Raw genomic sequence first — 60,948 nt, forward strand, 5'->3', positions numbered from 1 at the left:
TTGTTATAGACTAATGACTTATCTATGTTATTATTATCATTACTGTCAAAGAACTGAAACAGAAAAAGTTCTATCAGGTTGGGTTTAATGAGCCAGCTCAGGTTATTCAGTGTTACCACAGCAATCAGACTGACTGTATGTCAAACACTTTTCCATGAATATTTTTTGAGTCTCAGTAATAATCAGTTATGCGTCAGTGTAGACTGACTAACCATCCCATATATCTTGCATTACAGACTAAACAGATGGTTTTAAATCCCTCCCTTTGAAATCATTATGGCCTCTGGAGTTCAGCAGTGTAGAAGATGATAACAAATCCAGGAATGAGGGGGATGAAACTTTGTAGCTGTTGCTTCAAAACACAGGAGTTTAATATATGATGAATGACTATTTATGGTTTGTATAATACCATCTGTGTGAATAGCAATTTGTGCTATAAAAACTAACAGGTTTCTAACCTGATTTTCCAATGTAATACTGAAAACTCAGTAGTCAAGGTTAGTTTCCTTCTTGCCTTTACAACATTTGTAGAATCGCTGTAGAATAAATGATTGGCAAGAATGAACTAAAAGGAACTAAATACATTGAGGAACTGTGTTGACACATTGCAGTACACGAGAGTGAAACTATTGATACAGAGTGAAAAACAGATTTCCCTGAAGTCAATTGGAATTTTGCTATTGGATTCCACATTGCCAAAATGTCACTGCCAGTATAGAGCCTGGCTATTTTTACCTTTAATTAATGCACCATTCATCTGTTTTCCTACCCTTCCCCACTTATTCCCTCCTCTTCTTACTCTCCCTCTCTCCTTACCTCTCTTTGGTCCCTGTCCTATATCTACTGCATCTGCAAGGCAGTTAAATTTTAAAATAGCTTTTCCCTTTGAAGTGCTAATACCATCATTGCTATTTCTATAGCAAGTAACTTCACTGACTGTTGTGGTTTGCTTTTACTCTTTGTTTTGTGTGTTTGTATGTGCATATGTGGATGCTTTTTGATTTTAAGAGTGAAGAAGTGAAAAAAATGGAAAGAAAGGAAAAATATCTCCCAATTAAATTTTATAAATAAGAGTTTAATCCCAGCTGCTCCACATCAGGCTGTGATTTTGTCAGATCTCATGAGCTAAGCAGGTTGAACTTGGTGAGTAATTAGATAGGAGACCTCTCAGGAAAGCCCAGGGTGCTGTATGTGGTGCACAGAACATTCAGGAGCTGTGACAGTTCTTCAGAAAGGGTAAATCATTGCTTGTGTTGTTCTTCCTTCATTGAATCCATGCATGGCTATGAAACATAACAGGTCTGTGCAGAAAATCTGTTTCAGAAAATAATACTTTTAATACTTTAATGCTGCCAGAAGGTAGGAGGATGTTCTGAAAGGACCACTTTGTACACACATTCATTTACAGCCTTTAATCATCTGGCCAAGGATAGGAATGTAGATGAACTGCACACCAGAGACTGAGTACTGGACCTTTGATCAGTTCCAGCATGTGAAGTATTCCATTTTTGTGTATTGAGCACTTGAGCAATCACTGTTGTCTTCTGCAAGATGTCTCTTTTTGCTGTTGCATATGATATGTATGTGTGTTTATTTTAAACTGTCCTTATGTGACCATATTACACTGTGCTGTGCATTTATTTAGCACAGTGAAAAAAAATGCATTCCATTCTAGGATCCAAACCTTAAGGATTTTATGAGTCCTGACTGATACTGTGAGATTTAGAAAGCACAGAGGTGGACATTTTAAATGTTTTTGCTTCATTCATGAGTGCGTTGCATCTTCCACGTAAGTTTTTTCATTGATTTACAGGTACAGAAATAAAGCCACTGATTAATAATGAAGTCAGAAGTGGCATGTGCACTGAGAAAATTAATCACTAGCACTATATGGATTACTCTCACAGTTTCCTTTGGGAAAGATAATTTGAGATAACTGTTTCCTGGTCTGTATAAATCAAGAATGTACTTATAATTTGATGATTTTAACAGTGGGTCAAAGTTTGATGCCTTTTGTAAAGCCAGGTCCTCTTGTATGGCTGTTTCTTTGAGACACTTCTCTTTGTTTACAAAAAATTACAAAATCCTATTTCCTTGAACAAGGCACTGGAGTATTTCTTCACTTCTTGCTCCAAGTCACTTTCAGCCCACTACCCCAAAAGACTCTCTCCTTTTCTAAGCTTCTTTCAAGGCACCTGGGGACAAAGTCAAAAGATATCTGCCTACATTCTCTTAATTTTTTTTCCTGGACTTGTAGGAGAAGGGGTGTAGGTGTGTTGGGGAGGCTACAGACACCAAATCTTCATATAGAAGTTGAGAATTAAAATATTTTTCTCATGTATAAGAATGTTTTTTTGATTTAGCAGGTCCTTGGGGTATTTGAAATATAGCTAGATATGGCAGTCACAGCTCCCAAAGTGTAAATGATACTTGGGGAGCTTAAGGGAAGGCACACCTCTGAAAATATGGGGTGGGAGTTCTGTAAATCAATTAATAATTATATGTATATTTCTAGCTGAGATTTATATCTTTAGTAATAGCATGTATATTTACATCTGGGATCTATCATTCTGTCACACAGCTTTGTAACTGTGCCCAATAGCTGGGCAAAATTTGGAGGTTTGTTGATTATTTCCATTAGACAGGGGAACTGTTAGTAGAGATTGATCTTTTATCAGTGCAGTCCTATTTCTAAGAAGCAACCTTAATGAAATCTTCTTTCTTTGAGCATAGCAGAAATTATACATATTGAAAAAGCTTTTTATTTTTCAGAGATTCAACCTGTGGCAGTTTGTGCCAGCAGCCCAAAATCTGTCTAGGTTTACTCCTTGGTACCTGTTCTTTGGCATTAATTTGACATGAGCTTCTACATATTTCCTCTTTTTCCATACTTATGCACATCCTACATGTACAGCCTACATACATTGTGTCACTTTCATTTGTATCCTTCTTAAAAAATAGCAAAACCACTCCACCCACTTCATTCTCATTCTGACCTGCCTTTTTCAAGCTTTTGTTTTGTACAGACATGTGTAATTGTGTTTGGGGTTTAGAGACTAAAGTCATTTCAGTTACCTGTTTCAGCAAAGGAGCATAATGAGTTCTTACATCTGTCTTAAATGAAGAGGGACAGCTATACCCAAGAGCTGCAATGAGGTTTACCTGACCCATAATTTTACAGCACCATAAACCACATTTCAGCTGAAACATCAGGGCTAGCAAAACAACAACGGTCTTGGTTCAGTACTGTGGTGTAGTGAGATTTCCTTCCAGTTATCTCATATCTGCTCCTACAGAAGCAGGAAATGCATTGAGGTTCTGAAGGGCAAGCCTGCAACATGATTTACTCTTTGGCAAATTGCACATCTTCAGGAGGATGCTCAGAGATTGTATAGTGCAGACACCAGCCTTGTCTGCAACTTGCCCTAGCTTTGTATAGATCATTTTGGACTGTTTTCAGGGTGAGAGAACTACAATAGAAATTGCACCTTAGTTATGGTCTGCTCTGAGTCTGCAGAAGGTACGGCTCAGCTGGACTAGCAATTTGGAGTAATATGGTTTTTTGGATCGTCTTATTTCTTGCTGTGATTTTTCAGTCACCCTTTGCATTTTCTCATTTTCTTCAGTTCACTGCCTCTGGTGACACAATTTAAGGTAACACAATTGACATATGAGTGAGGGTATTTAAAACTGAGGGCAATTTTAAAAATCAGAAATAATGTATATAGCAAAGTGTTTCAATTTCAAAAATTATCTACACTTGTTTGGAATGCTTCAGTAGCCCTTCAGGAATTACAGAATTGCCCCTCTTTCAGAAAATAAGTCAATCATCTTTCAACATCATTGATGTCCTATCAGTATTTTGTGTCTATTCCTTTACTGCTAATAAGGATTTCTAACAGTTTTTCTGAGTTCAGTAAGAAAAAGTCAGTTCATGAAAATTAAGATGTCAGAAATTACAATCCTCAATGACCAGATAAACATGAGGGAAGATGCACTTCTCTGGAATATTTCAGAGTTGTTAACGATTTTGAGTTACAGAAGTTGCCTATGTCAAGCCTTGAGCTTTTATATTATATAGTTCCCATAAGTTTTATAGAGATTGAAATCCACGTTTTTCTAGATAATCTGACTTTTATAAAGCTGAGAAGAAAAGTTCTTTGGAGAATGAGAAAAGTTGACTCAAACTCACTCTTAATTAACACTAGTGCTTTGAATACCAAAAGGTATACCTGCCCTAATTTGTCAGATATTTAATACATTGAAAATTAGTTGAAAATCAAGGCAAAAGACACTCTTTATGCCTTGAGTTTTAGTCTGTGCCTCAGACTGAAAAAAAAAAAAAAAATCATAATTCATCTGAAACCACAGTTTCCATGTAGTAGCCAGAATTAGTCATAAATCAGACCAACTTCATGAACCTTAACAGATGAATAACTGTGACCAAGCTTTGAATATTAAGCCTTGAATCAAGAAAATGTCCTATGGCCTTCAGGCCAGGGATATTTCATATAGATGTACTATTATCATTTGCTTTTAGTTTTACTCTATCAGGATTGATTCTATCATGCAATATTCTTCCTTCAATATAATTTATTTTCTAGAAATAAACCTAGACACATGTATACTTATATTTCATATAAGCTGCTGTAATTAAGGATTTCATGTCAAATGTAGTGAACCCTCTGAGAAAATTCAGTGAATGCAATCCTAGCTCTGATGAATTAACTAGAATTTCTTTGATTTTTGTGTGATTGAGATTTCATCCCAAGTCTTAGACAGAGATACACCAAGACCAAATGTCTAGATGTGGCAGCACTGAACTTGATTCACAATATAAAAATAAATATTACTTGAAATATTTTTAATGAATCTATGTCCATATAACTTCAGATGTTGTGGTAGTGGAACTATGCATCCATCTTTTCATACCAGCAAGGATAGATTTCATTTTGTAGAAATATACATTTTTACTTCAATAAATAACAATAATATAAGAAATCAAAGCTTTGAAGTTTTGGATACTTTGATAGTTACATATTTCTACCACTCTCACTGAGATGACACATGAATAAAATTGCCCAGGCAAGTGAGTTCTGTAATGAGGAACCTGGAGAATTTCCAAAAATAGAAATAACAAGTGAAAAGCATAGAAAATAGGTCCACTCTCCCCCCTCTCTAGCCATGGTGATTTTTCTTTGAATTGTACTACTAGGCCATTTTTAAGTTGGAAATGTAGCACAGCAGATAGACAACTTTTACCAGGCTACTCATGGGTGGTTTTCTCCTTTGTTTTTAATTATATTATGTCTTTATCCCAAACTCTTATAGAGTTGACACGGTCTCATTTAACACCTTTGCTTTCTCCAGAGTTTAACCTGGAAGCAGTCATCTGTGTGTGGACAACTACTGAAATGGAAGATAAGAAAACCTGTATAAAAATTGTGAAGTGGGTAAGTAGCCACTTCAAAGGGTACTTTGAAGGCAGAGACTATATGCTGAAAAGAGAGCAATGCATAAATGGAATTTGCTAGATTTGTTAAGACTCAGTTCTTATTATTTCTGCACCCCTTAATAAATTAATAATCTTAGATAATAAAGTGCATAATTTGCTGTTGATTTGCAGCTTGTCAATAATACACACAAAATACTGGACCCAAGAAATGGAATTATATTATAGGATAACAAAACTCAAGATTATGGACCAGAGCCTGATAAAAACTTTTGGTATAATCTGGTAATTTGAGAGTCAAAAGTTGTATGGCATGAGAAAGACTTGTTGGTTTTGAGCACAGGAGAAACTGAAAGCTATCTACAGAGGAAAGTCAGGAAAGAAATTGAGGCAAAGCCCACCTTTATCAGTGTTTAAATGGGAGTGAAGAGACCATTGTGGGCATTACTAGTAAGAGTTTACTGGAATGTCATGTATAAAGCTCTGTCCATCTGTCAGAGTTTAAAAATTACTAATTCAAATTGTAATAGGTCATAGACATCATCAGGGAAATCCAGAACTTGATTTATGGAAAGAAATTGAAAGAGGATCTGTTTCAGCTGAAGAAAAACGTAAGAGTTGTATATAAATACAGCAATAGGTAAACAGAAGAGAGTAATACTTAGAATGTTCTGGGGAGAGAAACAAATGGGACAATTTCTAATCAGGGGAGCCAGTGCATGTTCAGGCACTGCCTTCACTAGGAAGAGTGAAATGAACTGATTTCAAGATGAAGTACTGAATTACAGAAGATGTTAGGTAATGTCTGCTAAAAAGCAGAGTTTTGGCTTGGTGATTCAGATATTTTAATCAAGTTCCATTTTTTTATTTTTTCAGATGTTTATTGTTTCATCAGTTTTTGCAGGAAACATTTGATTCTGATAAAATCCTTTTTTTTTCTAAAAAAAAAAGTAGGTAGAACAATTCAACTGCTATTATGTAATTATCGTGGAACACCAGCACCAAGTGCAATGAAGTAATATGGTGGATAAATTCTGTGTTACTCTACTTAATTTTGAAAGTTCAAAATCAGCTTTATTTGTGTTCTTTTGCTACAGTACAAAAGGCTTCTAATATTCACAGGAACGTTCAGAATTCACAGATGAAAATGGGAAAATCTGGGAAAAAAAAGGACAATTAAGACTTTTCTCTGTAGAAGGCAATTTTTTTAGAAGAAAATTCAGTTGTGATTCTTACGTGCTATTGTGCTGTGTAGTCTAAATGCAGCATTCAATTATTGAACTTAGAGATTTTTACTCCCACTATAAGTGCAAACCACAACACAGCCTTAACTGCAGAGTTAATTACTCTTCTGTGTATGAGCAACACATATCTACAGCATAACACAAAAGAAAAAGTAACATGTCAATTTGTAAATTAATTTTTCCCACAAAACTGCTCTACTTTTTCATTTATTTTCTTCTTCCTCCTTACACAGCTTTAAACCTCTGCCTATGATTACCTATCTCAGGGCTTGTCACAATTTGGAGATCTCTCTATGTAAAGCTTATGAACTCTGTCTGGTACTTGGAAAGCTCTATATATAGCTGTGTCAGCTTGAAGATTCTTCACTAATCTAAAATCCACAAGAAGTGATTTTTGCTCCTGGCACATATCAATAAGGAATTGTTAAACCATGATAATATCCTATTCAAATACATTCCCTTGCAGTATGACAATAGGTAGGTTAAGCTGGTTTTATAGATGAAGTGAGGCAGTGATAAGTAAGTGATAAATCATCTGTTCTATGCAAATTTCATCACCTGACTAGGGACCTACCTGACTAAGAAGGTATGATGACATCTTGCTTGGTGTTGTAAAGTGCATCTTTTATTATATATTGGAGCGGGACGGTGGACCTAGATGACTTCTACCTATGTTTGGAGTGGAAAATGAAGGCAGAGAAGTGCAAAGGTTTTCCTGCATTTAACAGCTGATATGAAACCCTTAAAATCACAGTGGTCTTGTGCCCCTTCTGTGAAGAAACTCAAAGTCCAGCGTACTGCTAGTTTAACAAATAGTGTTTGAAGAAATCGGCGCTGCCCTCAGAAGACAGGGCAGCAGAGCTCTGTGCCGGAGCACTGGGGAAGGAGCCGGTGTTGCTGCCTCAGCACACCAAGGCGAGCTCACATGGACACCTATGATGTGTTGCATGGAAAAACCTGGCTCCAGCAACTGGCGCATGGCCGAGCAGTTGTTTTCACCGAGGCTGAGGAGGGGTTTGGACACATTTGTGCAAACGAGCTTAGTCCTGTGAACACGGCCGTACGGATGCCCGGGATGCTTGTACTGCTCGGGATGCTTGCACTTGCCCGGCTGGCCTCTCCGTGCCGGCAGCTCGGGGCCCCGGAGCCCTGCTCCACCGCCAAGGCACCCGGCGGGCCGCTGGCAGCCGGGAGACAAGGAGGGGCTGCAGCTCCCGTGGAGCTGAGGATGCTCCCGCGTCCAGCTGAGCGGTGACTGCAGCCGCTCCGTGGCGCGGAGCCTTCCCAACTTCCCACGGTTGCCTCGCTCTTCCCCGCCCGGCTCCCAGCGCGGTCCCACCGGCCGGGAGCGGGGCTGCCGCCCGGTGACCTGCGCGGGGAGACCCCGCCCTCCCTCAGGCCGGGCAGCGCGGGCCCCCGCGGAAAGCCGGGCGCGGCACCCACCCCTCCCTCCGCGCCGGCGGAACCCCGAGCCGGGGCGAACTCCGGGAGAAGGGACCGTCCCGTGCGCCCTGCCTCTCCCCAGCCTCCGCGCCTGCCTCCTCCCCTGGTCACTGGGACTGATGAATTAATCATGATGTGGCTGCTGCTAATGCATTTATGTGGAGCGGGCTGTGCCAGTGGCTCGCGGCGCGGCGGGTGAGGGAGCGCGGGGAGCGCCGGCCCCTCCGCTCCGCTCCGCGCCGGGCGAGCCGCGGCCGCGGCGCTCTCCATGGCTCCGGAGGAGGTAATGGGAGTCGGGACGCGCTGCCCGTCCCCCGGCAGCCCGGGAAGGGGCAGGGCAGGCGGGGCGCGGAGGGGGCACGGCGGCGCGGGCGGGGCAGCTCCAACTTGCCGGCAGGGGGGACAGCTCCCGGGTTGCCGCGGGAGGTGTGCGGGGTGTGTTCGCTTCGCGTCCCCGAGGTTCCCCCAAATCCTGCCCGTGGTTTAAAAATCGCTCTCTTGGCATAAGTGCGCGGGAGCCAGACTCACTTTATCGCCGCTGACGCTGTCGAAATCGCTGTGGCTCCAGCAGTAACAACAGCGAGCCCCCTCCCTTCTTCCCTCCCTCCGCCGGGTCACCCGCTCCTCGTGAGAAACCGAATGCTGATATTCCATTAGCTTCATCTTCCCGAATACGCGAAAGTGAGGAAGACTTGCTAATTAATTTGCATACGAGGGAATGATGTCTGAGGGAAGGAGAAAATACCCCGTTGCACCTGCTCCGCCGAGACTTGTCATCTGAATCTGGAGGAGAGCTATAAATCATGTAAAGTGTTCGCGGTGGAGTCGGCTTCTTCTGAGAGCTGTAGGATTATGTATCCAAATGCTGAATTCATATTTCCCACTAGGAAAAGACTGAAACTCAGGTCAGATATAAACTACATCATTTCATTTGAAACAAAACTGTAGTTATTTATTGTAATTCTAGAGGGGATTTTTTTCTCTCCTGATTAAACAGAAAGTACTATTAGAGCATGTAGTAATGATTTACACATTACAGCCTGAAATCTCTTGCAGAGTTGGAGGTGGTGGAGTGTAAGGATGGTGCTTTAGAATCACATATGTCCTCTTATTTTTGCCACACATGAAAAGACTGAGAATAACCAGGCTGGTTTACGTTGGGTTTAGTGTGTACAAACCCTTATTTTCTGAGATACAGGACGGGGAAAACTTGAACAAGGGATAGCACAACTTCCATTGAAAATGTTGACTTTCTCAACTACAGCAATTAAAATCTGTGTGATGTCTTCTTTGATTATTTCCACCTTTTGAAAAACTTCAAGAAATGTCATAAGCTAATTTCAAGAATTTCACTTCTAAGGCAATTCAGTAATTGTTTTTGACGCTTGCCTGCTAAATGAGCTTAACTAGGGAGACCTACTGTTCAGTAAGATGTTTGTGTTATTCATGTGCCAGGTATTTAATCATAAAATACAAAATGACAGTTGTAGTCTGATGAGATCATGGTTTCATATTGTAGAAATTATTCATACTTAATTTTGTGACCATTCATATATTTCACTAGGTTTGTTGCTGACAAAACTAGACTGAGGTTTTGTCATTTCAAAGGGAACTGATTTAGATTGGGGTTAATTGCTTTAACAGCCTAGTGTATTTCTGACAAAACTGTAAATGGCAAATATTACTAATTTTTTTGTTCCACTTATGTAAAAATACTGCTTTTTGATTAAAAAGATGTTACGTGTTATAGTTGGATCCTGTACATTGCTTCAGAATGAGGAAATTAAGGAATTTGTGTGCTTTGATAGCACGTGTGATTTGCAGGTTTCATAAGTTGTGAGCTTATTGTAAAACTGTGTGTATGTGTGTGGCAAAAGACTGCTAAGCTAGTAGAAGAAACTAATAATAACACAGAAATCTGTGAGGTAAGCAAGAACATATGAGCCAGGCTAACCACTCAATATGCTTACTTTGAAAGCAAGCCTGAATGCAGAACTTTTCATATCTCTGTTCTACAGCAACAAAATAAGGGAGACAAAAATAAGCACAAGCCAGAAATAAAAAGACAAAAATCTAAAAGAAGACCAGTCAGGTGGGGAAAAAATTTGGAAAACAAGACTGCAGGTCATTGTTAAATGAAATCATACTTACATACACAGCATTTTTATGGCATTTAAGGTGGAAGCCTTGGTCTATAGCCAACCAATTAAAAGAGATACGGTTGTTGAGAATTTGGTTTGTCACCAAATAAGAGATGGTAGAGGTCTAATGACAGTTAATAAAAGTGTTCATCTTTGGACTTGGAACAGGAGAATAATTTGTTTTCTTTTCCAAGTCTTCTTTCTCTAACTGGAAATGTGGTCATGGACACCAGTCTACAGAGTGGTCAAAATCTATTAATTAGTGACTATTTATTGTTTTGAGATACCATTATAACATAAATACTTTTTTTTTTCTGCATAACTGGTATACTTCTGGCCAGTGCTTTGGCTTTGCAAGTCATAAATGAAATATGGGAGTTTTAATTTGGGGATTGAGCAGTATATGTCACTGTGTAAATTTCAGTCCAGTGTACATTTTTGGTTGGCTGTCAAGTGTTGGATTCACTTATATTGGAAAAACATTTGCTTCATTTCTAAAACAAAATGTAAAAAATCCTTTGTCAGCCAGAGGGAGGTGGGGAAATGTGTTCATCCTCATCAGATTTTATGTGCCTTACAATAATGACTTGTGTTTGATACAAGGGATTGTGGGGTTGGTGAATGACAGACCCGCCTACATTTTCAACATTTGCACCAGAGTGAGCATGCTTTTTTGCGTCAGGAAAGCAAAGTGCTGCTTGTTTATTGATGGACACATCTTCGAAAGGAGCTGAATGGAAAAGAGTTGATTGTCTGCACCATTGCTCAATGTTCACTTGCTGCTATACAAATAATTATGTGACAACAGGCCAGCAGCTATAGACATGTGAATATGCCCTTTCTATTTTCTGTAGTTGTTCTTGCTTTACCCACTGCCATGGAAAACTTCTGAATGGGTTGTTCAATGATTAACATGCTACCATGTTATAAAGGGTGGGGATAATTGATGTCTGAACAGACAGGTTAAATTACATGATTCTGCATAGCGACAGTGTTTGAGGTGGATTTGCTTTGAGTACAATCAGATTCCCTCTTTGACTGTTTATATAGTAAGCAGGAATCCATTAAACTGGCCAGGAGGACAAATATTTAATGAAGACCCAAAGAGGCAATATCATTTCTGTATGTTTGCAGTGCACTGCGCTGTTTGGCTGCTGATTAAGTCTTCTGATCTCAAGGAGATCTTCTAGTCATCTGTTTTGATGTAATATTCTGTAAAAGCATTTAAGCTAGAGGGGTAGGAGTTTAAGTCTTAAGATTGTTTTATCTTAAGGATAAAAATTGCATGAGGTCCTCTCACAGCCCTGGTTGAACTTTAGTCGGAATAGTGTGAGCAAGAAGTCTGGGAAGCAGGGGAGCAGAACAGGGAGTAGTTGATCACTGTAGTAATTCAAGGCTGAAGAAAAGACCTTTCTGAGTTAAATAACAATCTTATCTAAGTTCATTTATAAAGTCATCACAGTCTACCTTTAAGTACGTTGCCCTGTTACTCTTTCTGGAAAGATATTTCAAAACCTCTCTCCTAATGCTTAGAGCTTTCTTTGAACTTTCAGATTAAATATATTCTTTGACTCCTAATTTTTAATCTCTCTATATTGTTATTTAAAGCAAACTCCTTCCTCAGTGTGTAGCCCTCAATAAATTATAAACATTGATCATATGTCTTTCTCAGCTTTTATGTGCTATGATCAAACAAGCAGAGCAAGCACCTTTTAGTCTATGTGGCAAAACAGAATAAATAGGAAGATACAGAGGCTAGTAACTTGATTCTCCTGAATTCTGAACCTTGTACCTGAAGTGTTTGCTCAAAGTCCTGAATAAGACTGCTAATGCTCCACTTGGTCTTTTGAAAATACTTTGTCAGACACTGGTGAATATCAAGTTTGTTTTACAGATAGGCCAGGTTGGTTTAATCTGTTAATAGTAAACATGGGTGTGTGATTTATCTTTTTGTGTTGCTCTCAAATGATAAGAGAGCATCACAGAAATAATCACAGAAATTCTGCTATTCATAATCATGTGGCTTTGAAGAGTAACTAAAGGTTTTCCCATTTCTAATCTAATGCAAATGCTCCTCCAATTTCTTCTGTAAATTAGCAAGAACCACCCCTGTATCAAGAGGGCTTCCTGTAACCAGTTTTTATCAGAACACCTCTGCTTTTCACCATGTTTACAGACATGCGGTAAGATGAGTGTGAAGAACAATTTTAAAGAAGTCCATTAAATATGTTACCATTAGTCAACTTTATACCAACTTTATTTTTGTGTTATGCTTGTATTTCCAACTCAGTAAATAATTGCTGGGTGATACCATATCAAATTCCTTAATGAAATCTGGAGAGAGTGGATTTTGAATGTCCATTCTCATAATATTTGCTTTAAAAATTATTGGCTTTTCCCTCCCACCAAGCATTTATAAATACTGATTAAGATCCCTGCTGAGCTTTCTTCAGGATAAAGTACTTCAGCTCTCCCTGCCTTTCTTCAAATGACAGATGCTCCAAGACCTATATCTTCTCTGTGTTCTGGATGTGCATACTGGATGTACACATGTCCATGTGTGTTCTGTACTGGGGAGCCCAGAACAGGAGGCAATATTCCAGATGTGACCTCACTTGTGCAGAGGGGAAGGATCATCTCTCTCTGCCTGCTGGCACTGTTTTTCCTAACACTGAAAGTGTTGACTTTCTTTGCTACGTGGGCACTTTGCTGACTCATGTTCAATTTCTTGCCCACCAGGACCTTCCCCATCCTTTAATGCCCAGTTCTTTCCCCCTGGTTAGTCTCAAGACTTTTACCAGTCCACACAGTTATTTCTCTCTGGGTAGGGAACGTGCATTTCTTTTGCTGAACTTTATTTCTCCAGCCTGCTGAGGTCCCACTTAACGGCAGCACAACTGCTCCTTATTTCACACACTCTCCAACTTGCTGAGGGTGCCATCAGTCCCATTATTCTGGTCTTTAAGGGAAATGACCCCAATATCAACAGGGGTGCACCATTAGTCATGTTCCTAGCTGAATGTTATGGCACTGATCACAATCCTCTGAGCCCAGCAATTCCACAGCTTTACATTTCACATCACTTTCATGCTTCATTAATAATCATATAATTGTTAGTAATAATAGTAGCATCAGTAATAATTTTACTACTGCCGAGTGACCAGGAAAATAAACAGATAAAAATATCTCTTTCCTTGCTCTGGTTTAATAGCACTGGCAGGTGTGTGTACACATGTGCACCAAGTGATTTGCCTGTTTGTCTATGTTTGAGTGTATGACTGTGAATTACTCATACCATGTGTTTGACACAGGGAAAATACCATTTTATATATCATACAGATGCTGCTTTTTTATTTTTTTGCATTAGATTTATTTCCCCACCTCATTTTTATAGGTCAAATTAACCTCTGGGCTTGTTATAGTTACGGGGAATTTGAAATAGGTAATCTTGAAATTGATTGCATAATACAGGTGAATTAATTGCTCTGTAAGTGATGTTTTTGAAGCCACATAGCCTTTCATTCAGGAGAAGAAAGTGTGTACCTTTTGTTAAAAATGCAAGGGCTTTTTTTTGTTTCCTTCAAATAGCAAAAAAATGTTTTGAGAAAAATTGCTTGTGTATTCCATATTTTCTCTTGCTATTCACACTCACCTGCTTTGCCAGCAGCAGTAAGAAAAGACACTGAACTACCCTCATTGCAAGCAATACTTAAGATTTCTAGGGTGAGACTCAGTGCTCTGTGTTTAAGCTCAAATTATTTAAGTTTGGTCTAGGATCAAGCTGTTTTGCTGCAGGAAAAATTTATTCAATATTGCTTGAAGAGGAGTTTTCTGTTTCTTCAGCAAGTGACTAATACTTTTGCTTTTAGCTAAAAAAGATATGTTTTGTTTGTGTGTGGGCATATAGAAGACTGATGAAAAGGAACTATTTAATCAAATGGCTTTCCATTTACAGAATACTGCAAAAATAACACTTACAATACTAAAAATGATGACTCTCTTTTTTCTTTGCCTTGAAATGAAGATATAGTGTCCTAGGGACAGTGATGAGCTAATTGTATTTACAACTTATTACCTTGATACTGCTTTTGAGAAGAAATCTCAAGTCTTTGCAGTTTGATTCTGAATTCACATTCTGTAGTAACTCCATCAGAAAAATGGGAGAATTTTGCTTCTCTGTGTGGTCCTAAGGCCTCCAGAATTTGGAGAGAAATTACTTTTGGCATCTAAGCTGCAATAAACAGGTGAGAATTGAAAAATTGTGAATGAGCACCTGTGCAAGTATGCAGCTCTAGCCTTTACTTTTATTTCCAAAATCAATGTAAATGCATATATGCTCATCATCTGAATTTCAGAAAAATAATTGCTTTAGTTTTTTTTTTCCTTTTTGTTGTTGTCTATAATTTCCTGTTAACACTGTATGTCTGTTTACCTTAGAAAGGCAGAGCAATTCCTTTTCAACTGAGATTATAAAAGGTGCAAATGTAGTTATTAGGTAAAATGTTACACATTACCTGCAGAACAATGGAGAAAATTATTTAATATTTTTTCCTTCTACAATTCTCCAGATTGCTAACCAACCATTTTGTGTCATGTAAGTTTCTGCAAGTAAAGAAAACTATTCAGAGAGGTAAAAAATGTGTTTGACTTTTTGTAAACTGCAAACAGTAGACATTTTTTTCCCAGAAATTGGCAACAGAAAAATGTGTTCTGAGGTTGTAGCTATTTACAATGGGATCTTACAGTGGATAGCTGAAAAAAAATTGAAGCGAGATAGGAATATAGATTATTTTGATAAATGGCAAAGTATTAGTTAGTAGAGATACCGGGTTTTAGACATGAATTAATAAGGTAATTCAAATACAAGCAAAACATTTTCGCTTCTGGATGGAGATAAACTGGACTACTTCTGTTCTTGTCATAATTTAGCATTTATATAGTGTTTACAAGGTAAAAAACTCCTTGTAGATACTAATGATCTTCATTACACTCTCTGAAGGCAGGTAGGTGTTCTGCAAATTAATGGTATAGGACCAGTATATTTTAGACCTAGAAATCTGCTAAGAGTTTGAATTTTGGTATAAGTGTGTTTGAAGTTTATGAAGGGCAGACTATATCCCTCAGAATCCAGAATCAGCTCTTACAAGATATGCTTTCATTTTTAAGGAACAAAGATACAGGCTTTCATTCAGAACACTTGAATACCATCATATCTCTTTGATTACAAAGTCTAGCCAGACATAGTTTTTCCTGAATAAAAGTGTTGGATACTATAAACATTTTTTAAAGGTTCACACAGTCCTTAATTTACAAAGATTCTACAAGATTCAGCTTCCATTTTTTGTGGAAAGGTATTTACACATGGAAAGAGGGAGCTTGTCTCTCCTGTCTCCACCCTCCTTGGTTGACAGACTTTCCCTCCAGCAAGCAGTTGACAGCAGTCAGTTTGTGGATTATTTCTGGAAGGAAAAAGTTTACAGCTTTTCTCCAACAGTAAGATTAAAAATAAAGTAGCTGTCATCTATTTCCATGGCTTAACTAGTTAAAATCATAGCCACAAAAATGCCATATTACTCAGCTAAGCTGTACACTGCATTTTATACAGTAAGCAGGCCTTATTAAATAAAGGCAGTCAAGCCTTGCAAACAATAGTTTGTAACACAAAATTTTAAAAAATTAAATTTTTACTGGAAGTTCAGAATTTCTTTTTTATAATTTCTAGATACACTAATTCTTTAAAATAAGCCTTACACAGATATTATAATGAAATATGTAATTTGGTGACTTTGTCACATATGAAAGACATGTAATTCTCAGGATGAAAGAAGTTCATGTCTTAAAACCGCCAAATTCTTGAGCAGCTTCCAGACTTGGCTCACATTAATCCTCACAGCACTGTGTTTCCCATTACACCATTTATAAAGATAAATACTGTCAAGTTTAAGATGGAAAATAATTTGCATTTGTCAACTTTGACACTTTCTAGTGCTAGATTCTTGAGATGCAATATGAAAATAAACATTTAAGGGGTTTCTTTTTCTAGATTGCCACAGTCAGAAATCTTTTAGACCTAATCCCCAAACATTAGGCTATTTCAGTCTCGCAAATTATGACTCTGTTTCCTTTGCGCCACATGCTACCTTTAGTTTATTCTGTAAATGAATAGTTCAGTTTACTTAGATGGTGTTTTGTTGGGCTCTATAAACCTACTTAATTTACAGAATTTTGTTGTATGGGTGTGATTTTGTTCTGTACTATACAATGTGAAGTCTTCCAGTAGTTTTGGCAACCTTCATATCACTGATTTCCTGGCTATGCTATTTTCCCTCCTGTCCTATAGAAATGCCCTTACTATGTGTAGAGTTTGTTGTGCTTTTAGGGTTTTCTAAATTCAAAATCTGATATGTGCACTGGAGAATGAAGAAGTACAAAAGGCTCGTTATTTTCATATTCTGCTGCACTCTAAGTTTCTGAATCCTAAAGAGTCATGCCTGTACACTGCAAACACTCCTGAGAGCCTAGGCCTCTTTAGCAGGTTAGAGAGCTGAACACTTGTATTGTTTTCACTCATTTTTTAATCCACCCTCTGCAAAATTATGGAAGCTTAAGACTGTTATTTAAATGGTTTATGGCTGGCTTTTTATGCTTGCAACTTTATCTCCTTTATCCCAAGACTATAAATAGTGCCAGTGATAGAAAACCAAAGTTTTGAAACTAAATTTATCTTGAAAAGAGAACTGTTATGATAATTATGCACAGAGCTTTAGAAAATGGAAATAATATAAATCTTCACTAAATAGTCATTACTCAAAGTTAGATAATCTGCTGTTCTGAAAAGACCACTGTATCATTCTTCTTTTGAATCTTTGTGTGGTCACAGGCACAGAATGTGGTGCTGTAATACTCCAAGGAATTGTTCTACTTTGCTTCTATAGGGAAGCAGTTTCCTTTAATCAAATGGAAACCAATAGAAATACACGAGCATCGAACAGGGCTCTCTGTTGCCTGCTGGGAGATATTTAAATTTGTGCTAGCTTGCACTAGAAGGAAATGCTGTTAAAGCATTTTGTTTTGTTTCTGTAAAAACTCTAATATTCAGTGTGTAAAATCACCATAAAAAGAAATCAGATAATATCATATATACTGATTAAGTCAATTAACTGTTCAGCCAATTGTGGAATAATACCATACATGTTTTAACATGTTTATTTCTGTACAAGCTGATCATATTGCTTTATACTATAAATAAAAGTATGGGCTGCTCTATTGTTTCTGCTTTACTTTTTGTGATCCTGGGGTATTCTCATTTATTAAATGGAAATAATTATATATATATACAATAATGATATATATATATATATACATATATATATATGAAAGGAAATAATTACATAGATCTTAAATTCAGTTAGGATGATTTTGCATTTATCTATGAACGATTCCTTGCTAAAAAGATTAAGAAAAAGAAGAATGTTAGAATGTTAAAATTACAGAGTAATTTTTTAAAATTATGAGTCAAAAAATATCAGTTGTCTCTGCATATGGTGTATTATATTTGCATTAGTATTTTGACACGTTCTCTGTCTGTTCAGCCATGTGCTGTTGATCCTGGTCCCACTAAATGTGTTATTTGTGCATAGCTAGCAATAGTTATTTTATAATTTTTCTTCTGTTGATTTTTTTTTTTGTTGTGGATAGTAAGATTAAATTTATTTTTTCAATCTTGTTATAATCTTATTTTCTTAGACAGATGGATCGACCAAGCATATATTGTGAGTTGTTACACAGGAATCTTTGGGTAAGATTCAGAATTAAGGTTTGGGTTTGTAGCTATTGAATGAGACATTTTCATTATGAGAATGTGCCTCATGTCCAGTGGTTTAAATGTATTGCGTAATTGAGATCAATTTGTGCTCATGTAAGGCATGAAGAAATTTTAGGTGTCAGCATGGGGTTGGTGAGAAACTTTTGGAGGGAATGTACCTGTCCACACACTATTTCAGTATAATATTACCTGAGAAAATGTTGATTATGTTTAATAGAATTACTCTCTTCCTACTCCTAACTAATTTTAAGAGAACTACAAGTTTCAGGAAGCTGAGTTGTAGGACAGAGCTTACCATGCTGGCAGCAGGAAATCTGTATAAGTAGCGGAGTTTGGTTCACCTAAATTAATAGATTTTTTTTTTTTTTTTAACAAAGAGCTAGGGCAAAACTTCTTTCCCCTTCTACAAATGACCTGAGGAATTTTACTTCCTAAGTGAACTGATTTATTGTACTGCTGGAGCTTCAGGATTCCTCAGAATACAAATTCTACCTTCCAGTTAGTTAGATAAGTATCCAAGTATGAAATCATTTAATCTTGACCTTTTAATATCTAACTTATTTGAATTTTGCCTCTGAGTAAATACCTACTTAGCTTTAATACATTCCTATTTAATGTGGAATGGCTATGAAAAGTGATTACCATCTAATTGTTAAGGTAATAAGGAAAACATTTTCCCTACTTGAAGTTTTATACATTAGTTTCTTCCTATTTAATGTCAAGAGTATGAGTTTAGGAAGGCTGAGTGAAATAGGAGGAGCTATAAATGGATTTCCTCCAAGGTAACTAGAAAATCCTTTCAAGGTTAAACTGAACTAATAATTTTTATTTACATCTTATTAATTCAATAAGTATATAGCACTTCTCTCTTCTCTCTATTCAGTGTATTTTACTGAATGGCCATTATATTTCTTAGGAAATATCTGTACACATAGATCACTATTTTAGATTTAATTTGGCCTAATGTTCCAGAGTTTCCTTACACTGATGTGACCTCAGATCCTAGCTGGCAAAGTTAGGTGTACACTGATTGTCTGAGAGTAGCTACTTCATGTGCTCAATTCATAGATCCACGTTATCTCCCAGTGAAAATGCAGACAAGTTAAAAATACTGTTGTACCTTCTTGCAAATAGATTTCATCTGCTGCATGTGAAACTGTTATTTTGGCGGGGCTAGTAGAGAGTAAATAGAATATAATAAAAAAAATCATGTACTGTTCTTTTTGGGGAGAGCAAAGAATATGAAACACATTGAACAATAGGGTGGAAAGATAAATGCTTCTGTTTTAATGCAGTCTAGGTAAGAGGAATGCCTGGAATTAATCTAGTGGTAAATTACTTTCTATCCTACACTCATAATCTGTGCTTATTGGACTTGTTGTTGTGTGGTAATCCAATTTCTCCATATGACACCAGTGTAAAAGAGAACTGTCTTTGCCTGCAGAGACCAGTGCCATCTATTTTCCAGCTCATCCCTTTCACAGACCAGAAAGTGATTGCACACTGCACTGCATTTCTAAGTACAGCCTTCTTTGCCCTTCATTTGGCATTCTTTGATTCTTTATTTGGCACAGAAAACTCAAGAACTGAGTCTGTTTTGATCTACTGGGCTTGACTTTATAGATGAGGCTCAGATTGGCTGTCAGTGGAAAAGCTGAGCTTTTTTTGCTGTGAATAACCAACAGGTGGCCTGCTGCTGTATGTGGAAAGGGCTCCACTGTAGAGCCTTGTTGTGAAAAGCCAGTGTTTTATCATCCATATAATTAGTGTCTGAAATCCATCTGCAGCCAAGTGTTAACAGATCTTTCAGGTTAGAGATTAACAATCTCTAGTAGTGATAGCCAATTCCTGGAGAAAAGCGTGGATGCTATAGGAATTAGCCACTGTATTTCATTTAAGAAGCATCACAACAAAGGTATGTCACTCAGTAAAATAACAATATATGCAGCTGAGGGGTTTTGCTGCAATAAACCTTAGAAGAAATGGGAAAATGGCACAAAAATGAAAAATTAAGCAAATGCTCATGACCTTCTGTAAATGACTACTCGAAGGTTGAATTCAGACACTGCTTTTATGCAGAGAGTTTAGATGGAATGGTAGATGAAGGAAAATAGTATGGAACAGAAAACTTGCTTGCTTGTGATTTCTTGTGCTAAGAAAAGCAGAAATTTACTTCTGTAAATAAGCAAGATTGGTCCAGACACCAAGTTCCATCATCTGTTTCTTTTCTTAATCAGAAGAAACTTGGAAAACATTGTAATTTTATGTAGCTATCTAGGTCAGCTGTAGTTGAGCTGATTCCACCTTTAGCAAGAACCAACACTTTTCATGCTAAAATAATCAAGATAAGAATGGAAAAGACAAGGTCCATCATGCTTTGAATCATTCCATCTCTGATCTCTAATTGGCCCAAGGGATTGCTAGAGAATGTCAGTTTTCTAATTTATTTTTTTAGAGCACTTTAGTCTTCTAGCTGGGGAAGCAGTTATTAAATCTGCACAGTGCACTCTAACTCACTTTTGGAAGACTTGCACCTGCTTCCACTGAAATGCCTGAGAAGCCAGCCAGGGTATTGGATGAGGAGAGGTCTGAGCATACTTCTTGCCCCTGACTTGTTAAACTGTTGAGTAACAAGAACTATAATTGTTGAAACCAAACCTGGTCACATTGAAACTGGGAAGGGATTAATTTTTCCAGAATGGAATGCTGATGTTTTTATGTTGTGGGTAATACAGGGGGGGTTTTATCCATGCTTGCTTAAAAGTGTGAGAACCTTGCATGTGCAGTGTGCAAGATCATAGATTCTACCAAAAAGTGTTATTTCCTGCACTGTTTTGTCTCTTGCTGTATGTGTAAAACTTGTTACAGAATTAGCATTTAACATTTCTTTCTCTTATCTACCTCTACTTTAAGACCTTTTTTTAATCTTCTTCCCATACAGTGTGTTATTTGTGGTCATATTGTGTGTATTTCTAGAAGATAGATGGTGTTCTGGTTGGAATTTTTTGTTTGTTTTGTTTTTGTTTGTTTAACAGTGGTAGAGCTATCTTTGACCTTATTCTGTTCTGTGAATACTTCTGTCACAGATTATAGGCTCATACAATAAATTCAGAAGATACCTCAGGAGGTATCTTGGTCCAGCCTTCTGCTCCAGAAGTGTTGAAGTCAGGCCGGGTTACTCAGGGTTTTCCGAGTTTGATCTGGAAAACATCTGAGGACAGAGACAGTACCAGCCCCTGGGACAGCCTGTTCCCATGCCTGACTGTCCTTGGGCAAAAACCACTTTTCTTTATGGGCATTTGTAATCTTGTGTCCCAGCTCACATCTGTTGTCTTGTGTCCTCCCACCAAGCAACACCCTGAAGAGCCTGACTCTGTTTTTGTCGTGACCTCCTCATAGGAAAGCTCTATTGTTATTAATAGTAGTTTTATAGAGAATAAAGTACTCTGCTTCACTTAGAAGATTAGCTTCTTTTTTTGTGGTTCTGATATAAAAAAACTGTTTGAGGCAATTTGTCCTGCGTGTCTTCTCTGTCAAAGATATGGGTGCTTAAAGAGAAAGCTAAGACAGACCTTATCAGTGTTTATAAATACCTAATTGGAGAGTGCAAAGATGAACCTTATCCCTTCTCAGTGGTGCCCAGTGGCAGAACAAGAGGTAATGGACATAAACTGAAATACCTGAATTCCATATAAGCATAAGAAAAGGTTTTTTACTGTAAGGGAGGTTTTGAATGGAAGTGTTTGGATTTGGGTTTGGTTTATTTATTATTATCTGGAAATAATAAAAATAATCTCATGTAGAAGTAAGTTTTACATGATAATGGAAAGATAAGATGAGATGCAAGTTAAAGGGAGCCAACTGAACAACAGCTAAAATATTTTTGTTATATATAATATTGAATATAACAATATAATTAATAATATATTAAATATAATTGTTTTTAATGTTATATTCTTAATTGCCTTTTATTTCAGATGTATATATCTGCTGAAATGAGAATAAAATGTCTTGACTTTTTTTTCCATCTGAGAAGACACTGGGTCTATTTGCTTCTATAATGTTAAGCATTTTAGTAAAAGTTGTGGTTTATGTCTCCAATCAATTCCTATTGTTCCAATAGGAAAAAAAAGGCAAAGTATTCTGACTCACTGTATAACAAAAAAAAAAGCTCTTGATTTTCATTATCTCACATTTTATAAAGCAAGTAACATTAATAGAAATTTCTTCTGCTAGGTGCACAAACCAGAACAAACTTGTTGTTTAAAATAACTGTTTAATATAAGTCTGAATTAAATTTTCCAGAGGTCAAACTTGAAAATTTGTAGAGGCATTTTAAGACTTATGGCTTGTAACTGGAGATATTCAGAATTACAGGCTAGTAGCTAAATTGAAAAATAGTGTATATTGAGGGATTGCCAAACATAGCAGAGCTAGTATTTAAAACCTTTATTTGCAGATAAGTATGTGTTCTGAAATAACAGCATTCTTTGTTTATTGGGGCAAGTAAACTTGGGGAGTTGTGTCTCATGCAATGATCTCTTGTATCTCTCCAGAATAATTTGGAGCTGATGGTTCCAAGGGCCATATTTAGGTAATGCTGCTCCATAATTCAGCATGTCAGACAAAGCTGTTTGCTTCATGGGATTACACACACATCCCTCTTCACGCCCTATAATTTTGGCACCTAATAAAGCTAAAATCAGGATTCTAGACTCTCCAAAGTCAGGAACACAATCTGCATTGATTTCACAAAGGATCCTCATTTCATGCAAACCTAAAGAACAATCATTTAATTAAATTATGTCTTTAGGGGAAAGGGAACGTTCATTCTATCCCCATCTTTACCTGACTCCTCCCTCATATAACTTGGAAAGGAAAGTAGTTTTCAGTAGACTGTGCTCCTTGTTTTGGTGTTTGATTGGAGTTTTTTAAACATGATTTGTTTTTTTATCTTGCAGATCAGCTGATCCTGTCTTTTGTACTAGTAGATAGAATATCTGGGTATAAGACTGAAAATTGTTTCATTGAAAATTGATCCCTGTACCACCCAAAGTGGTGTTCTTAGCTTTTGTCATCTAAGAAGCCTAAAAAGATAATCTATGTGAATATTTTAATTTTTTTCTGCACCTGTTCCACATTAGTGTCTAATTAAAAATATAGAAAAATATGTTGCATGTCATTAGCAATTTTGTCCTAAGGAACAGCTCTGTTTAGAAATACTCCTTGAGACCAGCTTTCCTCTGTGAAGAAAAGTGAAGTACCCCACCTGTGAAGCAGTCCTAGGGAAACTCAGTAATTCAATATAAATGCATCAGCAACAGAGAGAAAACCACACACTGAGATTTTCCTATCATTTCATGTCTGTCATGGAAGCTTTCAAGCAAAGATTGTCAGGCTTCTATTTTTACATTAGAAAATATGTCTCCAGTAGATGGGATGGCAGGGTTTTATGAGGACTTCATTTTGAGAATACTGAAAACTAGAAACAAATTTTCTTTCAAACGCTAAACCTGTAATCTTTGTGAAGTGGCAGTTAATTCACTAGTACCATTAAGAATCATGTCTCTGTTCTGGTTTTCTCCTTGGCTAATAAAACCTGAAGAATTCAGTGTGCTTATCCAAATGCTTCCCCTGCCAGAGCAGTAATTCTATAATGAGTTGGGTTGAGAGGCACTTTACTCCCTGCCATGGGCAGGGACAACTTCCACTGGACCAGGCTGCTCAAAGCACCATCCAGTCTTAAACATTGCCAGGGATGGGGCATCCAAAGCTTCTCTGGGCAGCCTGTTCCAGTGCCTCACCCCCAGCAGAGTGAGGCATTTCTTCCAAATGTCCAATAGAAATCTACCCTCTGTCAGTTTAAAGCCATTCCCCCTTGTCCTATCGCTGCAAGCCCTGGTAACGTCTTGTAAAAAGCCTCTCTCCAGCTCTCTTGCAGGCCCCTTTAGGTACAGGAAGGTGCATAGTGTCTCCCCAAAGTCTTTTCCAGCTGAACAGCCCCAAATCTCAGCCTGTTCTCTCAGCCTGTATGTGTATGAATAGTACTTAGTGGTATCTGGAAGAACTTCACACTATCTCCACAATTGCTTATATAAATTTTCTGTATAACAATAATCTTCAGTTTTGCTGAAGTTCTGAAAATGAAGCATTACATGTTTCAATAGCCTACATCATATTTTAGCTATGAAACTCATGGTTAGAAGGGTCTACCTTTGGGGATTTAGACACTTAAAGGGACATCAGAATCTGTATCTGGAGTGATCTGATAAATGTGTTTTGTTTGTTTGTCTTTAAAGTATAAACAATCTTTGAATAAGTCATGCTCAGGAGCATTTTTGGTACTATCAAGTTTTCTGTTTCAACCATGAAAGTGATAATCATTCTCTCAAATGGAAAATTGCCTTCAGATTTTAAAAGCATTCTTTTAGTTGAAAGTGAACTTTCATTTCTGTTCTCTTATTATCTATCTATGGTGACTGTGTTAGGTAAGGTTTTTCCTGTATTGATAAATTTTGCTAAGAAATTCCTTGCTGATCATTTCACTTACTAAGTTTTAAAGCTTTGCTGTTTGGGGCATTAAGTATAAATTGAAATGAAGTTTTGTTGAGGCTTCTTGGTTTTGATGCGTTTACAAGAAACTTAACTGCAAATGCAAATGAGGTTTTAGAGATAGATATAGAGGTAGATTGCTAAAGGAAATGTCTTTAACTCAAATTTGAATGGATACATTTCTAAAATTTTTTTTGTTGATATGTGATTATTGTAGTAGCTTTTTTCAAAGAGAAAAGAAAAAGATACTGTCTCCACCTCAAAGTCACTGCTGTGGAAACACTGTAAAATGTTTCTTTTACATCTTTCTTTCAATTTTGTTTTGCAAGCATATTTTTAGAAACAACAAGAACAACAAGACAAAAAAAAAACTATGAGTAGAAAAAAATCATTAGTTCAGTTTTCCCTGTATCTCATCATCTGGCTTAATTTTTGTTATACCTGCAACGAGGTCTAAAGAATGCTTTAATTCTATCTCATCTGTCACTTAAAAAATATCAAATTTAAAGTCTCTCTTGGAGTCATAATTTTTTTTTAATATTTTTGGATTTGTTTTCAGGAAAACTGAAGAAACATGCACATATAAACTCATATTACAGATATATCTTAATTTTTATTAACACTTTGTAAAATTTTGTCATGTTGCCTTCTGTTTCAAATACATCATAAAAAATATTTTTAATATATTGGTTTTACTTCAGCCCTCTTTTTCTCAGATTTTCTTTTTGGGACACTGGATACAGCTTCAGGCAACACCTTTTGCCATTTGATTATTGGTACCAGTGCAATGAAACTGAAAATAGATTTCTAAAACTGAAAATCAGGAAGGACAGTGTAGGGCATGGATATAAAGTACTACAGAGCACCTGGGAGCTGCTGAAGTTTATGTGCTTGAGCAATTGGGGGTGCTTAAAACTGACCCAGCACATTGAGATTTATCAGATTGATAACCATGAGTTCCACAGACGTGCTGTGGGCTAACAGAGACACGGTAAAGTCTTGTCAGGAGTGAAGTGCTGTGGCTGTAACTGTGACAGACAGTGATCCCTACCAGTTCTACAAGTAAATAAATATATCAGCTTCCTATAATGAAGCTTTTTAACAGCCTACATGTAATGTACTTAGGCTCTTTTTCCTTTTCTGATCAATAGAAATTTTTGAATATTCTGAGTTTTTGGGGTTTATTCTTTATTCTTCAGAAAAAGGACCTACATTAAAGGTGTCACAAGAACATCCATTTTCTGAGCTGCTTCACTAAGTGATCTGTTTTGTAACACTGTACTTAGAGAAAAGCAATTTATAACTTCAGGCACATAGCTAATTTTGAATTAAAACATTGCTGCTAAAAAGATGTAATATCAATGGTGTTAAAGAGCAGTGCTTATTGTTTCAGTAAACAAGGCTACCCTTTAGACAGTACACAGTAATCTTTTATTTGTATTTATATATACACCTTCAACTTTCAAATTAAAATCTAGTTGATAGAACTTGATGAATGCATTAGTTTCACTACAGACTGAAGTATTTTGTAATGTCTCAGAGCAGGTCTAATGTGCTTTAATTGCACATTCTTCAATCCCAATCTACAAGTTTCCTTTTTCTTAGGAAAAAGGGAGTTTCCTCCCATCTATGGTGACTGTACAGACACTATTGTGGCACAAGTGGACTTTAAGGGTAGTTATTATTTATTTATTTATTTATTTATTGTTTCTTTATTTATTATTATAGTATTTATAAAGCAACAATAATTTAAAATATTGACTCTTGTTATTATAAAGAAACAAGAGTCCATATATTTAATTATTAGCATCTTCACTCACACCTGTACCACTTGTTTGTTGTTTTGAACCTCTGAATATGTGCCACAGAATAGATCATAAGGTATAGCTATTTTTACTGGAGTTATCCATATTGCACATTGTTAGAGCTGTAGAGTATTGTACTTTTAATGAGCCAGATGTAGAGGTCTTTCAGCTGTTCCCAGAAACTTCTGATGCTTTTACCTACTCTCATAACTTTGATCTCTGATTAAATTTAAATAATACTAACAGTTGTTTTCTGCAATTCTTGCTGCTTCATAATTGTTTCTAAGAGCATCAAAGACTAGAATGAAATTTATATTCTTTTAACTTAATTAAAATGTTTTACTGCAGAATACTAAGCATAACCTTCATGATCAGAGTGTGCATATGAAGCAACTCATTACTAAACTGCAGGAAAGAACCTGCACACACAGAGATTCATGTGTAGGATGCATTGAAGATGATGCTGGTGGACTTGGCAGATCATTGTGAGAAGACGTGGCAACTTCATGTGTATCTCCTATGTTGCTGTGATTGTAGCTCTAACTCTTAGAGGGCTGTTTTGTTTATAAAATGTATCTTGCACTAGCAGAAGATGTCAGCTTTCAACAAGCCGAGATGTAGAAGGGAAGTGTGATCCCAAGCTGTTCCCAGAGGCACTGCTGTCTGACAGCTATACAAAAAGAGCTCTTGAATAACTAAAAGGGAGGTATTTTGTATTTTTTAAAATTACATCTGTTTTTATGCTCATTATTAATACTTTTTGTCTTTTACCTAGCAGTTGGTTTTGGATTTTGTTTTGTTTGGAGTTTTTTTGGGAGGTTGGTTTGGGTTTTCTTAATGCTCCAGAAAAGTTCATATTTAATCAAATACGAGGAATGCCATGTCTTCAGGGCAGATAGACAAGGTGAGACCTAAAGCCAGCCTGTGTTTAATTAATTCTATGCTAATGAATAAGAATATGAGGATTTATAACTACCTGTAAAGACTTTTTCTGTTTAACTGCATTAATTTCTTGAGAATGCCTATAGTGACCATTTAGCAGTGTCCAAGTTCATGTTGAGCATCTGGCTCTTCTTTTTGATTCAAGTGTTTGATATATTAATTTTTGGATAGAATTTTACATGGATTAGATGATCCAACCTTTTTTGAACTTCCTTTCTACTTCTTTCAGGGAAAATTCAGGGAAAGAGATGGTGATGCTTTGATATCTATTTCTTCTTCCTTCTCTTTTCCTTATGCTTCTGCAACCATCTGTTCTTTTTGATCTAGTTTGATGCCAGAAGGTTCTTACTCAGGGCAGAACTATCTTTACAGACAATACTGTGTCATCCTTGCATCATCATAGACAGAATTGGATTTTTGCACGGGAGTAACATTTGCACAAAAGTCTTCAACTGAAAAAAAAAAGGTACTGGTGGCTTTCTTGTGACCTTTTTTCCATTGAAGTGTTTCTTAAAAGCATGCTTAGTAAAATCCTGATATTTAATAAGTAGCAGTTCATATTGAAAAAAAAGCTCAAAGACTTTTTATTCTTTGTTCTCCAATGCAGAATTTCATGTGTGAGGCTACTCATGCACTGACAGCACTGCCTGCTGTGACATTTTCTGATTATTAGTGATTATTGGCAGCACTTTGCAAGTATTCCACAGCAGAAAATATTTCATTATAGGTGCAGCCAAAATCTCAGTCAAAAACTGCATTTCAAAGGATAGATACCAATGAAGTGATAAAAAACAAACCACAAGACAAAAAAAAAAAAAAAAACAAAACAAAACAAGAAAAACATTAAAATTATCAGGACCCAGGGATGACTTTTCAGTACAACATCATGAAATGGAAATTTAAAGGCTTTCTAACTCTTTGGACCACTTTACTTAAAAATGTTGGTAGTTTATTTTTCCAATGTATTTTTCACTGTGCCTCAATTTTGATTCTTTATTTAGCTCTTTTGTGAATTATCTCTAGAGGGTTTAATAGCTCAACCTCATTTGTTATTAAGAAACTAAAATAAAAATGGCCAAAGGTCAGGGAAAGAATATCAGTCTTTAAAATTAAATCTTATACATACAGATATATATGTATTCGGAAGCCTTTTTTCCCCCCTGCTATCTTTCCAGAGGATCTTTAGTTTGTTTCTGATAAAATAAAAAGGGCTTAAAAATAAAACCTGTCTCATTTTCAAAGTATTTTCTTCAAAAGCGGGTTTACAATAACAGTATCAGATATTTTTCCTTGCAGAAGTTTATTACAGAACTTATGCTGAGCAGAGTAGACATGAAGAGCACTGGAGTGTCCAGGCAGGAGAGCTGCTGCTCCCCTGCAATAGCCACAGGGACATCCCTGCTCACAGTGACAGGGGCAGTGCAGTCACTGCCCTAAACTGCCTGCTCCAGGCAGGGGTCTTCTCTGCCTGCACTGGTTCCTCACCAGGAACACGCCTTTCAGAACACAACAAAATTGTAAAAGACACATTTGTTTTCAATTTCATCAAATGTCCATTTTTAGAGAAGATAAATATAAAGCATAGGTAGACAAGAACTGAAAAGTCACAATTGCAAACTAGATATAAATAAACATTTATTGTTAATTTATTTAAAGAATTTGATCATGGCTTGTAAATGCTTTAAAATATGCTTGGATGTGATAGTGTTCCTTGTGGAGTGGGTTTTTGCTCTGGGGGAAGAGGCCTTTCAGTCACCTCTGGTAGTTGCACTAATGCTTTTGCCATCTTAAGGTTTCACTCAGAAAAGGCTCACTTTTACTGGTGTGCTCTATTTCATTACATGATTTGGTTACAGCCCCTCCAGATTTGTCCTCCCTGCACACAAAGGGCATAATGTAAGAATGAGATCTCAAGGAAACAAATATTTTAGGGGTTATTTTATTTACTGCATTGCAATATGTCTTGGAATTCGAGCTGTGGGCCACTGGGTGGGGCTGTACAAATGTCAAAGACTTCTGCCTACGAGTTTGTAATACAAGCACGAGCTAAGAGACAACACGTGGATAGAAACCAAAAAGGAGGAGTAATATAAGGCAGCAGTAAGGTGTTAGATGCTAATCATTCAGCAAAGAAGCAACTGGCTTTTGAAAGTCAAGGAAGCAAAGAATTTGAAACAGAGCAATGAAGTAAGTGGCTTTGCTGATACTTTCTAGGATGTTTTGTGTGCAGAAGAGCACCAACTCCTGCAAGTACAGCAATGGACAGCAGACATGAAGTACAGCTAGATGATGGAAGATGTCAGCAGAAAAGGACAGATTGTGAGCCACTGAAGAAAATTAGGAGAAGCAGAAGACTATACAGATTTTTGGCCTATATCGGGATTACTTCAAATCCTTTTAACTTTCCTTCTCTTAAAGAATTCTGTTGTAGAACATCAGGGTTAAAGCATTCATCCTACATACAGTATATTACAGTTTATCAGAAGAGTTACATGTTAATCTGACAAAGTAATTTCTGTTACTTTCAGTTCCAGTAACTACAGAATCCAAATGATTTAAAGATTGAAGTCTTCTGAGAATACATCTGATTCTTTGCTTTTGTATGTCAGGTTGTTGAAAATTTCACTCTGAATGTCTGCTGCCATGCTTAATTAGCAAGCAGATCATGAGTAAAACTCCTTCTTCACCAACTGTGACCAGCAGGTATTGACAAGAAAGCCATGTAAACTCTACAAATGACTGCTGGTGTGCTTAAACCAGCAGAAAAATATGTTCACTTCAATGTCCCTGGGGCATTTAGCTTTGTATTAGACAGCAGCTTTTACTGGAAATGTGAGCACAGGTTTTCTGAACTAGCAAAAATCTATAATGTTCCAGCTGTTTGAAAAGGTCCCCACACACTTATTGGTACAATGTTGTCAATATTTAACTCAGCAAGTTCAAAACCTTTCTTCTAGGGCATACAAACTCAAAAGAGAGATTGTCCATTTTTCCACTTTTCAAAGTTGTTTTTAATCTATTTTTGTTACTCTTTTTCTTCCAGACATTGGGACTAAAGCCTTAAAGCTCTCCTTTCCCCCTTACTGCAAAATCTTTTGTACTCTACCACCATGAAAATTTTAATTTGTCTAGTAAAATTATTCTCATAAAGGAGAAAAAAATACAATCTTGCAGGAAAAAAGTAAGAAGCCTTAGTTAATGTGAATTAAATTCTGGAAAGAGTTGTTGCCTTTGCAAGTAAAATCCTGCTGGGTTTTATGCTGTTAGGAAAGAATTGATTCATCCTTATTGCAACCAACAGGGATTCCCAGCTCTTGCCTGTGAATAAACTGTACTTGCACTTCAGTGCAAGTCAGGATGCAGACAGGTGTCAAAAGCCATCTGGCTTGGCCTGACCACAAAGTCCTCATTTGTGAAGGTGCTAATTTCTTTATCATTAGAACCTTTGGCTTCAACAGACCTAGACACCTGGGAATATTTTGCATTAGAAATTTGTATTAATCCACAATCTACCCAGAGGGGATGTGTGTGTATATTTATATATATGTACATGAAAATGTGTGTCCTTCTGTTTCAAAATAATAAGTAAGTAATATAATATCAAAAGAAAATAATATCAAAGTAAGATAAATTTATTTAAAATACACTATTGGAGAACCGGAGAATTCAATGCATTTGTAGCTTGATTAGTTGTGAAATTCTCTGTAATTTACTAATTTAAGAGCACTTGTGATCAATTACACAGAATTTTTCTTTTTGTATAATTGGAATCCAACGTACATGTTGTACGCCTGGTCATGGAGATATATGTGCATAGGCATTATCTGCATGAATTCAAGACTGCCATATTGTGGATTAAAACTGGAAAGAATTAATCTTGTGGACCAGTGTCAGTAAGGACTTTTGCTATCTTGAATAGTAGCTGCAATTTTTAACAATATTTTTGTAGATTGCCTAAGGAAGCAATGTGTTTTCCATCACTGGAAATTTGATAAGATCAGGTTATGCAAACATCTGTCAAGAATGGTTTCAGTATACTGATCGAGCCTTGGGGCTGACTGGCAAACTAAGTGACCTCTTGAGGTCCCTTCCACCTCATCGTTCTATGACTCTGTTGCACTGTGATGCCACATATTGTAGATATGTATATCGAAGTTACCCACTTCGAAAAGTTTATTTCTACTATTTTATCCCGCTCCCATTTCTTAAGGTTTGGGGATTTATGCAGACAAGTAGAAAAGAAAGGAGAATGGTTCCTAATTAGTTATGGAAATTTTTGCAATTTAATCAGATTATTCATTTTGAGATCTACTTTTGAGACTGAATGGAAGGAAAACAAAAGAAAAGCAGCACAGATGAAAACTTGGAATTTGCTAAAGCAACCTTTCTTATTTAAATGGTGGTATGTTTAGCAGTGTTGTTAGCCTTTATTAACAGGTGATACAAATCACATGCTAATTCAGACTGTTCTGTGCCGTTCAAAATGTGCATTTGTAGCCTCTCACTGTCTGTTGTCAACAGGACTGAAATTGTCCTGGTGATGCAATGTAGGTAGATTTACCTTCAGAACTCTTCAAAACTATAGATGCCAGTGTGTAGGAATCTTTCAAATCAGTGATTTGTACATAGTCCCCCTATGGCTGGCAATACCAGTGGATAACAACAATGTTCATGCTTTGGCAGCTACACCTGCAATTTGTTATCAACTTCTCAATCACAAAAACTGAAATCCCAAGGGAGGTGTTAATTAATCTGGAGTTGAAGAAGTATACTGGATAGAAACGCTAGGTAAGGAGGAGAGGACACAAGTGTTACTCTTGAAGTGGTCTAATCTAATAATAGCAAATTAGCTTTGAGTCCAACTAATCAAGTGCTTGACTGTTCTCCCAGCGCCCAGACCAGTGTCCCAACAGCAGCCCTTCAAACACAGCTTAATGACATAGCACTTCTTTTAAAAATTTAAGTGTTTCAGTTTTGGTGTTCTGCAGGAGGAACCTCAATTAGGAAGCTTTGGAATGTAAATGGATTTCAGTAGTGATCTCAGTCCATGTTGTAGGTACAGTTAACATAGCTTAGATATTATGAGAAACACAACATGGCTTTTTATTATAAACCAAGCTAAACTTGCTAGAATTAGCTGATATGAAATCTCTTATGGAAGTGAAGCAGTAGTTTCGCTGGTAGAACAGATCTGAGGTTTCTTGAATCTTGAACAGTGACTAATGGTTAAGTCATCTTTCAAAGTCTTTCTTAATTCATCTTTCAAACAATTTGTATCTGTGCATACGCATGTCAGTGTTTGCTCTTTGTTGTTCAATTGAAGTAATTTGTTTTAATTTATTTAATTGGTTTTATTTTGGGTTTAATATTACTGAGTTCTTATTTTTAAAAGTCAACATGATTTGATAATGTTATTTAATATTTCTGTCATTAAAATACATCTACTATTAAATGTCAGCTCTTGAGAATGTTTTTTAAATACTACTATATAATAATAGACTGAAAGTTTCAGGGTTTTGAAACTGACCCATTTTTAGAAATTTTTGCAACATTTGCAGATTCAGAATACAAACAGCTATACCATTTATAGAACACTCATTAAAAATGAAGTAGCAATTTAGTACAGGAATAATTAAGAGGTCAGTGAAAGTCCCTGCAGCCTGGGACTAAAGCATTGTCTTTATTTGCCATAGTACTTAAAATTTTTCATCAGTAAGATTAAAAACTGGTAACATGAAGGTAACATAAGCTGTTATTTAAGTCAGATGGACATGCACGGTTAATTTTCTTATTCTGAGTAGACATATTAAAAGAATAAGTGCTGAACATGTCAGCACATGTCCAAATATCCACTTTCAAATAAAACAGTGGGATAAAATATTTTCTCTTGCCTTGAAAAATATTTAACACACATATTTTGAAGTACTTATTAATTATACATGCTTTTATTCTTAGCTATTTGGTGTAGTTATTATCAGGTGATATGTACCTGACTGTCCTTGTTAACATGGGCTGTACTTGTAGAAGTTTTGTATTTGGAAATCTTGTATATTAAAGGTTGTTTATTTAGTAGGGAGGCATTTTAATATTAATTTAGAAGGGATGCACTAAAATGTACTGGAAACTTCTTAAAAAAGTTGCCCTATGTTTCCATGTCTATGGAGTCTTGAAATGTTGTGTGTCAGAATCTAATTTTTACAGAAAATTACTAGTTTGAGTCTTTTATTCTAGTTTGTTGTTTTTTTCTCCTTGCTCATTTGTCACACAGTTAATCAAGTATTTAAGAATATGTAAGCAATTCCAATGAATTTTGAAAGGCAGCTATTTACATGAACCTTAAGATTTACCCTTCCTGAAGCGAAGTTCAAGTACCAGATACAGCAATCTAGTTAAAATATCCCAGGAATTGATGTGGGAGATCTGCCAACTGAAGGGGAAAAAAAAAAAAAAAATATATATATATATATATAGCCTAATTTTCTTTGGTTACAAAATAATGTAAGCAAATACTTTTAGACTGAAATATGGTGCTTTTTACCCCAAGGAATTCTAATGTGTGCCTAAATTTAAGAAGTTAAGAGCTTTATTTGATATCTCTGTTCAGCCATGTCTTGAATAGAGAGAAAAAAAGAAAATATAGTTCTTAAATTTAGCTGAGGTACTGACAACTGATCTTCCAGAAATAACTACTCAGTGTCAGAGAGGTTGCATAGCCTTAACCAAATAATAAAATGTCAGGTGTGAAAACATTATTGGCTTATTAACATTTAACCCATTCTTATGAACTGTTCCAAAACTTTTAAACTGAGTAAAAATAATTCCCACGGGCAGATGGGGTTTGTATTATATGCTTATTGTAGAGGAGGTTTATTGCTAAAACATCAGCAGATCTCAGCAAGTGAACTGATGCTTTCATCTGGGACACTTCCAAAGCAGTGTATTGGCATATTGAACTGTGTGGTTGGTTTTAGTCTTGGACTTCAGTAATAAATTAAGATCCAATAGAAGGCAAACATTTCAGTTGACTTATTCTAGTTCCTTTGATTATATATTAAATAGCTCTCTTCAGCTACTTTTGTTATATCTCTTAAGGGTTCATTTAGTCTGTTCTAAAAATCAGATTTTGACTAAGTCTTCTTACAAGAAGGCACCAACAAATCAGTATGTAAGAAATTAAAGCAGGCCTGTTACTCCATTATGCAAGAATAATAGAAACATAAAGCCCAAAAATAAAACATTAAACCACAATCGTGTCGATTACAAAAGAGCTTTCAAAGCAACTTGTTAAAGACATAAGACCAGCATTATTTCAAATGCATTAGTACAGGAAAATTTATACAGGAAAATTTACAGCTGATAGTAAATTATTTAGAATAAGAGAAATGAAAACAAACTGCAAAGAAGTACCTCAGTGATACTGAGTGATAAAGTGACAAGTGAAATTCACTGCAAATAAATTTAAAGTGGTTCTCAAAGGGAAAAAAATTATAAATTTGTGCACAAAAATGGACTTCAAACTGACAATTATTGTTTAAGAACTTCACTGTGAGATTATCTATTCCCAGTGTATTCACTGTGAGCTATGAAAATAGTAGCAGCAAAAAAATGTAAATTTAATATTACACATTTTTAGAAAGAAATAGAATAAATTAGAAAATATCATGGTTACAAGCAGTGTCACAGCGCTGCACCTGCATCTTGAATATGTAGAGAGAATGGGTTGGATGAGAAAAGGATGATTAAATAAATATTTTAAACAAGAAATAGGTAGAACTACAAACTTTCAGTCTGGGAAGAAGAAAATTGAAGGAGGCTCTGGCAAGTTTCTTAACTCATGAGTGGTGAGTAAATAGATAATGAGAGGTTGTGTACTGGCTCTTTACTGCAAGGACGTTGGGCACTGGGTGAAACTAGCAGGTGGTGTGTTTGAGTTCAACCAAAAGGAGTATTTTTTCAGTTTCACATAGTCACACCATGGAACTCCTCGACACAAGCTGTGTTAACAATGATTCAAAAAATAGTAAAGTTTACAGAATTACTGATATTGTCCATTGAGGACTATAAAGCTCATAATTCTGTTCCAGAGAGCCACTGAAGCTCAGACTTGCTGGACCCCAGGAAAGTGTGCTTGGAAAAATCACTGCATGTTTGCCTTGGATTTGTACAGTCCCTCAGGTATCCCTGATGGGCCACTGCTAGCGAGGGGACAAGTAAATGCTTGGTTCAATCAAGTATAGGCTGCCTGAGATGAAGCTCAACAATGGTTTCAGTTGAAAACACTGCTGAGATGCAAACATGCTTTGATTTGCTTGGAGCTTCAGAGATTGAGAGCTGGCTTTGTCTCTTCTATGTTTGTTTTAATTTTACTTAATCTGAAATTAGCATCTCCATTGAGATGAATGGGATAGGATGTCTAGATGTTTGTTGTTTGTCACATGAAATTATGTTCCCTTCGTGGCTAATTATATTTTAATTTTCTTACTGCTTATATTCATATCTCTTTTTCTTCATTTAATCACATATCAACTCTTGCCTTGTATTTAATTATTGTACTTTCTTTTTAATACATTTTGAATGAAAGTTGTGCTGAGGAGTTCAGTGTATTTGCAAAAAGCTACATCAGACTGCACAATTTTAAAGCATAAAGAACCCGGTAGGTGGTTTCTTTTATTAATTACTTGGGTTATGGGGGAGACAAGGGTCACTTCAAGACAGGAAAGGTTCAAGCGTCCTGGAGAACAAGACTGAGTGTCAAAATGCTGTTGCTATCTCCAAGAAAATATTTACATAAAATAGGCTGCAGTTTAATAGAAACAAGTGTAAGTAGAAAATAGAGAAGTGTTTAACTGTACAAATCCCAGGTGTGGAGTTTTTGGCTAGATAAAGAGTTCTGCCCTGGAGAATTTCATGTGATTTGATGGATTAGAAACTGTTCAAAAATTAATGCCATCTCCAAGCAAAAATGCAGGAAGAATGTAAGGAGTATTTACAACGACCATAATTTTGTTATTCGCTGTGTTAGTGGGGTGGGATCTAAGTAAAGAGGCCTAGAATTTGGTGTCTTGATTGAATATGAAGCAACAGAAAATTTATACATCAGTAAGAATGGCCAGAGTCTAGCACACATGACTCACAATCTGAAGTTAAATGAACTGTGATTGTTATCACACGTCCTCTTAAGTTTAATCATTCAATCATGTTACTTTGTGCCCTGGCATCTATGAAACCAGAACCATCTGAGTTCCTAATTTTCTCTGTTAGCTTGATTCATTTTTTATTTTTGCAGCCTTTTCTCCTCTGGAATGAGACTCCAATCTGGCATCCTGCTCTGGTTTTCCTTGTCTTCTGTAGATCCAAATTTACTTGTATTTTCAGTATCAATGTCAGACTGTATGCTCTGATTGTATATTTCCTAGTCTTTACTAAATTAGTGAAAGGCAAAAGTTGGGCTTTGAGAGATAAGAGTGGAAACTATGGTCATTTAGTCAGAAATGGAGATTTTTTTCTCTCTCCCTCTTTCCAGAGAGCTCAGTAAACACATCCAAATGCATTTAAAATTATTTAGACTTTATTTATATGAAATTTCTTTGAAAAGTATCTTTAGTAAATTGCTACATATTTCTGTATGACATACCTCTGAGGTATTATGAAGATAGAAATGCAGTTTTCTCTAATTGATTTCTGTTTCACCCGGAGCTCTTGTAAAATTCACTTTTATAGTAGATTTTTTAATATAAGAAATTTAATACTGTATTTTGAAATACAACTTAAAATGTCATTTTTCTTTGTTGGTGGTTGCTTTCTTTTTGTTTGCCTTATATAGATCTGCAGTAACATTTAGTGATAATGACACTCCTAGATTAATTGTGCATTATTCAGAGCATATAAATTTGTCAGTTTTAATTTCGTTGCCTTTTTGTTTCTCTGAAATATGTTTTGTGAACTTGTGAGGGAATGAGCAAGGGTTATCTTAGTTCATTTATCTAATGCAGCAGTCAAAGTACAGACTCTGCATTTTTTTACAATCTCCTTATATTGACAAATTAAATGCTTGCAATCTTTTGTTGGCAGCCAACTCTGAACTCCCTCTTCCTTTTGGGAGTGATTGACCAGAATGAAACACGCTGTTCTAGTCACTCTGAACCATTAGTTTATCAAAATGCATTAAAACTGTACTGTCATTTTCTCTTACTGCTTTTGCATACTAATAATGTGCTGGCCTTTGTCCACTGCTGTGCATCCAACTGAAATTTTCACTGAGATTTTTGGGTGCTTCGAAAGAATCCTAAAGGTAGGGCTTTCCAGGAAGTCTAAGGGATCGAGGTGTCCATCTCTAATTTGAAATTCAAATTTCAAATGCATCAGTAACTGAAGCTCCTTGGACTCTGAATCTCTCAGCCAGTATCTTTTCCTAAAGAGATGTCTGGTGCAAGCTTGTGAATTAACTGGATGTTGAGGATCTCCTGTGCATTCCTACACTTTGCTTTCTGAATTATTTTATTAATCCACATTGAATATTTGCTTTTTTAACCTGAAACTAATAGTGAAGTACTTTGTCAGAAGGCCAAATAAACTTTGTCAACCTGTTTTTCACCCCATGCTATTTATCTTGCATGACTGATGGAATCCAAAAGCAGTGTAAAATTTTGGTCAGCAAAGTAGGATATGTGTTTGTTCATATGGGAGGGGTGCATAATCTAAACAAATTGATTTAATTTTAGCATATCATCACTCCTTTCCATTTTCTCACTAATTTCAGTGTAATTTCTCTCAATTTACCTCAATGACTGTGATATTTTTGCTATTCTTCATAGGTTTAAAATATCTTTCAACATGTGGGCTGATATTACTTGATGGTTTTTCAGCTCTGTGATTTAAAATCTCTCCAGAACACCTGGATGTATTTCAAAACATGCGTAGTGATTAGATGTTTCCTTTATTGTTCAGCTGTAGCAATGCAACTCAGCATTTCAATCTTAAGGAATTAATTTGATGGTTTCCTCCATTCTTCTATCACCTGGACATTCAAGGTGTTTGAATTTGCCTTTGTAATATTACTACAAGGTGAGAAATACAATTCTGAAAAGCACAAGATGAGGGAGAGAGAGGGTTCTTTCAAAATTTTCATAACTTTGCTACTAAGTAAAAAATACTGTGACTGACTTCTGTGGAACTAGAATGAGACCTGCATAAATGATCCTGAAAAATTTCACTCTCAAGGCTTGTCTTCAAGGGGAAATTACTGTGAGAAATCTGAAGTATAAATTATAGAACACATTAGTTGCTGAACATTAACTCCCCATGCAAATAAACAGAGTTTGAGTAAGTTGTTCTATTTGGAAAGTATGTAACCAACTGTAAATTCAAACTCCATCTCACTGTGTTATGGCATAACTGCACAAGATATGTTTGATCCAGTCCCCACAAGAAAATGTGAAACCTGAACTGCAATTAATTAAATTTCCACTTGAATCTATCACAATACCATCCTTAACCACTTTTGCCTCCCTTTGTACCTGCACTATAGTAGAATCTATATTTTCTTAAGATTTGTTATTTTGTAACAAATCTAAGTTCTTCTGCACTTAAACATTTGATCATGAACATGTTTCTAGTGTACACACATTTATCCATTTGCAATCCACTTTTATAATCTGTATTTATCAGCATCGGCTGCAGTGCTCGTAAACCCAAGTAAATTTAATTCTTTAATCTGCCTATATTATTTTCTATTACTGTCTGTTCTATATGTCTCTGTGTGCTATATATATGTGCACTTGTGTGTGTATTTGCACAAGTATAGAACCTAACTGTGCTCACTAAAATTATTAACAACTTGTTTTTTTCCTACAAATGCTCAATTTTTTGCTTTTCATCACTTCCCTTGCTTTCTCCAGTCCTTTACTCTTTCACTCCTGGCTTTGTGGTGCATTTACTAGAAGATGGTTATGTGTAATAATTTAAAGTACTTCACATTCAATTTCTCTTGCATACTCATACATACACAGCAGATCATGATGTTTTATAAAATAGGTTGGACTTCATGATTTATTTCTCCTGGTACTTTTATATTTGACTGAAATATTTCCAGACCCTGAATGGCAGTTATATCAGCTACATTTTTTAAATGTCAGAGGAAATAGCTTGATTTTATTACTTTTTTGACATGCTATGCCATAATTTCTTATATAATTTTGGTAAGTTCCATAGTATAGGAATCATGATTCTTTCACATTCAGTAATTTAATCCCTTATTTCTCACACACTGACAGATATTGTTTGATCCCAGCATCTTGATTCTGATCTCAAAAATTTGCTTTGAACTGTTTATTGTCTATAAACTCAAAGTCACTTTTACTGTTGACTATAATTCCTCTTAAGGTATCATCAGTAGTTGTAATAATTTTCCAAGTGCATCCATATCACTTCCCTGGACAAAAAACCTTCCAGGAAAAATTTAACCATCTCTTAATATTAATGTTCTTTCTGCTTGAAATGGATAGATGCCATTAAGAATAAGTGAGACATGAATGTGAAAATATTTTAGCTAAGAAATGTCAAACTACAAATCTAAGATGAAAATTCAGCATAAAAAATGTGAAATAATATATACAATTTATAGTTTGTAGAAGAAATACTGTCCTCCCTTGAGAGGAAAAGCTATTATTAGTGCTTTAAAACAGAACTGGCATCAATAAGCAGTAGCTTACACTGCGTACTTGCACTACCTTTTTTAGTATGCTATAAACAGAAATAACTATTCCATATTTTATAGTTACAAATTAAATTTCAAATCCAGATTTATTTTCCCTCATGATCACATATTTTAAGGTAAGAGGAATGAACACCCATAATCAGAATGCAGAAAAAAAATCCTTTATTGTCATGAAATTTAACGTGATGTTGCTTTAAATAGAAGTACACATTTCTCACAAACTGGGCTCAGGGGAAGTAGTATTATGACTCTATTTTCAAACCACTATAGGTGGCAGTGGCCAAACACTGAGAAACTAAACCCTGAGAGCAGGAGGATGGGTAGGTTGTGTAAGAAAATAGGAGATTCCACCAGAGATTCTCTTTCCCTAACTAAATTTCATATTAATCTTTCTGAACTACTGTGTGAATGTGAGGCTTTTTGAAAATACTAAAGTTCTTTTGAAATGGTTCAAAGCTTGGACACATCATCAGCTGCAAAGAGGGTGGCTGCAAATGTCTGCTCGAGAATCTTTACACATACTGGCATGTTTCTTCTATGTTGCTGAGCTGGAAAATTGTTCTATCTGTGCTTGAGAACAGGCAACCTTCTGTGGAGTTCTCAGCCATCCTAAAATGTAAAAAAAGCCTCAGGTCCTCAAAATCTTTAAAAATTGCACCACAATTAATGCTGTGAATTAAGATTCTCTAGTCTCAGCTTCAGCACTATCCAACTCCATCTCCATTTTATTAAAGGAATAAACTCCTCTTCTCTGTGGTAAACGGCAGCAGAACATCAGTCTGATTTTATGTGGCTTTTGGCAATCTGATTGCCAACGTGATTATTGGTTTGGTGCTTTACTTTCTGGTTTTTATCTATGAATCCCAGTGGAGTTGTAAATTAACTGGTATTTTCTGTTGATATTGTTTCTTCAAAATGTTTAAAGAAACTGCTGAGACACCGATGAAGGATGCTGCAGAAAAACTGCTGGTAATGTCCTGTTAACTCTTCAAGAACTCCAAATGCATTCACAAGGAGAAAAAATGTAGTCAAAAGTAAAGGTACAGGGAGATAATGATTTTCTTTTAAATTGTACCATTCATAGGGACTGCTAAGGGTATTCATGGGGCAAAGAAACAATGATCAGGATGCACAAGATGTGCATTTTATGTTTAAAACCACCACATACTAACACCTACATCTTTACTTTATATAGCAGTTTTGTACTGGTAATAGAGAACAGCGAAAAGATAAATGAGTACTGATCATCAACTTTTCTTTTTTTAAATTTCCTGAGAAAAAAATTAAGTGGACTAGAACAGTATGGAATATGTGGATCATAAGTTATATAGAAAGAAGAAAAAATTAATTGCAGCTAGAACATGGATCTAGGATCACAAAATTGATCACCTCCTCCTACAGAAAAAGCAAAGTTTGAAACTAAAATAACAAAATTTGGTGCTTTGAGGGTTTTTCTCTTTTATTTGGGAAGGAAGGAGACTGAGAGAGAAAATGTAAGATAATGGAGGTACCTCTAGGTCTCCTCTATGCTATGATGAAGTATTGCTCCTTGGAGAAATGCCCTGTTGTTGTGGCACTATGAGACCAGTCTGCTGTCATACAGTGTCTGCTTGAGGAGCTGAAATCAGGGGATTAGAATAAATTAAAGCATGTGTGTTGTACAGCCTACCCAGTCTAAAGAAAATGGCTTTGAACATTCCAACTATTTATTGCTCTAATTAATAAGCAGTTAATTATGAGAATGTATCAGAGCCCCTCCCTACCTCTGCCTCTTTCTCTCCTGTAGGTGTTCCTAGCACCTAATCAACTCTCTGAATACTGGTAAAACCATTCAGATTAAAGGAGAAAAATATGAAAAGGTCATTATAAGATACCTAAGTGCAACAGATGTTTTCCAAATTTATATTAAATATTCAAATTAAAAATTACTACTTATAAATTTTATTATCATAAACAGCAAACACAGTATTTGAATCTGAGAGCTAATCTTACCATGCTTTTATTTTGTCTCCAACCACATCTATTGTGGCTCTTTCTGGTTAGTTTCTCATGTGACAAACCCTCACCATTTGTCACAAGTCTCACAAATCTGAAGTCCTGAAGTCCGCATCCTGAATGTATGTAATGGCTCTTAAATATGATTTTACCTTAAAGACTTAGGTGAAAATTGACAGAGATTAAGGGTGGCAAAAAAATTCTGTAGGCACTCTCAGCCATCAAAGAGCCTTTCTGAGAAGCTGTAACTGATTTGAAATGAAGCAGCCCCAAAGGAAAAGTGTGGAAGACTTGTTTGGGTGCACCATGACACTGAGCTGTGGGACAGAAGTGATGCTGTGTGCTGAGGAGCCTGTTCTGCTGGAATTAACCGTGCTGTAGAATCCAGTGGTGTAACAACAGAAAGTGCTTTTGTGAGGACACCTTACACTTGTAGATGCAGAGAATTTTTTTGTACAGGGAAGTCGTCATAACGATCTGGACTGATCAGAAAGAAGAAAGGGAATTGCTTTGTTTTCCACTGAAGTGTAGGAGTTTTTGACATGTACCTACATCTTTGGTTGTACTACTGACATGCCTATAGGTTAGGCTGTAGTTTGAAAAATTTGGACTGCACAGAAAGTTTCCTAAGTTCTGTCTTTCCTAACTAAAAAGTGGAAAAGACAGACAGGAGAAGTCCTGGAGAAAATCATTAGAATTTTGTGGTATTAGTTGTCTGCTCTCAGACTCTTAAGAGTGGTGAGTATTCTTTTACTGTACTTTAATGTGCTATTTTGGCACTGGAAAAAGGTTTGGTAAGGAGCAAGGATCGGATTTCTGATTATCCATAATAGCCAGAAAAAGATCTGTCTTTTACTTACTCCATGTGTTCAGCCTGTTTTCTTTGTCTCCCAGTAGCAGCCTGAGGAGCAGTGTGACAGACACAAGTGCTGCACTCAGGGCTGTTTTATGTGTTTTATTCCAGTTGTCAGGCATTTCCAAATGTTCCCTAAATTACTTTCATTCCTGTATCTCTACAGCTATCTGCTGGGCTGAATGTGCACATAGCTTGATGATGGATATGTGTTGAAGGCATCGAGCTTCTATTCAAGAAACGTTTTATCTATTTGTTTCTTTTCTAATATGTTTGCTTGTTATGTATTGCAGTGTATTTACCTTCTTTATTAGCAAGAATTTGTTTACCAGTGGAAGACAGAGTTGTGACTAATATATTTATTTTACTGATATTTTTTATATATTTTACAACTATATTTATTAATCAATGTTAAGACTTGCTAAGCAGTTGCTTTCTATGGTCTCTTCAAGTCATACTTGTTTGTTTGCTTTGAGAAAAGATGGATTATGAGGTCCTTTCTGTAGAATTTCTGATTCTTTGACGCCCAAAGTCTCTCAGCATTCCTGAACTCAGTGTGGATTTAGTATGTTCTTGGTTTTGTAAATCCCAATATTTTATCAAACACTCATACTCACTCATACTGTTTTTCTCTGACCTTTATCTTGATCTTGTCTCTTATCAGGGCCTGTGCCAGTACCCAAAATTTCAAAATTAAATTTTCAATCCTAAGTCCATCATTGATTTATTATTTCACCTTTATATCCTCTCACATCCTCTGTTCTGCAGTTACTCTAAAAAAAAATGCTCCTGAGCTGTTATTTTTTTCTTAAATTTTGTTCAGTCTTCCTTTACAAGGACAAAAGATTTCAACACTGATGCACCTTTCAGCTGCGTTTTTAAATTCTGGGTGAATTCCCTGCTCAGTTTACATCTGTGCTTTACAGCGTAACTCTGAGCCAAGAAGCTGGATCCTTCTCTTAACTGTTTGCATTTGACATTAGAAGGTTTCCAGCCTGGGGATTGTGGGATAGCAGGATTCATTTCCAAGGGAAGGATCAGTTTGTTTCCTGCCTTGTATGATGGGGGTATACAACAGCTGTATGGAACCCAATAGAGCAATTCTAATCAGAGAAATCAGAGAACTACATCCCAGGGACTAATGCCAGAGCCTTGGAAAAGTTATTCAAAAAGCTGTAAACGCTGGGTAAGACGCTGACCTTGGCTCATCAGACTCATCTGAGATGTCTCCCTGTTGGACAGGTTTCCAGGTGGGGATAAGGAAGCCTCCCTGCCTGCAAGACAGGCTTGTTGCCTGGCTGCTCCGCCTGGCCAGCTCCCCCCATGTCACTCCTGGCTGTCTTGGGGTGATCCCCGAGCAGCTGCCACGGTCTGATGAGCTTTGCCTGGCCTGCTGCTCCCCTGCACGGGGGCAGTGCTGAAAACAAAAAGTGTAATATGGACAAGTGCTGCCCAGAAAAGCTCTGAGAATTATCCCTTGGTGGAGTCCTTGTAGTTGTATCATCTTAAAACCAGCATGGGTTTGTGGTTTTTCTTTGGCTTTTGGTTGGGGTTTTTTTTGCAGGAATAGGATTTGGTGGAGGGGTATGTGATTTTTTGTGGTTATTTTTATTTTTAGCATCGGGAATCTGATACTCTTTACAGAAGCATAAAAAATTTTAGGGTCAGTTATTTGACCTGGATGTCCTGTAGGAATTTGCTGTTTTATACCAGAGTTAAACTGTCCTCATCCCTCTTGAATGCTTCTCTGGCCATCCCTTCCCCTCTGAGGAACTTTTTCCTTTAAAACACAGGTCTCTTGTAAATCCTCTGCATCAAATTCTAATTTTATTTCCTAAACATCTGTAAGTATTAAGGTATTTTTTGTGACAATGAGTGGGGGAAAATTAATAATATTCAATTAATTATACCAGAGGTAGAGATGCTGAAGTTTGACCTTTTTGCTGCACTGTAAAAATATACACAAAAGCTTCTTATCAGCCACACATCATTACATCTTGCACCTTTATAATTACATGACTACTGCTTGTTTGGCTGAAGAACTGGCATGGCATCTTTGTTACTTCAATTTATATTAATTCAGATACTTAATTAACAATTTGAGGTGTAAGTTTAATTCAACAAAATGCTAATGAAATTCCATTTCAACTATGCCAATGTGATAAATAAAATTGGCCTTCTCATTTGTGCTAATCTGACCACTATCAACTCTTTGCATCTTAATAGGAACTGAATTTTTATTTATGTCTATTTAGAAGTATCCTTCTAAATGTACCTGGCTTTATGGGCTAAATTTATAAAAGATCTTTATGAAATTGTAATTCAGTGACTTTTATGTCGATGGTTGGAGTATTATATTTTTTGAAGATACCATAAAGTATAAGTGTGTAAACTACAACTGTAGAAGGTTTATTTAGCTGAGAAATTTATTACTGTGTTTATACTGTATATATTACTGTACTGCTACATAAATGCAGTCAGAAAAGGAATTAGGAAATGTAATGCTAGCCTTAGGGAAGCAAATTTCCTTCAAAACTCCTATCTGCTAATATCACCTGCCAATGATTTAATGGTGTTTACAGTTCGTGCTAACATTTCTTAGCTTTCCTTTTTATCCATTACAGTCTGTGTACCTGACAGAAGCTTGCAGCCAATTACTTTGTAGCTCTTACCTTTACTCACCAAATAGCTATTTCCTTTTTTATTCTTTTTTTTTATTCTTGTAAGGTAGTAACTGTTGGCTGTTATAAAACTGCAATCTCATTGGAAAAGGCTCACACAAATAAATTCACTGCTGAGATTAGGACTTTTAAAATGTTAATGTCTTTCTTTGTGCTAACATATATTTTTTGTGTTGATGCTTAAAGAGAAACCTTTAAACTTTTTCATTACCCAAAGAGGTGTTACAACAGCAAGGCAGCATTTCTGGGCAGTCTGTGGGATCATGGGTTTTAGGTACTACCTAATTTAAGAAATCTTAGTGCATCTCCCTAACAAAAATACGCCCATAGTTTGAGTAAAATGAAAGTGAACAAAATTCTTAGGTGCCTACAAGACTCTTAATCAGCAAGATGAACTGCTGCAATGTTTATTTGACTTTGGGTCTCTGGTCCTTTTTGTACTTGGTCCTCTCCTCCTTGTATGAAAAGAGATCACTGAGCTCAACTTGCAGCTCTGTTACAAATCTCCAGTGTTGTATTTGACTCTCTCTTACCCTTTCTTGCTTTCTCCAGCTGGCAGCAGAGATTTTCCATGGTTACATTGGGGAGGTATATTCCTGGGAACTGACTGACCTGTCCTGCCTGATTCTGATAAAGGCCAGTAACAACAATGCAAATGTTATTTAGTTACTACAGGTAGTGTGGGAGTGAAGCAGAGCACAAAAGTGTAGCAGAGGTTTCATGCCATATAAAGTGTTATCTCTCTGGGATAACTGTCCTTTCCCACATAATCTTTAGTCTCATGGAATAGGTAATTTTGGATTCTTCTGAACCAAATCTCACTTCAAGGGCACAGCTCTAAAGTTATTCAGTTGCACCTGATTGGTCTCATTCTAACATAGACCTAATGTAATTGCTCTGCTTGTAATAAAATTAAGAGTCACAATTGTTTTTACACAGGAAACTTTTCCAGAATTTTAAATATTTTTCACACTTGGAAATGTGCTCTTATTGTCTCCTGAACTCTGCCTAGGCATATCTCACATGTGTGGCTAGAAGTAGCTGAACTGTGTTTCCTTCCAATTAGTATTAAAGAGGATATCTTTCTGTTCAACCATTGGACATGTGCCAAGTATTTTCAAATGTCCATTATTTCACAAATTATATTATAATCAGTATTAAGGTATTATGAAGAGGATTTTTGATGATTGTATTACTTCTAATATTTAATGCTTAGCATTAATAAAATTAGTCATTACATTATTGGATTTGAATACATTGATACTGGATTCTGTCAAGCAATGTGTCCTATATGCACTGGATAATTCATTTGCCTGGTTTTAAAAAATGTATAAGCCATGCTGAGTGCAGATTTGCATTTATTATGCTATGTAACTAATTCTAGTTTTACTGAAGGAAAATCACCAGCCTAATTTCAGATATTCCAAAACTTTTAGAATTATATTGTTTTAGAATTACTTATTGCATAACCCAGTCTGTACATAACCCAGTCTGTATAGGGATGCTTTGCATGGGTCTAACTGACATCACAGTATGATTGTCCTTCCAAAAATTTCTGAAACTGTTCACCTTATGTGACCTTTGGTTGTGAATACAGTTAGGCTGGAATTGTTTTTTTATATTGTCAACATTAGAGATGTTCTTAATAATAGAGATATAATTGAGTTGTTACAAGTTCGTGTGCCAGTAAGCCTTAACATGTTTGCATTGTACTCTTCTCAGTGATTGATTTTGTGTTGCAATAAGTTCATATCTAACAGGAATTAACAGGAAAAGCAGTATCAAGACAAAAATTGGTGTTTTGTTATATTTGCTCTGACCACCTCCTCTTGCTGCAGTTTTCAGTCACCAACAGAAGTATTTCTGCAGAAATGCTTTGAAACAACGAAATCCTGAGTTTGTAGTTAGTCCTTGATTCCTATTTTTTTTGTGTGTGGAGCAAACTTTATTTTTAAAAAATTGAGTTTTATGCTGAAACATTGAGGAACCTCTTTGCTTTTCAATTCAGCATGTAATCCAGCTATAAGTTATCATAAGGGTTGTGAGAGGCTGCTATGAAATGGCACGAAGTTGGAATTGGAAGGGGAATTGGATGAAGAATTAGAAGCCCTGGGGTTTTTATTCTTGGTTGGACTATACACCTGCTATGTGACCTTGAGCAGATCAGATTAACCTGACTTTCCAAGGCATTTGCACTCCTGAACTGGATCTATACATTGGTCAGCTGCAATTTCCTGTGAGGTGTGAATGGTGCCTTAATAAGGTGCAGGCAGTTCATTAACACAGAGTGCTGCAGAATTCTCCAATGGAAAACATTACAGGCAGTGTAATACAGGAAGTATTATTAGGAACTAATAATGTTATAAATTAGTAATAATATATTTAGGTTTACCCTATGATTTTGTACTTTACCCCAAAGCAAGATAAATTGTAAGATGCTTGTAAGGTTTTTCAGAGTAGAGTGCAGCAGTTAAGGGTCTTTAGTACATTTGTGTAATATTAAAATGATTTTTCAGCCAGCATAGCAGCTTCTCAAGTCTAGTCTAGGTTTTAAAAAAATAAATGAAACAGCAACCCAAGGTACTATTTACTTAATTAGTCCTTTCTGCAGCATGAATTTATTTCTGAACCACATTTCTGCTTAATAAGTATCATATCTGTTGATGTTACTAAACAGCACCAACACTACCATATAATAGGGAAGAAAGGTAATAAGGCACTGTAATTCTGATCATGTGTCATGGGGTTTTTTTTATAAGAATACTTTCAGATTCTTCATTGGTGCAGTGCACCAAAGTAAAATATATTGTTTTCATTATAAATAGCAGTTAATATCTGCTAAAAATGTAGTTGCATAAAGGCACAAAAGCAACACAAAAATTATTCAAATAACATTCCAATTATATATGATAAATTTTCTTTAAAACCTTTACATTTATGTAGCAATTATAACCTAACCACAGGATCTAACATGTTAGAGCTTCACTGAAATCAATCAAATATCTTAAGCCAAAGCTGAAATGTTGTTCTGATAGAATTGCTCCCAAAGGCAATTTTGATTCATTTAGGAACCAGTTTTACAGCACATTTTGAATTTGATTTTTTCTGTAGTATTTCTGTAGTATAAGATTTTTTCCTAGAAATTTTCCTGATAAATTTTTTAAACAACTAATTAATTTGAAAACTGGTTAAAATGGTTAATAATTTTGTTAATTATTTTTTCAAACAATACTTCAGTCCACAGAATATGCAGAATATCTTCTGCTATTTGCTGCCTAAAAATGTCTTACAAAGAACTGCTGATTTCAGATGGTAAATTAAGCAGACTCTCACTCACATCAGAAGTGAACCTGAGAATATTTTGGAAGACCAATCTTTCCTCAGTGATAAGTAAGATTTTCTCATTCAGCTTACAGTCTTTTTTGGGTTTCAGTATTGCACCTGATTGTTAGGTATATGAAACTAGAAAACTCAGGGATGAAATAATGTTAGTGTGTTTGAATTTTTTAAACAAAATTAAAAAGTGAATGTGAGAATTTTTTCACCTGTCACCAGATCTAGGAAGAGCACATCTCTGTCTATACTAGTGCAGAGTCCCAGTATGAAATACTTGTTTCTTTTTTACTCTGGTTTTAGATTATTTCAGAGAAATTCCTGCTTTTTCCCTCTTCCTTTCTATTTTTTCAATTTAAGCTATTAACCTAGTTATTCTCAAGAATACTAATTCTCAAGAAATCTAAAACAGTTTTCTTTCAAGTTAAATAAAATTGCCTAAAATACCTGTCTAGAATCAATTCATGAAACTGTTTCAAAATGGGACAGTTCCAGAATTTAAATCAGACAATGAACTGTATGTCTCCACCTTGGTATTTATAAGTAATCCCTTGCTTGGCAGACATTCAGGGAGGTCATCCCTTAGTTCAAAGAATTGTAATCTAATGTATAGATGTGTAAGTGCATTTATAATGTATAACATGCTGTATTATCATGAAAGATGTAAATTGAGAAAACCTAAGATTTTTATAGCAACAATTCCTCAGTCTTCCTGGAAGAATTTTAATTTAACAATGAAGATTAATAGAATGCAAACTACACTATGATTTCAGAACAGATTGAAAGAATGATTAACTGCTCCCTTGGTCCCCACTCCCAAATCCCAGCCTGCTGGCATCACAGGTCTGGAAAGATGCCATACTGTCATATGTTGCTACTTCTGAAACCATCTTATGCATAGCTGTGCCTTTCCTCAGATTGAACTATTCAGGAACCTTGTGAATTGTGAAAAATTTGGCTTGAAATTTCTAAAGCAGAGTCCCTTTGAAAGCTGGCATTCCAGGAATCATCTGGGGTGCGACACTTCGAATTTCATGCTGTGCATCCTAAGGATCTTTTCAAAACAGCATTAGCTGCCATTATTGTAAAATGCATTTTAGTCCCTCAGCAGCACTGAACAGCATGGTTAGTCCTTCCCAAGATTGCCATCCAAAGAAATAGTAACTATAAATGATTTTGATATAAACATACCTATTCTTCCCTCCTGTGACTGCCATAGAAATTCTTGCATTCTTTGCTCTTGGGAACTTCAAACAGAACTTCTGAGTGAAGTTCCTAGTGAAAAAATTGCAATCTTTAAAATGAAACCTCCTTTCAAGTTCTTAAAGAACAACATTCCAGTCTGTCATTACAAAACAAATTTGTACTTAGACTTTTCTAATATTTAGTAATTGTATACTCACTGTTCCTAGTTGAAACTTTGCTCTCTTTGAAGAAGCAATTGCCCTTTAAGTCTTGCTTGGACATAACAGGGAATGTTCTCTGCAGATTTCTTCACTAAAGGTCATAGTTTATTTTTTAAATGACAAATTTAGGGTTAATATTTGCTATATAACTGTGAATTTAGTGCTCATTGAGGCTGACTACAATCATTCCCTAGATATCCAAGAAGCTGGAGAAGGTTTCAATAAAATTTAGAAAATAGATTTAATGAATCTGCTGTATTGCCTAGACTGTTATTATCAAAAATTTTAGATCTTTAAGCCTGTAAAGTAAGACTCAAAGTCAACAATTTTAAAATAGAAATATTGAATACTCCTCAGTGCCATGACAAATGGGAATTGTCTGTGTTTTCTATGGTTGTTTCTAAGAGATGAAGTATTATGACCAATATGTTCAGAAAAAGAAAGAGTCAGTGAACACTGAAGAAGGAGCTAACGTTGAAACATTTCTGAGACTACTTTAAAATATGAGCCATAATTCAAAATTATTCCAAAAATGGTTATTGTTTATTAAATGACTGCTGCTTCACTGTAGAAAAACCCCCTTGCTTCTGCATGCTATATTAAAAACAAAACAAGAATATAGATATATTCCACAAATCTTAAAATCCTATAATCGCTCAGAAATGGAGTGAAACACAAGAGTCCTCTCAATGGGAATTTGTCCTGTGGGATTTTCAGAGTTTAAAACAGGAAATCCAAGCACAGTGGTTCAAGTGCAGGTGTTGCATTAATCTGAATTTTTTTATGGCTGTTGTTGCAATGGCAGATCTGTAAGCAATCTGTTTCAAATATTATGTACAAAAGTTACCCAGGGGATTTCAGATGTTAGTAAAACACTTCTATAGATGTTTTCTTTCACTTACATCTACACATGCACATACCTGCAAGCCTAAAGTTTTTGCAAATTTTGAAGATACTTAGCATTCGGCACTTCTTAAAATTGCCATATGCAATGTGGATTAAGTAAAGGAAGCTATTCTTGTGTCCCTGCAGAAATCTCTCAGTGACCAGAAAGCATCTGGATATGTCTTATACAGAGCTTTGGAGGAACTGTAGAATATTATCTGAAGATCTGATTTTTCAAAGACTTTTCCAACTCTTATATGACTGTTCAGCACAACACTTGGATAGTCACAGAGAATCCATCCACCCTGCATCATTTATTTTTCCCACACTGATCCCACTTAGCCACTTTACTTTTGTTTTGACACAGTTGGCTTTCTGCTCTAATGGGCTCAGATTTCAAAACTTTGCCTATATCTGTGTTTTGTTTTTTTGTGTCTAAGAAACAGAATTATTTTTGTATGATTCATAGCTCACTAAAACTCAGATGGTGGCACCATCATCCAAGTCTGTTATTTATATAAAAATATACTATTCTAGCAGGGAATTTGAGGAAAGGTGCTGACATTCAAATATTCTTTGGAATTATTGTTATCATATGTGATACAGTATTTATAACAAGAGAAGTGTGTGGTATATATGAAAATAATTAGGAAAATCAAAGCAAGCAACAAATGGTCAGGATTTAAAATTAGGTAAACAATTCCAATCTACTTAGAGGAAATAAAAGTTGTTGAAAGGTTAGTATCCATCATTGGTCACTTTTGGTAAGGAGAAAAAAGCCCCAACACATGGGACTTTTCTGTCCTTCTGAAATAAATCAGGGGAAACAACTTCCCTATAAATTTCCTATTGGGATCACAGATTAACTTTGTGAATTGAATTGTGAATTGAATTTTTTAACTGATGATGAGTTTAAAATCACTGATTTGTCTGATTTTATTTTACAGATGTTTCAGAAGCTTGCTGTGTGCTTACCAGGGGTTCTGTCTACCATCTCAAGAGGGGACTCACCTATTCTTTCATTAATTGAGCAAAACATTATCTTGAAGTAATTATTCCTCTCCACATGGCCTTCCTACTCGTGTCAGCTTATCTTCTGCTGACTCATGCTCGGGGTGCTCCAGCTGAGAATGGGGCACTGTTGGAAACACTGAAGTCACAAGTGGGATTATTCAGCAATAAAAGTGAACACTATTCAGCACAGGTGAGACCTCCCGGCACAAGCCGACAAATACCTCAGACGATCATCATAGGAGTTCGTAAAGGAGGGACCAGAGCTTTGCTGGAAATGTTGGATATTCATCCTAACATTGTGGTGGCAGCTACAGAAGTCCACTTCTTTGACTGGGATGAAAATTATGTGAAAGGAATAGACTGGTATAGAAATCTGATGCCATTTTCTTATGGAAATCAAATTACAATTGAGAAAACACCAGGCTATTTTACATCACCACAGGCTCCAGGAAGAATTCATGACATGAATAGCTCCATAAAACTGCTGCTCATTCTAAGAGATCCCACTGAGAGAGTTATATCTGACTATACCCAAGTATATTACAACAGAGTAGAAAGTCACAAGCCTGTTCAGCTCTTTGAAGATATTGTTATTAAGAATGGAGTGCTTAATACCAAATACAAAGCTATTCAGAGAAGTCTATATGATGTCCATATGGAAAAGTGGCTTAAGCATTTCAGTCTGGATCAGATTCACATAGTGGATGGCAATACTTTGATCAAGGACCCTCTTCCTGAATTACAAAAAGTTGAAAGATTTCTAAATCTTCCATCCCGAATTATGTCTTCTAATTTTTATTTTAACCAAACCAAGGGATTCTACTGCATCAGAAGTGATGGGAGGGAGAGATGTTTACATGAATCCAAAGGGCGTCCCCATCCCCTTGTTAACAGCACTGTTTTAGAGCAACTGTATTCTTATTTCAGAGAGCACAATGCAAAATTTTACAGGATGGTTAATCATTCCTTTGACTGGCATTAACACATTTGGAGTCAATGTTTCTTAAAAAGGGCCTGAGACAAACTTTCAGACATACCTTTCTAAACTGTAAAGACTTGTATTATGAGAATTAACACACTGGTTATATGCTTCATTGGTATAACACATCTGTTGACTCATTGGAAGGGTACTCTTTATGTTGGGAAAAATAAGTTTTATGATTTGTATGATTACTGGGAGTCATATTCTGATCTTCTTTCACATGCAAATACATTAACTTCAGCAAACTTAGCAAAGGTGTATCTCTACAAGATTTTTGCTGTTTTGGAAAAATGCATCTAACTGTAAAAATGTACATATTGGAAACAGTATTATTCTAACTGTTCTGTATTTTTTGTTGTTAGTATTTTTTATATCCCACATGATAGTGGTGTTATTTATAGAATTTTTCATAAAATAAGTTTAAATTGTATGTTAAAATAGGGGCATACATAGTAGCTCAAATAAATAAATCATCATCTTTAATATGCTGAAGTACTTAATTAATAATAGAAGGAATCTATTTCACCTGTAATTTTGAAAAGGTGAGCTAGAAGTCACCTGTCTGTATAACATGACTATTAAACCACACATTTACTATCTTGGGTTTGCAAAAAAATCTGCAAAGTAAGAATATAAACTGTTTGAAGAAGGTTAAAGTGAGAGTTCTGTATGTAAAGAAATTAAAATATCCCAGGAACACTAATACTCTATACACTAAAATAAAAATCAATGCCAAAAAATTATTAACGATTAATGAGCAACTGTCCAAATATTTGATTGCATAAATTATGTCACTTTGCTCTTGAATGAAAAAGCTCTTAGTGCTACCATATGAATTACGTTTGTACTCTGTGACTAGTTATTCTATTGTTCTCCTGACTTTGGTTTATATATCTCCATTGGCACAACAGTTCTTGTTAAAAAAAAAATATTATTTGTTTGCCCCCTGAAGCATGGTGTAGGTTTATTTCGCCATTTCTGGTGCAGACCACATGAGAGTCTCAACATTAAAAAAACCTCTTGTTGTGTTACATATCTCAGACAGTGTTCAGTATGACATACTCAGGTTATATGTAAGAACCACAACCATTTCTAGCCCTGCATCAGGATTTTATTTTCAATATTTTTAAACAGTATTGTGCTGATTTTTCTGCTTTTTCATGTAAACATTTTATTACATATCAATACCAAAGAAGTAAATCAACTCTGAACATCAAACCCAACTGAACCCTGGCAAGGGTCCTGCATCAGTGTCCTTCTACCCAAGTCACTGCTCAGCCTAGAGGAGTGTATGTTCCTATCGTGGGATTCTTCCACTTTCCAGGCTAAAAGGTATGTACCGCAGGGCTGATTTTTAGGCTTTTAATACCTTATGAGTGGACTGCTTAGGCAGGTAGCAGTATTCCTCTGAAGCTGGATGGAATCAGACTCAGATTATGTGGAAATAGCTTTCATCAAATATTCTGTCAAAAAATGTAAAATGTTAAAAATAATATAATGAATCTTATTCTCTAGCTCTTCTACTACTTGTATGTATGAGAGAAAATATACTGTATATATGAGAGCAAATTATTTTCATTAGCATATAATTAATCTCTGAAATTACCTTTCTGAAGGATATTTACTGCATCCCTGATTTCTATAGATGGTGCAGATTTTCTTTTACTTCTTCCACTTTTCTGAGATTGTGGCTTCTTAATCATTAATATTGATCAGGTGTAGGCACTAAGAAATACAATGTCAAATTAGAATATGTGAAAATACAAAAATATTTGTTTCAAATTAGTCAAAGAACAGAGGGTTTATGCTGGTCTTTTACCATGTCCACAAGGACATTGGATAGACAAACTGTAATAATTACAGTTGTGCAGTCTAACAGTATTGTCTTTGTCTTTTCTCAAGTAAAAAGCTAAACCAGAAAATGTCTGAACTCTGAATTTACAGTGTGATTTTCTATCAGAATAGCTCTTTCTACTTTGTGGGCACAGCACTTTAGTCTGATAACAGAACACTCAAATCCAGATCCCCAGTATTGTCTAGCATGGCTGGTTCTTTCTGACCAATGCAATCTCAGTGATAAACAAAACTCCTTCCAATTTCAGAAATATATTATTAAAGGGAGAAACATAAATGCAGCTTATATAGGACAAGAATATATTACTTTCTGTATCTTAGACATTCTGAAAATCTATTTTTCCTTTGTTATTTTTTTCTTACAAGAAGCAAATTTGAAAACAATGTATACTTTAATAAAAGTTTCAGGTAGATGCTAGTAATTGAAAAACTCATATGTCAATATGCCACATTAAATTTCATAGTCTTCCAAGAAAAAGAAAGGGAGAAAATTCTAATGTCTTTCTATATTTATGCTTGCAGGCATCAAGTCTTTCTTTTCTGAAGTTTACAGCTAATCTTTAAATGAGCTGAATGCAGGAGCAGCAGTTAGCAGAAGCTGTATGCATCTTTGAAAATGCAAGTCCCTTTCTGGAATTTACATTTCAAGGAGAGCTGAGCTATATGGATTAGTGATGCATATATCTATTTGATTTGCTATCACTCCTCATTCCTGTTCAGCATTTTGGGGAAGAACAGAGTTGATGGAATGAATTTAATATTATTTTAGAGTTTACTAATATAATGAGAACTATATTAAGCATTAATAAATAAATGAATATAATCTGGGTGAGGGGTTGGTTTGGTGTGGCCTTTTATATAAACCAAGATTCTAATCAGAAATTTTGTTTTGGTAAATGGTCAAAAAACATGCATCTTAACCTCTGCAAAACAGAGGCTAGACTGCATTTTTACATTGCAGACTTTCAAACAGTTTTTCATTTTGTAGTCTGAAAAATACTCTCTCGTGCCATCCTGACCTTTTCCATTCTTACAGTCTTTAAGAAAACCCTCCTTCCATGATGCTCAGGAAGGGAATCAGATCAATTTCATATACAAGCCACTGAGCCATACTGGAGTAATAGTAGAAGAAAAAGTTCTTAGTTTTTGACACTTGGAATTCAAAAGTAGTCAATTTTTTGGGAAGACTTGAAGGCTTACAATCAGTATGCAGATGTTATTAACGAGACAGTTCACAGTTCAAGAAATTACATATGTCTCATGAATTTACACAATTGATAGTAAACCAGAAATTACTTTTCTCTAAAAGAAATTATCATCTCATTATCTGATACTCAAGTGTTGTTTGCAAAAGTAAATTTCAAGTGGGAAGGTCACTTGAAGAAGTTATGCAGTTGTTTCAAAGGTTTTTGGGAGCATCTGGAACAGATGATATAATTACATGTGCAAGACTACTGCAGAATTTATGACGGTTTGACCAGCTTTTGATGTTGTTTTACATTCCAGAAACACTAAGATTTCAATTTAAATACTGTGCCTTTCCTTTTTTTAGTAAAAATGCCATAACTACAATTTCTTTGATCTAATATTACAGAGAATTAACCATATCAAGCAGCTGTAACTGCATCAGTTTAGCCATAATAAGCAGCACGCACTTAATGTCTAGATAAGTCTAATATCACCTCCTTTTTTTGGTGGGGGGGACTATATATTTTATCTATAGTACATATAGTACATAAAAGAAATTACTGGGAAACTTAAAAGCTAGGATTTTGCCTCCAAAACTCCTAGTACTTGGATAATGAGAAAGGAATTAGGAAGTTCCTCCATTGCACTCTAACCCATTCTTTTACCAGGAAAAGGGTTGGATTTTTCCATTGTGTCCCCTGTATCCAGGTGCTCAAAAGACTTAGAGCCTGGCTTCTGGTCTTTCACAACTTAGCCTTGAAAATTTAGAGTCCTTTTAAAGGATACTTGTTAAAGCAGAGATATTTTTTTATTGTGGACAGCTTTACAGAGGGCACACACATCATTGCATGCTGCTCCACATCAGCTCCTTTACTATCCTCTTGATACAAAACCGATACTCCTATAAAGATTATCTATTGAAGACCAATCAGATTGACTACTCTAGGGAAGCTTATCCACATAAGGAGTTTTCTGTCTTCTTGCACATCAAAAGAAATTTTAAAAATATATGGCTTCTATCAAATTTGACTTCTTATTGCCTTTGTCAATTCAGATGTTTTAATGAGTTGGAGAAAAAAATAATATTTTTATAATCCCTATAATTTCTTATTTAATCTATGTGGTCAAAAGCAAAAATATGATTTATCAGTGTACTTACACAGTTGAACCAAAAAAATAAAAAAAAAAGAGAGAGGCTTACCTCCCAAAACATTGATTCATAGTAAGAATTGCACAATAACTTTTCCCTTATGAGAAAGGAATTTTTAAATTATTCAAGTATTATACTATTGTAGATTATTATTTTCTGTACTTGTGTATTTGGTCTTCACTTCCTTCAAAAGCTTGAATTTTGTCATAAATATGTAGACACATTGGGAATAAAATCAGTAAAAATTTGCCTAGCACATTAATCATTACCAGCAGTTAATGAACAATATTTAGTTACTGGCCAAATAGTTTCCACTTTGATTATTCCAAGTTTCAATGTGACTTTATAAATTGTTTTGCTATTTTCTAAAACTAATTTAAAAGTTAGAACCAACAGTGGCTAAAAAGACTCTGTAGTATCATTCTGTGATTACAGAGGAATTGTATTGTCTTGCCTTTAAGGTTAATTAACAGTGACATGAGCTTACCACAATTCCTGAAAACATTTAGGAAACCAAGACACTAACTAAACTGCAATGTATAAATTAGTCCTTGAAGGTGAGTCTGCTACTTAAGGGAAATACAACAGATTGAAACAGACTGATAAAAATAATAGTTTTCTGTGTAAATAGATGTGATGAGAAATGTAGACTGTCCTGTATTAGCCCAAGTAACAAGGACTGTGAGGTCTGTTTTCTGATTCAATATAGTTTTACACTTTCACATCATGTATTCTTTCAATGCCATTACAAAAACCTCTCAGTAAGTGTTTAAAAACATACCTTCATGTAAACTCTCAACCAGGAGTACAGTTCTTCTCTCAAAGGCCATTTCTTTAGTATTATATTGTTTCCTCTGAGATAAAAAGGTGGTTTGAGTCATCCTGCAATAAAAGTAGAGAGTTATCATGCCAGAATTAATATTACTTCAATTTGCTATAGTTCTCAGTAAAAAACACTTCTATATAGGGACAGATAACAGCTTAACAGTCTCAGTATTTTCTCTCTCTTCATTACATAATACAACCATGTTCCAATTTTTCATATTCTGACGAATGTTAGACTAAACACATGGTCACTCTAAAGCACTGCCTTTCAGATTTAAATCAAGTGGCAGTAATTAAAGGGAAGCACAGATAATTGAGGAGCCATTCCTTTTGCTACTCAGACTGGATAAGGTTTTCTTTTTGAACCATCATAAACTTTGTTAGGGATGTACCAGCCAAACTTGCAATAGGAAAAAATAATGGCAACTAGAACAGGATAAAACCAGAGCTTAAGGCCCTCTTCTGTGAAATATTTGTTAACCCAATATGGCACAGTTACAAATGAAAATTATAATTGGACTGGTAAAACAATGCACAGGACTAAGATGCTGTTTCAGGGATTTAGTTAGGTCTTCTACATGTCTGAATGAATTTTGTGATCATTAGGAATATACATGAATATACATTTTCAAAAGACTGTATTTCACCTTATCAGAGAGTCCTGCAGTGCTGTAGGACAGGTTGAGTGTATTATCCCTATCCTTGGGTGAAATTCTGCAGTGATACCCTGGTAAATTGGAGGGGAAGTAACAACTGTCCTCACTAAATGCTGGGCATTTTAAAATGCCTTATGGAAAATCAGCAGCACTAGATGCAGCAGATTTGTTGTTGATTTGACAGCTGTCAGCCTAGAAGAATGCTGTGTAGCTGTCACGAGAAGATTGAAGATACCTTTTCTATACTCTGCCATGATACAAATCTACAATTCAAGACAAGTGATGCAGATGGAACTCTGCAAACTGTGGGGGGGCAATGCTGCCTCAAGTGAAGAAAAATTAAGGGCTCATAAACAGCATATGCTGTAGTTACATGTGTGCATCATACACAGCTTACAAAATACACTGAGTCTAAAACAAAAACAGGCACAAGCTACAGCTGGGCACTAATATGATGCTGTTGAAGGCATACCAAGCCAGAGGTAACAGTTATATATGAACTATCTGTAACTTATTATTTGTCATATTAACTGTGTGTGTGCCAGACAACCAGTCTTTATGTGATTGAAGTTCTTTGTCAGGTGTACATATGACAAAATGAATAAAACAGATGTACAGAATGGTTGGGGAAAAACCAGCCAGTGGATGATATACATAGGGCCCACTTATGCACAGGAAGCACACCAGAACACGGTTCAAGCAAACTGCCTTTCGTACTTTAAAAAAAACTTTCTCTATGTTTTAGTTTCTTTAAATTGTTTGTGTGTATGTGTGTGTGAGAGTAAAATCCTTCTCTACACTTTTTAATAACAAATGTGGAATTTTAAAATTCAAATGCATCCAAGAATTCAAAACCACTTTGGTTTCAGTGTCCTAAATAAGGTATTTCCATTCAAAAATTACTACATCTTTAGCAGCATAACAACACCGTTCACTTCCCATTTAGTTCTTTTATGCCTTGCACTGCTCCCTCTCATCTCTCCCTTGAAAATATGTTTTCACAGGAAATACCTTTTTTTTGCCACCTGATTTCAGTTTTATATGGATACAGTTCAAAATATGCATCACTTGCATTAAATATACAAAGATTAGGCATGGGGATAGCCAAGTCTTACACTTCTGGATGAATGAGAAAAATGGCCTATAAAATATAACTGTGGTCACTTAAAATGGGCACCTGCTGAATCATACTGAGCTGTGTGTCCCAGACTGGAGAAAGCAGGGCTGCTTCAGCAGTCAAATGCCTGCTTGCAACAGTTTTGGAGAGCTTGGGGAGAGAGGTTTCCCCCTTCCATCAAACCAAGTTTCAGGCTCCGATTTGAGAAAAATCTATTCTCTGGTTGGTAGAGTGCCTGTGTGGAAATGAGTGATCAGGTGCCTTTTTATCCTTCAAATCAGCCACAAGACAGATTTTTGCCAAATTGCAGCATGTATTTCATTGGTAGCAGCAAACTAAATTTGGAAGCCACTTTTTTTTTTTTTTTTACTGGATTCCCATTATTTTTGTGCAAAGCACTGGTTTTCACAGATGGTAACTATGCTAGATAAATACAGCTACTCAAGTAAATATGAATAAAATATACTAATCTGGCTTTCTGTATCTACTGGATACAATGAGCCAGAAAATACAGAAGCTTGTTATCTGTCTTCTTTGAGTCCTTTGTCCGTGAATTCTTTTTATCAAATAAGAATTGGGTACAGTTGTATATGCTTGTATGACTCCCTATCCTGATCATCTGTGTATTATGATCAAAGGGAACAGGATTATGTTACCTCACTTTAATACTAAAACCCAGAATATTTATTTCACATAAATGCAGCTTTCCTTCCAGTCACCCACTATCTTTAAATTTCTCTTTCTATAAATTCTGTGTTTGATTTTTTTTGATTTTTTGGGGCATTTTTTCATTTATTAATGAATTCTGGCTTTTCTCTTTTATGGAATAAATGGATTTGATCTTAAATTGAGCTTTCCTGATCTGAGAACAGTAATAGCTGAAACATATG

At 35.8% G+C, this 60,948-nt stretch overlaps 1 protein-coding gene and 1 long non-coding RNA gene across 3 annotated transcripts; both read left to right on the plus strand.

The window, feature by feature from the left end:
* Positions 1 to 8,093: 8,093 nt before the first annotated feature.
* On the plus strand, positions 8,094 to 53,948 carry LOC137478129 (heparan sulfate glucosamine 3-O-sulfotransferase 1-like). 2 transcript variants are annotated; one of them, XM_068197727.1, is made up of 2 exons: positions 8,094 to 8,422; positions 52,220 to 53,948. In XM_068197727.1, exon 2 carries the CDS (start codon positions 52,339 to 52,341, stop codon positions 53,266 to 53,268), a length of 930 nt encoding a protein of 309 aa, XP_068053828.1. In that variant the 5' UTR covers positions 8,094 to 8,422; positions 52,220 to 52,338; the 3' UTR covers positions 53,269 to 53,948. The 2 variants fall into 2 exon arrangements, with proteins under 2 accessions (XP_068053828.1, XP_068053826.1); XM_068197725.1 differs by lacking the exon at positions 8,094 to 8,422 and adding an exon at positions 8,507 to 9,044.
* Positions 53,949 to 54,506: 558 nt separating this feature from the next.
* LOC137478130 (uncharacterized) lies at positions 54,507 to 55,951 on the plus strand. The gene is made up of 2 exons (XR_011001417.1): positions 54,507 to 54,600; positions 55,645 to 55,951. It is a non-coding gene; the product is annotated as an uncharacterized lncRNA (long non-coding RNA).
* Positions 55,952 to 60,948: the final 4,997 nt, after the last annotated feature.

This window comes from Anomalospiza imberbis, chromosome 8 (genome assembly GCF_031753505.1).
Source record: "Anomalospiza imberbis isolate Cuckoo-Finch-1a 21T00152 chromosome 8, ASM3175350v1, whole genome shotgun sequence".
Classification (NCBI taxonomy): Eukaryota; Metazoa; Chordata; class Aves; order Passeriformes; family Viduidae; genus Anomalospiza; species Anomalospiza imberbis.

What these genes read in the sequence shown, in the direction of transcription:
- LOC137478129 (XM_068197727.1), top strand. Translation starts at nt 52,339, where the DNA reads ATGGCCTTCCTACTCGTGTCAGCTTATCTTCTGCTGACTCATGCTCGG.